Source organism: Hemiscyllium ocellatum, chromosome 47 (assembly GCF_020745735.1).
Source record: "Hemiscyllium ocellatum isolate sHemOce1 chromosome 47, sHemOce1.pat.X.cur, whole genome shotgun sequence".
NCBI classification, from domain to species: Eukaryota; Metazoa; Chordata; class Chondrichthyes; order Orectolobiformes; family Hemiscylliidae; genus Hemiscyllium; species Hemiscyllium ocellatum.
Window position 1 is genome coordinate 6,498,214 of NC_083447.1, and position 58,380 is coordinate 6,556,593.

The window sequence follows — 58,380 nt, forward strand, 5'->3', positions numbered from 1 at the left end:
CCAGTCTACTCAATCTCTCCTCATACCCTCTCAATGAATGTAGTCAATAGCAGTGCACATAAGATATGAGTAAATAAAAGTGAAAGGTGTATGAGTGAGGCAGGGACAGATAACACACCGGCTCACCCAAACCCCCAGTCTAAGCTGGATCCTGGGCTCCAGCTAATGAACCTCCTTACATTGTCCCGGTGTGATGATGCTGTCACTTTAAGAGGTTATTTTGACCTGTCTTTTTCAAAGAGAGGTTGTAAGGCAGAGGTAGCGAGCTGTCTCTAAGAAAGTAAACAATCTGTGAAGCCCTGAGGTCTTTTTTAAAGTTGGAACAATTGAAGCATCTGGGAATGGCCAGCTCTCACAAACCAGGCTTTCTGGTTTACTTTTAGTTTTTAGGTTTAGTTTTAAGCAGAAGCCTTTGGAGTCTCAACAGAATTGGAAACTTCAGTGAATGTCTCCTGGCTGCTACTCTCTCTGAATCTTCTCTTGATGATTTTCCTCCTGGATTGGAGAACTGCATGTGAGAATCTATGTCTGAATGTGCCTTTTGATCAAGGAGTGTGTTATGGGGATGTTGCTATTGTAACGGTTAATTAGTATGGGTACCGTGTCTATTAGTCCATTGTATTTTCCAATTTAGAAGTTATTCTAAATTCCTCTTTCTTTTGTTAGTGTGCTCTTTTAACTAGAATGTTTAAATAAATTGTGTTTTGCTTAACGGCCAGCAGTTTGACCAGTTGTATCACATTTGGAACACAGCACTTCACATTTACCTTTACAACAGGAAAAACGTAGGGTCCAGGTGACATTATTAAAATATTTTGAGGGGGTCTGGTCTGATCCATTATACCAGGCACTGCAAAAGAGGGCAAGGGATCAAAGAACATCTCAAAGGAGCAGGAAGTGATGGAGAGGCAGTGAGGGAGAAAAATCTGAAGCTTGGGGCCCAAACAGCTACAAACATGGCCAACAGCGGTGGAGTGATTAATATCAGGAATAAGGCTGGATTCAGAAAGGCACACAGATCTCAGAGAGGTGTAGGACTGGAGGAAATTCCAAATTAGCAAGAGGTATGTCAAGGAGGCAGTAGTTAGATGACTGTTTTATTTTATTTATCTATAAGTCATGGGCACAACTGGTTGGACCAGCATTTATTGCCTATCCCTAGTTGCCCCTTGAGAAGGTGGGGGTGAGCTGCCTTCTTGAACCGCTGCAGTCCATGTGCTGTGGGATGACCCACAATGCCCTGGGGGGGGGACTTCCAGGATTCTGACGCAGCGACAATGAAGAAATGGCGATATATTTCCAAGTCAGGATGGTGAGTGGCTTGAAGGGGAACTTGTAGGGAATGGTGTTCCCATTTATCTGATGGAAGCTTCTAGATGGAAGTGGTCCATAAGACCATGAGACATAGGAGTGGGGAAGCAAGGCTATTCAGCCCATTGAGTCCACTCCACCATTTAATCATGGCTGATGGGTGTTTCGATTCCACTTACCACGTACCACTTACCTGCACTCTTCCCGTAGCCCTGAATTCCTTGCGAGATCAAGAATTTATTAATCCCGTAGGTTTGGAAAGTGTGAGACTATTAATCTAGAAACACAGGTAATGTTCTGGATCAGTTCTGCAGAAAGGTCACTGGACTAAAAACATTGACTACTTTAGCTCCACAGACCTGCAGGGTTTCTCCAGAAATCGCTGTTTTTGCTAATGTTCTGGGGACCTGGGTACAAATCCCACCATAACAAATGGTGGAATTTGGAATAGAGTCTAATGATGACAAAACTATTGTGGGGGAAAACCCATCTAGTTCATTAAGAGGGGGAATATCTACCATCCTCACCTGGTCTGGCCTATGTGTGATTCCATTCTCCTACATTCCTGATAAAGGGCTTATGCCCGAAGCATCGACTCTCCTGCTCCTTGGATGCTGGCTGACCTGCTGTGCTTTTCCAGCGCCAGGCTTTTCAAACACATATGACTCCAGTCTCACTGCAAGATGGCGGATTCTTAACTACAAGATGGCGGATTCTTAACTACAAGATGGCAGATTCTTAACTGCACTCTGGGATAGGTAATATATTTTGGCCTGGCCAGGGTTGCCCCAATCCTGTGAATGAATTTAATTTTAAAGCATTTGGACGTCAACTTTAAAAGTGAAGAGTTACTATGATACACATATGGACATTCCCTCGTCAGCTTGACAAGCTTTGGGATTCCTCATTGTTTTCCTACCACTTGTTATTTCCCCAAAGAAACTCCAGCTGCTAGCTTGTTGTTTTTATCCGCCCTGGAAAATCCTAGGGCTGCTTCCGATCTCCCAGAGTCAAAACACCCTTTCCCAGATTTTCTGCAAATGTGGCAAGCAGAATTTTTCCCAAACCTCCCCCCTCACCTCCATCCAAGGCCCCAATGGAGCCTCCCACCTCCGGCAGAGATTTACCTGCACTTCCCCACACGTCATCTACTGTGTTCGTTGTGGTCTCCTCTGCATTGGGGATACAGGACACTAATTGGGGAACATTTCAGAGAACATCTCTGGGACACATGCACTGTGGCTGAACACTTTAACTTATACACTCAATGATAAGGTCCTAGGGAGTGTTGCTGAACAAAGAGACCTTGGAGTGCAGGTTCATAGCTCCTTGAAAGTAATTCGCAGGTAGATAGGATAGTGAAGAAGGCGTTTGGTATGCGTTCCTTTACTAGTCAGAGTATTGAGTACAGAAGTTGGGAGGTATTGTTGTGGCTGTACAGGACATTAGTTAGGCCACTTTTGGAATATTGCATGCAATTCTGGTCTCGTTCCTGTTGGAAAGATGTTGTGAAACTTGAAAGGGTTCAGAAAAGATTTCCAAGGATGTTGCCAGGGTTGGAGAATTTGAGCTATAGGGAGAGGTTGAATAGGCTGGGGCTGTTTTCCCTGGAGCGTCAGAGGCTGAGAGGTGACCTTATAGAGGTTTATAAAATCATGAAGGGCATGGATAAATAGGGGACAGGATAAATAGACAAAGTCTCTTCCCTGGGGTGGGGGAGTCCAGAACTAAAGGGCATAGGTTTAGGGTGAGATGGGAAAGATATAAAAGGGACCTAAGGGGCAACGTTTTCTCGCAGAGGGTGGTATATGTGTGGAATGAGCTGCCTGGGGAAGTGGTGAAGGCTGGTACAATTGCAACATTTAAAAGGCATCTGGATGGATATATGAATAGGAAGGGTTTGGAGGGATATGGGCAGGTTGCTGGCAGGTGGGACTAGATTAGATTGGGATATTTGGTCGGCACAGACAAGTTGGACCGAAGGGCCTATTTCCATGCTGTATATCTCTATGACTCTATGACTCTATAACTTCCCCTCCCACTCCGCCAAGGAGATGCAAGTTCTGGGCCTCCTCCACTGCCAAACTCTAGCCACCCAATGCCTCGAGGAAGAATGCCTCATCCTCCGCCTTGGGACCCTCCAACCACATGGGATCAATGTGGATTTCATCAGTTTCCCCATTTCCCCTCTCCCCACCTCATCCCAGATCCAACCTTCCAACTCAGGACAGCCCTCTTGAACTGTCTTACCTGTCCATCTCCCTTCTCACTTATCCGCTCCGCCTTCCTCTCCGACCTATCACTTTCACCCCTCACCTTCATCTACCTGGTCGCATTCCCACCCAGCCCGACTTCCTTTTATCTCTCAGCCCCCTTGGGCCACCCCCTCATTCCTGATAAAGAGCTTATGCTTGAAACGTCGATTCTCCTGCTCCTTGGATGCTGCCTGACCCGCTGTGCTTTTTCAGTGCCACACTTTTTGAACCTGATTTCCAGCATCTGCAGTCCTCACTGTCTCCTAGATTTTTTCCATTAACTGATTATACTTTGTCAGCCTCCATCATTCTTTCATGTTTGAGCCAAACAGGTCTTGGGATTTTAAAAATTTCATTCACAGGTTGAGGGTGTCACTGACCAGCTCAGCATTTATTGCCCATCCCTAATTGCCCAGATGGTAGTTAAGAATCAACCCCATTGCTATGGGTCTGGTGTTACATGTAGGCCCAGACCAGGTAAGGATGGCAGTTTCCTTCCTTAAAGGACATTAGTGAACCAGATGGGTTTTTGCCGACAATTAGCAATGAATTCATGGTCATCATTTGACTCTTAATTCCAGAATTTTATTGAATTCAAACTCCACACCCCTAAGTAGGATTCAAGTCCTACCTGGTGGCTCAGTGGTTAGGCCTGCTGCCTCACAGCGCCTGGGACCCAGGTTCGATTCCACCCTCAGGCGACTGTCCTTGTGGAGTTTGCACATTTTTTCCTGTGTCTCGGGAGCTCTGGTTTCCACCCACTGTCCAAAGATGTGCAGGTTGGGTGGATTGGCCATGGAAATTAGCCCATGGTGTCCAGGGATGTGCAGGCTAGGTGAGTTGGCCAGGGGAAATGCAAGGCTACAGGCATGGGTCAGGATTGGATGCTTTTTGAAATGTTGGCATGGACTCAATGGGCTGAATGGCCTGCTCCCACACTGTAGGGATTCTATGATGCTGGTGTATAATATCCAGAGGCACCTTGGGCCAGTGCTCCATGATATGAAATGTGGTTTTTTTAGACTATATTTATATTCTTACATGAAATATGGGTGTTGAAATAAATACCAGCATTTGTTACCATCTCAATTGCCTCTTGAGAAGGTGGTAATAAGGCTGCTTTCTTTGAACTGCTGCAGTGCACATGGTATAGGGACACCCACAATGTCCTTAGAGAGAGAATTCCAGGGCTTTGACCCAGCGACACCGAAGGAATGGCGATATATTTCCAAATCAGATGGTGAGTGGCTCAGAGGGGAACTTACAGGGGATGGTGTTCCCATGTGTATGCTGCCCCTGTCCTTCCAGGTGGAAGTGGTCATGTCTTTGTAGCTGATACACACTACTGCCTCAGTGCCTTGGTGGTTTGGGAGGGGGTTAATGTTGAAGGTGGTAGATGTGGTGCCAATCAAGCAAACCTGCGTGGTCCTGGATGGTATCGAGCTTCTTGAGTGTTGTTGGTCCTGGGCAAGTGGGGAGTATTCTATCACATTCCTGACTTGTGCCTTGTAGATGGTGGGGCAGGCTTTGTGGAATTAGATTCTGATAAGCTCTTGAGACAGCATTCATATTTAAATTATCTAAGGCTCTGTCCTATCTGTTCAAGATCCTTTGGCCACTCTTGTAAGAAAAAAAATCGCAAGATGTAGGAGAAGAAGTAGGCCATTCAGCCCATCAAATCTGCTCTGCCATTCAATGAGTTTTGGCTGATCAGATAATCAACTCTACTTTGACTTTTCCACTTGGTTCCCTTATAGATTAAAAACCTGTTTATTTCAGCCTTAAATATACTGAATGTCCCAGCCTCGACAGCCCTCTGCGGTAAAAAAAACTCCACAGCTTCACTTTCATTGGAGAGAAGATATTCCTCCCCATCTCTGTCTTCAATTGGGTGACCCCTTATTCTGAGATGATGCCCCTGTGGTCCTAGACTCGCACACACAAGGGGAAACACCTCTCCACATCTCCCCCTGTCAGGTCCCCTCAGAATCTTGTATGTTTTAATAAGATCACCTCTCATTTTCTAAAGTCCAATGAGTTCATGTCCAATTGAACCTCTCCTCCTAAGACAGTCTCTCCATATGTGATATAAGACCAGTGAACCTTCTATGGGCTGCCTCCAATGTCCATATATATTTCCTTAGATAAAGGCCCAAAATCACTCACAATAATCCAATTGTGGTCAGATGAGTGCCTTGTTTCATTTAGCAAACCTTCCCTACTTTTATAGTCCATTCTCTCTGGATCATTGCCAAATCCCATTTCCCACCCCTATTACCTGCTGAACTTGGGTGATTCATATACAAGGGCTCCAAAATCCCCATTCCATAGCTTTCTGCAGTCTTGTTCCAATAATATTCAACTCCTCTATTCTTCACATTTTCTCACATTATACTCTATCTGCCATGTTTTTGCCCATTCCCAAATCCTTCTGTAGACTCTTTGTGTCATCCTCAGCACTTCCCTTCCCACCTATTTTTGTGTTATCTTGGCTACAGTACATTCACTCTTCTCATCCAAATCATTAACATACATGGTGAATAATCGTGGCCCCAGCACTGATCCCTGTGGCACTTCACTAGTTACAGATTGCCATTCTCAAACTGCCTCCTTTATCCAACTCTCTGTTTTCTATTAGTTAACCAATCCTCGATCCATGCCACTGCGTGACCTCCTGAACCATGGACTCTTATTAGATAATCCAGTGTGTGATACCTTATCAAACTCCTTCTGAAAATTCAAATCTACTTGAGTCAAAGAGACGTAGAGATGTACAGCACAGAAACAGACCCTTTCGTCCAACTCGTCCATGCTGACCAGATATCCTAAGCTAATCTAGTTCCATTTGCTAGCACTTGGCACATATCCCTCTAAACCCTTCTGATTCATATACTCATCCAGATGCCTTTTAAATGTTATATCCACTGTTTCCCCATTACCTAGCCTGCCTGTTACCTCCTCAAAGAATTCTAGTAAATTTGTCAAACGTAATTTCCCCTTTGCAAAGCCATCCTGTTTCTAATTGGTCATGTTAAGCATTTTTAATCGCTACATTTTTAAATTTCTAATTTCTAAATTTTGAAGAAACACTGGGTGTTCTCCCCAGTTCCCTGATGTGACAATGCTATCACTTTAAGAGGTAATCTTTGTCTTTTCTGAAGAGAGGTTGTAAGGCAGAGGTAGCATGCTGCCTGCTTAAAGACCACTAGAGCAGACAGTCTGGGAGGACTTGGGTTTTTCCAGTGCAGCATGAAAGGGGGTGACCAGCTTTCACAGATCCAGATTTCTGGATTTTGGTTTTTTTCAGTAACATCAGAAGCAATTGGGGTCTCAACAGAGTTGGAAACTTCAGTGAATGTCTCGTGACTGCTTGTCTCTCTGAATTCTCTGTTAATGCTTTTTCCTCCTGGATTGGAGAACTGCATGTGAGAATCTGTGTCTGAATTTTCCCTTTTGCCAAGGGGTGTATTTATGGGTTGTTACTATATTGGAACAGTTAATTAGTAATAAGTACTGTCTCAACTATTCTGTTAAGTTTCCAAAAGAGTTGTTATTCTAACTTCCTCTTTCTTTTGCTGTATTTTAACTACAGTGTTTATTTAAATAATGCATATTTTGTTTAACATCGAGTAATTTGAATATTCGCATCACGTCTGGGACAGACTCTACTTTTACCTTTAAAATAAGAAAAAGTTAGGGTCCAGCCTACCTTCTTAAAATATTTTGAAAGGATCTGGTTTGGTCTATAACACTGAGAAATATTTATCTTGCAATCAACATCACGAAGAAAACCATGAGATTTCTTTAATTTACCACCTTACTGTTTGCGGGAGCTTGTTATGCAGAAATTGGCTACTGTGCCTAGAAAGTGCTTCTTTGATTAGTCAAAGTGCTTAAATAAAATCCAGCTCTTTCAAAACGGACATCAGGCGATCAGGGCAGACAGAATGAAGTCTCGGTCATACCCTCAACTCTGAGCCTTATGTTTGCAGGTTCCTTGTGATGGTACCACATCCTGAGCTGCTGCTGTTTGGAATTTTTAACGGGTCTGTAAGTAAATCCTTCTCACAATGTTACAAACTACCTCATTTTAAACTTTTTTTTACTGGACTGTAATGTAAATCCTTTTCACAATGTTACAACTACCTCAGTTCTAACTCATTCTTGGACACCATAAGGAATGCTGCTACTTTCCTTTTAATGCTCTTTTGAAAACAACACAATATTCTTTTAAACTGTAAGATTTGTACCTAGGTGCTTGACCCTAAAGTGGCGCCATTAAAAGACAGCCATTGTAAAAAAAAATCACTACACTCCTGTACTTTTGTATTGGAGTCCAAGTGACCATAAAAGATATTCTATTTAATTCAACTCAGCTGAACTTAGCAGTCAGGAGAACATGGGTGGCACTGCCATCTCACAGCACCACGGACCCAGGTTCAATTCCTGCCTCGGGGCAACTGTCTGTGTGGAGTTTGCACATTCTTCCTGTGTCTGCGTGGGTTTCCTTCGGATGCTCCGGTTTCCTCCCACAGTCCAAAGATGTGCAGGTTAGGGTGGACTGGCCATGGGAAATTGCCCACAGTGTCCAGGGATGTGTAGGTTAGGTGGATTAGCCATGGGAAATTGCCCACAGTGTCCAGAGATGTGTAGGTTAGGTGGATTAGCCATGGGAAATTGCCCACAGTGTCCAGGGATGTGTAGGTTAGGTGAGTTAGCCGCGGGAAATTGCCCACAGTGTCCAGGGATGAGTAGGTTAGGTGGATTAGCCGTGGGAAATTGCCCACAGTGTCCAGGGATGTGTAGGTTAGGTGGATTAGCCGTGGGAAATTGCCCACAGTGTCCAGGGATGTGTAGGTTAGGTGGATTAGCCATAGGAATTTGCCCACAGTATCCAGGGATGTGTAGGTTAGGTGGATTAACCGCGGGAAATTGCCCACAGTGTCCAGGGATGTGTAGGTTAGGTGGATTAGCCATGGGAAATTGCCCACAGTGTCCAGGGATGTGTAGGTTAGGTGGATTAGCCATGGGAAATTGCCCACAGTGTCCAGGGATGTGTAGGTTAGGTGGATTAGCCATGGGAAATTGCCCACAGTGTCCAGGAATGTGTAGGTTAGGTGGATTAGCCGTGGGAATTTGCCCACAGTGTCCAGGGACATGTAGGTTAGGTGGATTAGCCATGGGAATTTGCCCACAGTGTCCAGGGATGTGTAGGTTAGGTGGATTAGCCATGGGAATTGGGATGGGATGGGCCTGGGAGGGATGCTCTTCAGAGAGTCAGTGTGAGGGGCTGAATGGCCTGCTTCCACACTGTAGGGATTCTATGATCTTAACAAATGCAAATTATCCCCTTAACCACCCCAAGACAAAGGAAAGAAGAGGGAAGATTAAATTAACCAACAATAATATATTTTTGCTAAATCATTTATGAAAGTACAAAGGTTGAACTTACCGTGGTTGAATAATCACATGATACACCTGCACTATAATGTCAGTCTCCTATTTCAGTTGTCTTTGTGTTAATGAAGAGGGAAATTCCAGCTGGGAATTATGCCAAGTACATCTAATAATACATTACATCTAAGTCGAACCAGAGACAATAAGACTGTTGGCAGACAAGGAGATAACCTTCCAAACAAAACAAACCACGTCCTGTCCTAAACAGTTACCACGCTATTGTTCGAAATGTCATCACGGAAAATGCCTGGAGACTGATTCCCGTGTGTATCCCAAGCTACCTGGTTGGACAGCTCTGACAGTTTTCAAGTTGGTTAATAGAATCATAGAATGCCTACAGTGCAGGAGCAGGCCATTCGGCCCATTGAGTCCACACCGTCTCCCCCTTACTCTATGCCTATTATCCCGCATTTCCCATGGGAACCCAGATAGCCTGCACATCCCAAGACACTATAGGTAGCTTAGCACAACCAATCCAGCCTAACCTAAGAACGTGGTGTCTGAAGCACTGGGTAGGTCTTTTAAGGCCACCTGTGACTAGGCCTCAGTGTAGTGCTCCATCCCCATGGCAATGAGGAGACCTAAAGCCACCAGCCTCTCATTTACCCGACCAATACCTGGGACGGGATCATTACCTTCGGAGGAAAAGTTAGATGAGCTGGGCCAGTATCCACTGGGAGTTTAGAAAAGTGATCTTAATGGAACAAGTGAATTCCAAAGGGTACTTTGGTAAGGTGAATGTCTGCCCTTGCGTGTGATATTAGGAAATAAAGGACACGGTTTAAAAACGCCTATTTAAGATGGCTGTGAGGAGAGTTTTGTTTTCTCTAAGACATCGCTGACTTTTTGAAATTGTCTTTGCAACAGAAAGTGGGGTCACTGAAGTGGGGAATCAAGTGGAAAGGGGAAGTTTGTATAATTTTTGGTTCTGAGAGGGTTAATAATTCATGTTAAATCAGCTCTACCCATTCCACCACCCAGTCAGTAGGGATAGTGTGGACTCAATGGGCCGAATGGCCTACCTCTACACTGTAGGCATTCTATGATTCGATTAATCAACATGAAAATAGTCACAGCTGTCCAACCAGGTGGCTTGAAAAACACACAGGATCACAAACATATTTTTTATTCATGCACGAGATGAGGGCATTGCTGGATAGGCCAGCATTCATTGCCCATCTGTGATCAGGTGAAGGAGGGAAGCATGTGACTTCAAATAAGCCTGTTGGACTATAACCTGGTGTTGTGTAACTTCCTCCTTACAGCTCAGCTTCTCCAACCCAATCAACAACGTCCTCTATCCCTTCTGTGCTCTCACATCCTTCCTGTTGTGAGGTAACCAGACCTGCACACAATACTCCAGCACTGCGACCTGACCAATGCTCTGTACAACCCCAGCATTAGCTCCTTGCTCTCATACTCCATGCCATGAATGAAGAAAGCAAGTGCCCCCATTCCACCTCTCTCGTTCTTGGTGCAGTGGAACGCTCCCATTCTCTGACCAGGGACTTGGGGTGGCATTGTGCAACCTGGGTCACATGTCCCTTCGCGAACTCTGCGATTCTGGAGTTTGGCATGTGAGATGGCACAGGACCTGAAACATGTGGGTGATGAATGGACATGTCTGAGGTTACATCTATACTGTGCGTCGCACACAATAAAACCACAAAATGACACAGCTTTTGGGTGGCACTGTCTGTGTTTTGGTTGCCTAGCGATGGTGTCAAAAACCTTGGGCAGTAAGCCCCACCCACCCTCAAGAGAAAACCTCAAGTGTCTCAACTTGCTGAGTGCACCAGTCTGGTAAGGTCGATGCCAACATTCCCATAGACAAAAGAGTACTTTACAAAATAGAATGCTTTCAAACTCTACGTCAAAGGCACAGACAATAAGACTGGCGGGGTGGGGGGGAGGTGGAGTGGAAAATTGTTCTGGGACCAAAACAACCCTCCCACCCCCACCCCCCAACTCCTAGTTTGCTGCTCAGTGGAAACTGTGTGTGTTTGGGCTCCAGTTGAGGGTGGGGTGTGATGTAACCTGTGGTCAATCAGCCCTGGAACAACTAATTAAAGGTTATCTCATGGACTGTGGGGGATCACTGGCAGATCCAACATTTAATTTCTCCCCCATCCCCCTAATTGCTCTTGAACTGAGTGGTTTCCTGTGTCATTTTCGAAGTAAAATGTCAGTAAAGAATCAACCACACGGCTGTGGGTCTGGAGTCACATGTAGACCAGTAGATTTCCTGTCCTAAAGGAATTAGTGAACCAGATTTTTTTTAATGATTGATGATAGTTTCATGGCCACCATCATTGAGACTATCGTCATTTTCCACATTTTAATAACAATGTAAATTCCACACAGAGTCGTAGAAATATACAGCACAGAAACAGACCCTCCGATCCAACACGTCCATGCTGACCAGATATCCTAAATTAATCCAATCCCATTTGCGAACACTTGGCCCACATCCATCTAAACCTTTCCTATTCAAGTACCCATCCAAATGCATTTTAAATGTTGTAATTGTACCAGCCTCCACCACGTCGTCTGGCAGCTCATTCCATATACACACCAACCTCTGAGTAAAAAAATTACCCCTTTGGTCCCTTTTAAATCTCCCCCCTCTCACCTTAAACTTATGCCCTCTAGTTTTGGACTCACCCACCCCGGGGAAAAGACTTTGGCTATTTACCCTATCCCTGCCCCTCATGGTTTTATAGTGTCCTTACAGCATTTGCTTGGGCCTCTGGATTCCTACTCCAGTGTCATCATACTACTATCTCCAACACCTGGTGAGCTATTCTGCCAGAGAGGAATCATCTCCAGCTCTGAGGAGGAAGAGGAAATAGGATAGGACTGTTTAAAATGGGCTAATGGTAATGTCTCGAAAATAATTGTGGGGTGCTCTAATTCTTATAAGTGTGCAAAAATATCTATAATAGAAGATGGAGGTTACCAGGGTGATAAAACCTGGGAATCATTGATCAGTCTGTGCCTATTCTATTAAGTAAATGATCTTGAATGTGTTGAGGAGGGTCAGTTAGCTCAGTAGACTGGTTTGTATTGCAGAGTCAATGCCAATAGTGTGCATCGCAATTCGGCTGAGGTTACTGGAAAGGATTCTCTCTCTTTCTGAATCATTCCCCCCTAACCTGAGGCATGGTGACCCTTGGGGTTAATCCACCATCGGTTACCCATCTCTCTCTCTCTCTCTCTCTCTCTAATGAGAGAGCTATAGTCTGATACGAGATATGGTCTGATATCACTAAAGCTTATAATGTGGCCAAAACTCAAACAATGATGAGACAGATTACAGGAAAGAGATAGAGTGCTTAGTGGTGTGGTGTAAAGAAAATAATCTCTCCCTCAATGTCAGCAAAACAAAGTATGGTTGTTGACTTCAGGATGCAAGGTAGATGCCACGCCCCTATCGATATCAATGGTGCTGAGGTAGAGATGGCCAAGAGCATCATATCCTTGGGAGTGATGATCATCAACAATTGAGGTGGCACGGTGGCTCAGTGGTTAGCATTGCTGCCTCACATCACCAGGGTGACTGTCTGTGTGGAGTTTGCACATTCTCCCCGTGTCTGCGTGAGCTTCCTCCAGGTGCTCCCACAGTCCAAAGATGTGCAGGTCAGGTGAATTGGCCATGCTAAATTGCCCATAGTGTTAGGGGCATTAGTCAGAGGGAAATGGATCTGGGTGGGTTACTCTTCGGAGGGTTGGTGTGTACTTATTGGGCTGAAGGGCCTGTTTCCACACTGTAGGGAATCTAGTTTAATCTAATCTATCCTGATCCACCCCCATCGGCACAATGGTCAAGAAAGCACAACAACATCTCTACTTCCTCAGGAGGATAAGGAAATTTAGAATGTCCATAAAGACTCTTACCAATTTTTATAGATGCCCCATAGAAAGCATTCTATCTAGATCATGACTTGGTACAGCAACTGCTCTGCCCAGGACCATAAGACCTACAGAGAGTCATGAACACAACCCAGTTCATCACACAAACCAGCCTCCCATCCATTGACTCCACCTACACTTCCCACTGCCTCGGGAAGGCAGCCAACATCATCAAAGATCAAAGTTTGTGAGAAGATTTGTAGCTCGGGTGCTCGTTGTTGTGGTTCTGTTCGCCGAGCTGGGAGTTTTTCTTGCTCCCAGCTCGACGAACAGAACCACAACAACATCATCAAAGACCCCTCCCACTTCGGTTATAATCTCTTCCAACCTCTCCCATCAGGCAGAAGATACAGTTGCTTAAATACACAGACCAACAGATTCAAGAACAGCTTCTTCTCAGCTGTTATAAATTACTGAATGGGCCTTTCAAATTTAATGATGATCTCGGGCTCTGTACACCTTCTCTGCAACCATAACACTGCATTCCTTGTTCTTTTCTATGACACTAGCAATCTTTCTATGGTATGATTTGCCTGTACTGCACGCAAAACAAAACTTTTCTCTGTACTTAGGTACATGTGACAATAATAAATCAAATTAAATCAACTTGTATTCTTAACCAGAGACTCATATCCGTAAGGAAAGGGATGATATTCCAGTCTTGTGTTTTTTTTTTAGTTATCCAGTAATTTAAGAAGCCAATCAGGTTCAATTTGTCAACCAATCAACATCTGTTCCTGCTGCAGTATATATTATTGTGATTGTTTGAAATTTGGCATTCTTGCATGTGTCCTGATGGATGTAAGATGAAAGCTTTAGGGCAATCTGCCTTTATTTTAAGCAAGATTCAAATTTCAAGGAATAGTTAGTAAATGTCTGTTTGGTTTATGAACGTGTACAAACCTGGAAACTTCCAGCTAGTATCCAGCAACAACAGCTTCCTATGCAGGCAGCCTTACCTCCTGTCAGCTCATTCCCTGTGAAATTAAGGTTATTGCTTCCATCTTCAGCACTGAGCTGTATGTAGGGCAACTCTGTCATTGAACTAAATTCTCAGGGAGCGAGATAAAGCCGAAGCAAATCAGACCATCCTTTTAATTTGTACATGCAATATAAAAAAACACACACAGGGAGCTTGTCTTAGAGGAGCTATTGAAAAATACTTCACTAGTATTGGACAATAGACAGGTATCACACACTCTGTCTATCACATTCTCTTTGACTGTCTTTCTATTTATCCCCATCACCTTGTCTCACCTTGGGGAGTTATTCCAAGTGCCAGAGGTGCCGTCTTTCATAGAATCCCTATAGTGTGGAAGCAGGCTATTCAGCCCATCAAGCCCACACTGATCCTCTGAAGAGCATCCCTAGACCCACTGCTCTAACCTATCCCTGTAACCCTGCATTCCCCATGGCTAACCCACCAAGCTTAGACATCCCTGGACACTAGGCCAATCCACCCTAACCCGCACATCTTTAGACTGCGGAAGGAAACCGGAGCACCTGAAGGAAACCCACACAGACACAGGGAGAATGTGCAAACTCCACACAGACAGTCGCCCGAGGCTGGAATGAATCAGGTCCCTGACGCTGTGAGGCAGTAGTGCTAACCAATGAGTCACTGTGCTGGCCACACCACCATCGCCCCTCCCCCAAGTCCCTCCTCCCTACCTTTTATCTTAGCCTGCCTGGCACACTCTCCTCATTCCTGATGAAGGGCTGTGGCCCGAAACGTCGAATTTCCTGTTCCTTGGATGCTGCCTGACCTGCTGTGCTTTAACCAGCAACACATTTTCAGCTCTGATCTCCAGCATCTGCAGACCTCACTTTTTACTTTCAAACCATTGCCCCATCTACCCTCTAGGTTCAACATGATGGCCTCCATCATAATGAAGAGCAAGTGGAGAGTCAGTCTGAAGAGTCCAGGCCAATATTTAATCCCTCAACTAACCCCACTAAAGATGGATGGTCTTTGGCGTATTTCTTTGCTGTATGTAAATTGGTTGCTGTCCTTCTGACATTTCCAGTGTGAATCCTTTCATATTTGACTGCAAAGAGTGATGTATAAACATAGAATTACAATTAGCTTCATTGTCACACGTAGTCAAATGAGTGCAGTGAAAAGTTTACAAGTCTCCACTTGTACCCAGCTTCTTAAGTACCAATGCTGAGGTAAAAAAAAAACAAGAAACAAGAAGTTCAGAAACAGTCCTTCCAATGCTACCCACATTGGCACCTAAACTTTGCTCTTGTGTAAAGCTTTCCCAAGCCTCACCCTACACTGTCCCTGTAACCTCCTCCAGCCCCATATGCTTGCTGTACTATAATTTAAAACTCAGAGCTACACGCAGATGTTTCCAATTTCTAAATGTGCAGGAACGTTATTTTGATGCTTCACCCGATGGTTTAAAATATCTGCCCTCTCTTACTTCCAGCAACTTCTGTGGTGTCTGTGTCAATGCCCAGGTTAACCCAATCAAGCACCTGAGCAGTAATCAGACTCACATAATCGAACACAGAACAATGTGGCTGAGTCTTAACGTCTTTCCCCAAAAGGCTGAACAAGTCACTCGTGTCAAGGGTGAATGGGGGTCGGCAACAAAGGTTAACGTGTCAGCGACACCCAATGTCACCTGAAGGGGTAAAAGAAATCCTATAGTATATTGATCTCTCTCTTGAATACACTCAATCCATCGACAGCAGGGAGTTCCAAAGCTTTGTTGGTCCACGAATGAAGAACTGTCTCCTCATCTCAATCCCAAATCATAGAAACCCTCCAGTGTGAAAGCAGGCTATTGGCCCACATTGACTCTCTGAATATCCCTCCCTAGACCCACTCCCATACCAAATGCCTTTCACCCGCATTTCCCCATGGCTAACCCACCTGGCTTGCCCATCCCTGGACACTATGGGGCATCTTAGCATGGCCAATCCACCCTGACCTGCGCATCATTGGACTGTGGGAGGAAACCGGAGCACTTGGAGGAAACCCACACAGACGCAGAGAGAATGTGCAAACTCCACACAGACAGTTCCGCAAGGGTGGAATTGAACACAGGTCCCTAGTGCTGTGAGGCAGCAGTGCTAACCACTGAGCCACCGTGTGCTTTGGGCCAAACGGCCAACGCCTCATCCTAAACCCAACACTATGCAGGATAACAAGGCCAAGATTAATGTGGAAGTTCTGTTCCCCAATGTTACTTCACCCTGAGGATGGTACATGGTATATTCTTGCTGTAAGTTTGTTCACTGAGCTGGTAGGTTTGTTCTCAGGCGTTTTGTCACCAAGCTAGGTAACATCATCAGTGAGCCTCCGGTGAAGCTGATGATGTTACCTGCATGGTGACGAAACGTCTGATAACAAACCTTCCAGCTTAGCGAGCAAACTTACAACCTGATCCACAACCTGAGCTACACATCTTCTCCAAAATCACAAATGGTATAGCCATCATAGAGAGGGGTTGGGGGGTGTGGGGGTAGTGGGCAATGCTTTTACTTGCCAAGCTACACTCATTATGTCCCTCATCACACTCTACCCACTTCACACCTGCTTATTGTTTTCTTTCTTTGCCTCAGCCCTGACCCAATGCCATAGTCTCAAGCCCTGCGATACACTAATATAATTAGAACAAAATATCTGCAGATGCTAGAATCCAAAGTAGAGAGGCAGGAAGCTGGAAGAACACAACAAGCCAGGCAGCATCAGGAGGTGGAGAAGTCAACGTTTCGGGTGTAACCTTTCTTCAGGACTGGGGTTGGGGGTGAGGGGGAGCTACAGATAAAGGGAGGTGGTGGGGAGGGTTTTGGGTGGAGAGAGGAGTGGAGTGGTGAGGTAGGGATGGGTGAACACGACTAGTGAGTATGGCCTGGTTGGTCGATGGGAGGAATAAATCCGGTGGGTGGCTGGAAGGAAGGGTCGGTAAGTGGAATGGAAGGGAGAGGGAGAGGCTGAGAAGGGAGTCAGTGCAAACAAGCAACTGAGGATGCTGGGGATCCCAAGCAAAACAGAAAGTGCTGGAGAAACTCAGCAGCATCTGGAGCGACAGCGAGAGAGAAACAGAGTCAACGTTTCGAGTCCTGGCCTACCAAAGACTCACTGAACTCTAAATGCTGACTCTATTTTTCTCTCCACAGATGCTGCCACCGCTTGCTGAGTTTCTCTAGCATTTTCTGTCCCTGTCACACACTCCCTCCCTCCCTGTATCAGCACCTCCTCTCTCTCTTTATGTCTCCCTTGGCCCTGTCCTTATCTACTCCCTCACACTACCACGTGACTCAAGGACTTCAATTATTTCCCATGAATTTGGGTCAACAACACAAAAAAATGGAGCGAATCTGGACCTGTCTAACCTTCCCTGTTGCCATAGCAACACTTGCTGTCCAGTCAGCCCTGACAACACACTTCACAGAACCTAACTCCTTGAGAGTCCCTTTAGGCCCAATCCTCAGCAGTTTGAAAACTAACTGTCCTGCTGTCGCAGGCTCTTCAACAGAAATTACATCCAGGTTTTCAATGATGATCAGAACTGGTTCTGACATAGAATAAATCAGAATCATTTTGCCTGCAAGAGTAAGAGTGTGTGTGTGTGAGAGAGAGAGAGATCTGGGTGGGGTAAAACATGTCCCAACCATCTAGAGACAGCGATGGCAGAGGTGTGGGGCTGCAAAGGTAAAGGTCACTAACCAAACATCAAAATTATCGCAGGATTTTTAACTGACCTCAGCAAGGAAACTGGACAGTGGGGAAGAGAAGGAATTTACACCCCTGGTTAAAAAGGACACAACACTGAGTTATTCCGACAAGCTCCGAACGCTTGTGGTTTCAAATAAAGCTGTTGGACTATAACCAGGTGTGGTGTGATTTTTGCCTCTGTCCACTCCAGTCCAACACTGGCTCGTCCACATCATGTTTAAAAAGGATACCTTCCCTTTTCTATACAGCAAGGATGTTGATGAGATTGGAGGGTTTGAATGATAGGGAGAGGCTGAACAGGCTGGGGCTATTTTCCCTGTAGCACTGGAGGTTGGGGGGTGACCTTAGAATCATAGAATCCATACAGTGCGGAAAGAAGCCATTTGGTCCAACAAGTCCACGCCAACCCTCCGAAGGGTATCCCACCCAAACTTGTTCCCCTACTCTATTACTCTACATTTCCCCTGACTAATGCACACCTAACCTATACATCCCTGAACACTATGGGCAAATTAGTATGGCCAATTCACCCTAACTGCACATCTTTAGACCTCAAAGAGGTTTATAAAATCATGAGGGGCATGAATAGAGTGAATAGCCAAGGTCTTTTCCCTGGGGTAGGGGAGTCCAAAACCAGAGGGGATAGGTTTAAGATGAGAAGGGAAAGAGTTCAAAGAGACCTGAGGGGCAACTTTTTCACACAGAGGGTGGTGTGTGTATGGAATGAGCTGCCAGAGGAAGTGATGGAGGCTGGTACAATTACAGCATTTAAAAGGCATCTGGATGGGTATATGAATAGGAAGGCTTTGGAGGGATATGGACTGGTTGCTGGCAGGTGGGACTAGATTGGGTTGGGATATCTGGCATGGATGAGTTGGACCGAAGGGTCTGTTTCCATGCTGTGCATCTCTATGACATTAAAATGAATGTTTTACACACTGTACTTGACATGTTGATGATGAGGCAGTTAGTACAGGACAGACTTAAACTTCAGGGAGGAACTGAGGACTGCAGGTACCGGAGATCAGAGTTGAGAGTGTGCGCTTGGCCCTGCCGTGTTTTAACTGTTCCCCCAGACTCCCCACCCCTCTTTACTGAGGATGAACGTTCAGTCCTCAGCAAAGGCCTCACCTTCATCCCTCTACACTCCCAGATTAATGAGTTCGACATGCATTGCGACGTTGAATGTTTCTTCCACTGCCTCCGCCTCCAGCATCTGAGGAGCTCTTCACTGGGAATGTGCAGTGTGTGGATTGTGCGTCTTCAGTCCTGATGAAAAGCTTATGCTTGAAACGTTACTCTCCTGCTCCTCGGATGCTGCCTGACTGGCTGTGCTTTTCCAGTGCCACACCTTTTGACTCTGAACTCCAACATCTGCAGTCCTCACTTTCTCCCTTCGGGATTGTATTGGGGTCATGGGTTTAGAGGAGCCTAGGCTTGATGCTGCCACAGGGTTCTGAACTGAAAATGTGTTGCTGGTTAAAGCACAGCAGGTCAGGCAGCATCCAAGGAACAGGAAATTCGACGTTTCGGGCCAGAGCCCTTCAACAGGGTTCTGAAAGCTTACACTTATAAATAAACCGAATGTGAAGGGGCCGGTGTTGGACTGGGGTGTACAGAGTTAAACATTTACAAAGTTACTCAGGTCTTTCTTATAAAAGCAATGGAGCAGGTTGGACTTGAAACCTGGCCTCCAAGGTCTAGGGACAGGGACACTACCTCTGCACCACAAGAGCTCTACCTGAGTCTGCTTTATTTTAAATATGTATTTATTTTTTAATGTCGTGAGACAGAAAAAAAATGTAGGAGGCTCCATTGTGAATCGACATTATTTGTTTTGTTTCTTCACCAACAGGAAAACACTGTGTGGTCAATTGAATATTCACAAGCAAAAGCCAGTTAAGGACAATGTTAAGATCAAAACGTGATGATTTGGAGGTGCCAGTCTTGGACTGGGCTGTACAAAATTCAAAATCACACAACACTAGGTTATCGTCCAACAGGTTTAATTGGAAGCACTAGCTTTCGGAGCGCTGCTCCTTCATCAGGTGGTTGTGGAGTACCCCCTAGCACGTAAATTAATCAGTTGGAAACCACGGTTGATTTACTGGTGGTGCTCAAGGGTTGAGAAAACAAATACCACGGGAGATTTAGTGAGGGGGATATAAACATTTGATTGCGCATAAGAGCACCTTGGGAAATTACAAACCAGGGAACCACCCCCTGTTTTTGTAATATCCCGAAGTGCTCTCTCACACAATCGAATGGCTTTCTTGGAGTGGGAACATACGGTGTCCACTGGCCGGCTGCAATCAAGGGGTCATCACGGGTCAAGGGAACGACTAGAGAGACTTTGAGTTAATCCAAGTCCCTTTGAGATTGTGATTTTTGTTACAGTGCCCCTGGGTGGCACTGCAACTTCCCAAATGTAGCCTGATTAAGATATTTTGGATTAACCTGGTTAGGACGTGAACGAGGGCCTCCTAGGTCAGTGCTGATGTCCTCACTATTCACCACAACATCCCTTCAGACTATTTTTTTCTCATTTGTATCCATAAGGGCTCTTACACGGTTTCCCCATCATCAAATCACCCATGGTATTAATCGTAGCATCGCTACAGTGCAGACAGAGGCCAATCGACCCATTGTGTCTGTACTGACCCTCCAAAGAGCATCCCACCCAGACCTGTGACCCCACATTTACCATGGCTAATCCAGATAATGACCATCACCAACGAGACGCAGTATAACCACCAAGGAGAAAGTGAGGCCTGCAAATGCTGGAGATCAGAATCGGGAATGTGTTGCTGGAAAAACAAAGCAGGTCAGGCAGCATCCAAGGAGCAGGAGAATCAACGTTTTGGGCCAGAGCCCTTCATCAAGAATCCAACTATGCACTCCACAACCATCTGATGAAGGAACAGCGCTCCAAAAGCTAGTGCTTCCAATTAAACCTGTTGGACTATAACCTGGTGTGGTGTGACTTTTAAACTTTGTACACTCCAGTCTAACACCGGCATCTCTAAATCCTCCACCACTGACGCTCAGGAGCAGTAGTATGTACCATCCACAAGACGCACTGCACGAATCCGCCAAAGAGCCGCAGACTGCACCTTCCAAATTCACAACCACTTCCATCTCGAAAGACAAGGACAGCAGATATATGGGAACACCACCCCTTACAAGTTCCCCTCCCAGCCACTCACCATCCTGACTTGAAAATATATTGCCTTCCCTTCAGTGCAGTTGAGTCCAAATCCTGGAATTTCCTCTCTAAGGATATTGTGGGTCAACCCACAGCAGGTGGACTGCAGCAGTTCAAGAAGGCAGCTCACCCCCACTTCGCAAGGGGCAAATAGGGTAATAAATGCTGCCTCAGCCAGTGACACTGACAAATGAATAAAAACACAACCCACCTAACCTGCACATCTTTGGACTGTGGGAGGAAACCTATGCAGGCACAGGGAGAGCAGACAAACTCCCCACAGACAGACGCCTGAGACTGTAATCAAACCCAGGTCCCTGGCGCTGTGGAGCAGCAGTGCTAACCATCATGCCCATTAACCATTGACTGACTTCATCAAAATAACAATGAAAGTGGAACAGACGGGACTAGTGTGGGAAGGAAGCTGCAAGGCTGAATAGTTAGTAAACTCTAACCACCAAGGAAGGGTACCTGGGTGTCTGTTTCACTGACTGGCTTGGGCAAAAGTGATTTGCTAGAATAGTTGCACAAATGAGAACTTCAGTGCTGAGAATAAATTGAAGAAATTATGACAGTTTTCGCTGGATAGTTGCCTTCATTAGCTGAGGCACAGTGTTTAAGAGCAGGGAGGCGTTGCTGGAACTGTATAAAATTTTGGGCAGAAGTGGGTACCGCAGATGTACATTCCTGATGAAGGGCTTTTTCCTGAAACGTCGATTTTCCTGCTCCTTGGATGCTGCCTGACCTGCCGCGCTTTTCCAGCAACACTCTACTCTTGTATAAAAGGCCACAGTGAGGGTAATTCTGGGATCCACATTTTAGGAGGGATGCGACAGCACTGGGAGAGGGGGCAGAGGAGATTTCCCAGGATGTTGCCTGGGCTGGAGAGTTTTAGTCACGATGAGAGATTGGACAGACTGGGATTATTTTCCTGGGAGCAGAGGGGAGGGACGTGATTGAGACACATAATATTATGAGGGGCAAGGACTCGGTAGACAGGAAGAAACTTTTCCTCTTGGTGAAGGGATCAATGACCGGGAGGCACAGATTTATGGTAAGGGGCAGGACGTTTAGAGGGTAACATTTTTTTCAACCAGAGGGTGATGGGAGATGGAACTCACTGCCAGGAAGTGTGTCATTGATTCTTAAAGTCATAGAGATGTTCAGCATGGAAACAGACCCTTCGGTCCAACTCATCCATGCTGACCAGATAACCTGAATTAATTTAGTCTCATTTGTCAGCATTTGACCCATATCCCTCCAAACCCTTCCTATTCATATACCCATCTAGATGCCTTTTCAATGTTGTATCAGCCTCCACCACTTCCCCTGGCAGCTCATTCCATACACTCACCACCCTTTGTGTGAAAAAGTCCCTTTGTGGTTAGAGTTTAAATCTTTCCCCTCTCACCTTAAACCTATGCCCTCTTCTTTTGGAGTCACCCACCCTGGGAAAAAGACATTGTCTATTCACCTTATCCATGCCCCTCATGATTTTATAAACCTCTATAGCCTCTGACACTCCAGGGAAAACAGCCCAACCTATTCAGCCTATGGCTCAAACCCTTCAACTCTGGCAGCATCCTTGTCAATCTTTTCTGAACACTGTCAAGTTACACAATATCCTTCCAATAGGAAGGAGACCAGAACTGCATGCAGTTTTCCAAAAGTGACCTAATGAATGTCCTGCACAGCTGCAACATGACCTCCCAACTCCTGTACTCAATACTCTGACCAATAAAGGAAAGCATACCAAACACCTTCTTCACTATCCTTTCTATCTGTGCCTCCACTTTCAGAGAGCTATGAACCTGCACTCCAACGTCTCTTTGTTCAGCAACATTCCCCAGGACCTTACCATTAAGTGTATAAGTCCTGGTCTGATTTGCCTTTCCAAAATGCAGCACCTCACATTTATCTAAAGTAAACTCTATCTGCCGCTCCTCAGCCCATTGGCCCATCTAATTTTGATCCTGTCGTACTCTGAGGTAATCTTATTCACTATCCACTACACCTCCAATTTTGCAAACTTACTAACCATACCACCTATGTTCACATCCAAATCACTTATATAAATGATGACCCATAGAGATGCACAGCACAGAAATGGACCCTTCAGTCAAACTTGCCCATGCTGACCGGATCCTAAATTTAATGAGTCCCATTTGAATGCACTTGGCCCATATCCTTCTAAACTCTTTCTATTCATATACTCATCCAGATACCTTTTAATGTTGTAATTGCACCAACCTCCACCACTTCCTCTGGCAGCTCATTCCATACACACATGGAAATGTTGTCCCTTAGGCCCCTTTTAATTCTTTCCCCTCTGACCCTAAACCTATGCCCTCCAGTTTTGGATTCCCCCACCTTAGTGAAAATACCTTATCTATTTACCCTATCCATGCCCCATATTATTCTACAAGCCTCCAGTGGTAGAGGCAGAAACACCTCGTTATGCTTAAGAAATATTTAGAGGTGCACTTGTGATGCCCAAGGCATACAAGGCAATGAGAAGGAAGTGAGGACCACAGATACTGGAGATCAGAGTTGAGAGTGTGGCGCTGGAAAAGCACAGCAGGTCAGGCAGCATCCAAGGAGCAGGAGAATTAACGTTTCAGCATGAAATGAGCCAAGTGCTGCAAAATGGCATTAGAACAGTTCGGAGGTTGGCGCAGACCCAGTGGGCTGAAGGGCCTTTCTCTTTGCTGTAGAATTCCATGACTCCAGGAACACAGGGATATGAGGATGGATCCAAACCCTTGGTCAATGAGGTAGATTTTAAGGAGTGTCTTAAAAGAGGAGAGAGGAGCAGAGAGGTTCAGGGAAGGAATTCCAAAGCTCTCAGTGAGTACAAGCTCAATCTACTCCCCCTCTTCCTCCTAATACAGTCCCTCTGTATCTTCATATTCCTGATGAAGGGCTTTTGCCTGAAACGTCGATTTTCCTGCTCCTCAAATGCTGCCTGACCTGCTGTGCTTTTCCAGCGCCACTCTAATCTCCAGCATCTGCAGTACCCACTTTCGCCAAATAAATTGCTACACATCCCCACCCAACACACACCCTGCCAGCATCTACCTCCCCAATGACACCCTGAAAAGCACATTATCTGCAAGGTATCACAGTGCTGTTTGTGGGAGGTTGGTTGCCAATACACGACAACGTGAGTCAGACTTCAAGAGATGCTCCAATGACAGCCAGCAACTGCCAAAGGTGCTATCCAAATGCAATTCAGTTGTGAGCAAATTGCTGCAGAATGATGTGAAAGAGATTACAGCCAAGGGCAGAAGCTAAATCAGAGCTACAGGGCTGTGGGAGCAGCTTATTTCCTGGTTTCCGTGTGTGTTTGATTCTGAAATTGAAAGTAAAAGTCGATAAGAAAGAAACTTCTTCATTTCTGCGCCGGTCTCGCCTTAAGGATGAGCCGCGGCTCCAGCGCTGGCTTTGACCGTCACATCACTATCTTTTCCCCCGAGGGGAGACTCTACCAAGTCGGTCAGTGGTTTGCAACTTCTGTCCCCGCTTTATAACTTTGCACTTTAAGTTCCTGCAACGCTTTCATCTTCTTCGCTACACCCAGCTCCGCCAATGTAACTATCTCCGTGATTGACAGCCTGGCCGCCCAATGGTGAGACAGATCCACACGTCAATCACTGCGTGTCCACCAATAGGCGCAAAGATGAGGGGCGGGACTTATGTTTGATTGACAGCTGCTTTCATTTTGCCTTCTGAGCTAACCTTTCATTTTCAAGATTTTTCTCGAAGTAACTGTCTTAAAATTCTTTTGCAGCAGGGCTAGGTTTTAATGGTTGAGTTAATTCAATCAGTCTCTTTAGAAAAATACCCCTTCAAATCATCTGCAGAGTTCTTCTTTGAAATAATCATGTTGCTAAAACACAAAAGGAAGCAGCAGATGCTGGAGAGTTGCCTGTGACATTCTGCACAAACATTTCATTGAGAAAAGTTGGAAATTTTTGTCTTCTGCTAGAGTTATCCAGCAGTTACTCAGTTATTAATTTCTGATGATTTAGTCCTCTTAAAACTTGGGAATTTCCTGAAGGTGTTTACTCTAGCATGACTCAATAATAATTACCAGCCCGCTCTCCCCCCCTAAAGTCATAGAGATGTACAGCTTGGAAATAGACCATTGTTAATGAGTAACAAAAACACAGCCGCCATACTCCCATAGGGATCTGGAGAGAGTATGGGTGTGGAGTTTAACCTGAGGATCACCATATCTTAAAAGGAGGGGGTTTGGGGAGAGATTGAGAAGGGGAATTCTTGTTAGTGACCTCAGCCTGCACAGGAATTGAGCCCATGCTGTTACAGAGTCAAATAGCACGGCCACAGGCCTTTCAGCTCAATTCGTCCATGCTGGCCTATTATGACTGTTCAAGACATTGGTGGGGTCACAGCTGGAGTGCTGCATGCAATTCTGATTGCCCTGCTATACAAAGGATGTTATTAAAGCTGGAAAGGATGCAGAAATGATTTACTCTACAAGGATGTTACCGAGACTGGAGGGTTTGATTTATAAGGAGAGGTTAAGTGCTGACCTCATAGAGATTTAGAAAATCATGAGGGGTATAGATAAGGTGAGTGGCCAAGGTCTTTCCTTCAGGATAGTGGAGTCCAAAACTAGAAGGCATGGGTTTAAGGTGAGAGTGGAAAGATATAAAAGGGGCTTGATGGGCCCGTTGGTCCACTAATCAAGGTCTTGTTGTACCCATCCACTAATATCATTTATTGTATCCGTTGTTCCCGATGCGGTCTCCTCTATATTGGGGAGACTGGGCGCCTCCTAGCAGAGCGCTTTAGGGAACATCTCTGGGACACCCGCACCAATCAACCACACCGCCCCGTGGCCCAATATTTCAACTCTCCCTCCCACTCTACCGAGGACATGGAGGTTCAGGGCCTCCTTCACCGCCGCTCCCTCACCACCAGACGCCTGGAGGAAGAACTCCTCATCTTCCACCTCGAAACATTTCAACCCCAGCACATCAATGTGGACTTCAACAGTTTCCTCATTTCCCCTTCCCCCACCTCACCCTAATTCCAAACTTCCAGCTCAGCACTGTCCCCATGACTTGTCCGGACTTGTCCTACCTGCCTAGCTCCTTTTCCATCTATTCACTCCACCCTCTCCTCCCTGACCTATCACCTTCATTCCCTCCCCCACTCACCCATTGTACTCTATGTTACTCTCTCCCCACCCCCACCCTCCTCTAGCTTATCTCTCCACGCTTCAGGCTCACTGCCTTTATTCCTAATGAAGGGCTTTTGCCCAAAACGTCGATTTCGCTGCTCCTTGGATGCTGCCTGAACTGCTGTGCTCTTCCAGCACCACTGATCCAGAATCTGGTTTCCAGCATCTGCAGCCATTGTTTTTACCTCGTTTTAACCTTCTTCGCTGTCTGTACATCTCCAATTTTGGTGTCACCTGTAAACATATTAACCATACCGCACATGTTCACATCCAAATCATTATATAAATGACCAAAAGCAGTGGACCTATAGAGGTATACAGCACAGAGACAAACCCTTCAGTCCAGATCAGATATCCTGAATTAAACTAGTCCCATTTGAAAAATCCTGAAAGTTCTACATTGTTAACTACTGTATTAATCGACAATATTGTGTTAACTTGTACTCTGAAAATATAGTCAGGGCCTTGCTTACTTCATGATACTTGTCATTTATCTCAAGAGAGTTGGAATATAAAAGCAGTGCTGTGCTTCTGAGATTTTATAAAGCTCTAGTTAGGCCCTATTTAGAATACTGTGTCCAATTTTGGTCCCCACACCTCAGGAAGGACATACTGGCACTGGAACGTGTCCAGCGGAGATTCACACGGTTATCCCTGGAATGGTAGGCTTAACATACGATGAATGGTTGAGGAGCCTGGGATTGTCTTCATTAGAGTTTAGAAGGTTGAGGGGAGATCTAATAGAAACTTGCAAGATAATGCATGGCTTAGAAAGAGTGGACGCTGGAAGTTGTTTCCATTAGGCAGGGAGACTAGGCCCGTGGGCACAGCCTTAGAATTAGATGGGGTCAATTTAGAACAGAAATGAGGGGACATTTCTTCAGCCAGAGAGTGGTGGACCTTGGAATTCATTGCCACGGAGCGCAGTGGAGGCCGGGATGTTAAATGTCTTCAAGGCAGAGATTGATAAATTCTTAATCTCGCAAGGAATTAAGGGCTACGGGGAGAGTGCGGCTAAGTGGAGTTGAAATGCCCATCAACCATGGCAGAATGGACTCGATGGGCCAAATGGCCTCACTTCCACTCCTATGCCTTATGGTCACACTGCTGAAACCCAGTTTTGAACGATCCAAAGGAATTTGAGAAAGTTTGACACCACAGGAATGCTGGGTTTAGACATGAACTAAGTAAGTTAGGGCTTAGCCCCTCACATTATGCGCTTTCTCAAAAAATGGAACGCAAAGCTAAATTTTGGGTTTTACGTAATCATTTGATAAATAAAGGATAAATAGAGGAAGAAAAGACTCTAAAACAGGCATTTTTATTCTGATATTACGCAAGTACATCTGATTTTGCAATTCTAATATTAAACAGTCCTGATTTAGGATTTCAGATATGATCAGAAAACTTTGACTGACTCTATTCTGGGAGTGCAGTACTCAGACTCCCGGGCTCCTGTGTCTCAAGCTGATGAAATGCAGCCAATACAATAGTACTGCAATTCTGCTCTGACAGTACAATCTGTACCAGCTGATGTAGTTTTTTTAGATCTTGATTTCAGCTTTGAATCATATATAAGTGCCGTCACTAAGACTTCCGATTTCTACCTCTCTTACATCCTTCCAATCCGTCCTGCGTCAGCTCCTCAGTTGTTGAATCCTATATCCTTGCCTATGTTAGCTCCCAAGTCCTGAAGAAGGGTTACACCCGAAATGTTGACTACTCCACCTCCTGATGCTGCCTGGCTTGCTATGTTCTTCCAGCCCCTGCTTGTCTATCTTTGTTAGCTCTAGACTTGAATCCTGTCAATGTCTGCTGTCCCTGTTTTAACCCTAAACAAATTCCATTCACTCATTACCCCGGTGCTTCATGAATTGTCTTGGCTCCCAGGTAAGCAAAGGCATCCATTTTAAAACTCTCATCCTTGTTTACCTCTCCCTCCATCACCTCACCCCCCCCCACCCCCCTCACCCCCGGATCATCTCCTCCTGGACCCAGGTCCCATTTTAGTTCCTCCACCAGCCATTGTGGTATTTCTGGCATCTGATTGGATCAATCAGAAAGAGACAAGAGGAACTCTACAACCATACAATACCTTTCACTGAGTCATGGAGATGTACAGCATGGAAACAGACTCTTCGGTCCAACTCATCTATTCTGACTAGATATCCTAAATTAGTCCAGTCCCATTTGCCAGCATTTAGCCCATATCCCTCTCAACTTTTCCTATTCATACACCCATCCAGGTGCCTTTTAAACATGTAATTGTATCAGCCTCCACTACTTCCTCTGGCAGCTCATTCCATACACGGGATCATCCTCTGCATGAAAACATTGCCCCTCAGATCCCTTTTATGTCTGTCCCCCCTCACCCTAAACCTATGCCCTCTAGTTCTAGACTCCCCCATCCCAAGGAAAAGACCTTGTCTATTTACTCTATCCATGTCTCTCAGCCTCCAACGCTCCAGGGAAAACAGGCCCAGCCTATTCAGCCTCTCCCTATAGCTCAAACCCTCCAACCCTGGCAACATCCTTGTAAATCTTTTCTGAGCCCTGTCAAGTTTCACAATATCTTCCCTGTAGGAGGGAGGCCAGAATTGCATGCAGTATTCCAAAAGTGGCCTAATCAATGTCCTGTACAGCTGCAACGTGACCTCCCAGCTCCTATAGGAGGAAGTGAAGATTGCAAATGCTGGAGATCAGAGTCTAGAGTGTGGTGCTGGAAAAGCACAGCAAGTCAAAGCACAGCATCCGAGGAGCAGGAGAGTCGCCGTTTCGGGCATAAGCCTGATCACCCTCTTGACTCCCAACTGCTTTACTCAATGCACTGACCAATTAAGGAAAGTGTACCAAACGCCTTCCTCACGATCTTGTCTACCTGCAACTCCACTGGATCAGGTTGTGGTTTTGTTTGAAGAAAAAGCTGAGGGATAATATGCAAGGAATGGAGTGATATGGACCCAGAGCAGGCAGAAGGAATTAGTTTAATTTGGTGTCATGTTCAGCACAACACCGCAGGCCGAAGGGCCTGTTCCTGTGCTGTACTGGTCTATATTCTATGTTCTATAAAGCCCTCCAAAAAAGTGGGTAGTCAAGTTTGGTACTGCCATGTGACCCACAATCAAAGATGGCCGCTGTGTACTCCTCCCCATTCCCTCCCTGACTTCTTGGACATGTTCTGGAATGGCTAATCTGCTCCTTTCTTTTCAGAGTATGCATTCAAAGCGATAAACCAGGGTGGCCTTACAACAGTGGCCGTGAGGGGGAAGGACTCAGTCGTTGCCGTGACCCAGAAGAAAGTGGCAGTGAGTACGGACGTCTTCTGCAACTTTGCTCACACTCACCCCAATGATCCTGACTCTCGCTGGAGTTCAGCCTCCGGTCACAAAACAACAATGACGACACGCATTTGTATATCACCCAAGTGCTTCGCCAGGGCTGCAGTTGGGCCGAAAACTAACAAGTGTGGTCAGCGGATTTATCAAGTTGGGGTGACCAAGAGATGAGTCCAAATGTATTTTTAAGGTGATGGGGCGGGGGCCTTTAAAGGAGGTTTTAGGGAGGGGATGTCGGAAAGTCTGCACCTTTGGGAGAACAGACCTGGGCACGGGTGTTTGAATGGGACTGGAGTAGATCAATGGGCAGTAGGTTGTGTTGGGAGGTTAGAGCAGGTTGTAGAAATGGGGGAAGGGAGAGATTTAAATACTAGAAATTAGGAGCGCCCCATGTAATTCATAACTTATGGTTATTTGTCATTGTTAATACTGGATGATAACTCATTTGCTGTTACTGGAAACTTGCTGTTCACACATTAGCTGCTGAGTTTTCTTACATTACAACAGTGACTGCACTCAAATGAACACATTGGCTAAGGATCACTTTCAGGAGACCTAAAGATGTGAAAGGCGCTATGTAATTGCAGGAGAAAGTGAGGACTGCAGATGCTGGAGATCAGAGCTGAAAATGTGTTGCTGGAAATGCACAGCAGGTCAGGCAGCATCCAAGGAGCAGGAGGATCGACGTTTTGGGCATGAGCCCTTCTTCAGGAATGAGGAAGGGCTCATGCCCGAAACATCGATTCTCCTGCTCCTTGGATGCTGCCTGACCTGCTGTGCATTTCCAGCAACACATTTTCAGCTATTTAATTGCAGTTTGTTCTTTCCTCCCACATTGACTGGGTCACAAATCTTACATTATTTCAGGTGCAACTTGCTTTTTAAACATGACCAGATTCCCTACTTAACATTTACCACTTGTTCAGACCAAAACCTCTCTCATTCAGTTTTGCTATGTCAACCATCACAGTGTAGCTGCAAAGCTGTGCCACCAAGTGGCGTTGTGGAGCAACTGTCTCCCAACAACTGGAGCGGTAGATTAATTCGCTGATTGTGAAGGTATAAATTTACTCGGAAAGTTTCAGCTATGATCTTATTTTTAATGGCTATTAATTTACTGCACAGTGCAACAATATGCACAAAGAGAAATTAGAGGGAATGCGAGTGAAACTATTACATCTTTACCTTGAGAATGATAGAGGAGAGATACCCTCGTTGGCAGACTGTGTGAATCTGCTATCGTCATTTCTGGAATATGAATAGAAAATGGTAGTCTTATGGCACAGTTGGTAGTGTACCTGCCTCCAAGCCAGAAGCTCCAAGTTCAGAGTTTTGTCTGTGGGTTGGATTGGTGACAAGCTACAGACTTCAATCCCCACTCTGGTTGGGGTTGACTTAAGACTGGGAATCATAGAATCTCTATAGTGTAGAAGCAGGCCATCAAATCAATTCTCTGAAGAGCACCCCACCCAGACCCACCCCATTCCTGTAACCCTGCATTTCCCAATCCACCCTGACCTGCACATCTTTGGACTGTGGGAGGAAACCGGAGCACCCAGAGGAAACCCACACAGACACGGGGAAAATGTGCAAACTCCACACAGACAGTCACCCGAGGGTGGAATTGAACCCGGGTCCCTGGCACCATGCCACCACTTGTCTCCTTGTCCTACCCTTGGTGGGATCAGTGGGTCAGACCTGCCTTTGGGCAGAGAGCTCCAGACATAGGAATAGTAAATGCAGTGGAGCAATCAGCAGGACTGGTACCAAACGTGGAGAGAGTGACACAGTTAATGTTTCTGGGTGATGACCCTTCTTTCTGCAGCTTTAATAAACAACCATCGACCTGAAACCTTAACTCTGTTTCTCTCTCTACATCCTCCCCGTGTCTGTGTGGGTTTCCTCCGGGTTCTCCGGTTTCCTCCCACAGTCCAAAGATGTGCAGGTTAGGTGAATTGGCCATGCTAAATTGCCCGTAGTGTTATGTGAAGGGCTAAATGTAGGGGAATGGGTCTGGGTGGGTTGCTCTTCGGAGGGTCGGTATGGGCGTGTTGGGCCGAAGGGCCTGTTTCCACACTGTAAGTAATCTAATCTTAAATTCAGCCAGACCTGCTGAACATTTCCAAAATATTCTGTCTTTTTCTGAGATTTCCAGCATCCGCAGTATTTAATTTCCTTCACGTTGTTGGTGTTTTTCAGGACAAGCTCATCGATGCCAGCACTGTCACAAACCTTTATCATTTGACTGACAAGATTGGTTGTGTCATGACTGGAATGCTCGGTGAGCCATTTCTATTCCTTGTTAACATTCGTGCTCCTTTAATTCAAAATGAACTCAGTCTCAAAGCCTCCTGATTCCCCAAAGCCTGTCTACTGGTCAGGCACAAGTCAGGAGTGTGATGGAATACCCCCCACTTGCACTGGATGGGTGCTGCCCTAACAACACTCAACAAGCTCAACATCATCCAGGACCAAGCGTGATTGGCTCCACATCCACGAAATTCGCTCTCCCCATCCCTGATGTTCAGTAGCAGGAGTGTGTACCATCAAATTTAAAAGGGACCTAAGACTAGATTCGCCACAGTATGGAAACAGGCCCTTCTGCCCAACAAGTCCACACCGACCCTCCAAACAGTAACCCACCCAGACCCATTCCCCTACCTTATATTTACCCCTGGCTAATGCACCTAACACTACAGGTAATTTAGCATGGCCAATTCACCTGACTGCACATCTTTGGACTGTGGGAGGAAACCGGAGCACCCGGAGGAAACCCACGCAGACACAGGGAGAGCGTGCAAACTCCACACAGACAGCCACCCAGGGTGGGAATCGAACTCAGGTCCCTGGCGCTGTGAGGCAGCAGTGCTAACCACTGAGCTGCTATGCCCCTAAGAGGCAACTTTTTCACGCAAAGGGTGGTGCGTGTATGGAATGAGCTGCCAGGGGAAGTGGTGGAGGCCGGTACAATTACAGCATTTAAAAGGCACCTGGATGGGGACATGATTAGGAAGGGTTTAGAGGGATATGGGCCAAATACTGGCAAATGGGACTAGATTATTTAGAATACATGGTTGGTGTGGACTGAAGGGTCTGTTTCCATGCTGTGTATCTCCATGACTCTAAGAAGTTTGACACCATCCATGACACCCCATATATTACCTTCAACTTTCACACTCTCTATCCCTGAAGCTTACTAGCAGCTGTGTGCACTACCTATCTACAAGATGGTAACTTTCCAAGTCTCCTTCGACAGCACCTTCCAAACCAAGAATCCCTACCATCTAGAAGGACAAGGGCAGCAGATATATGGGAACACCACCCCCTGCAAGTTCCCCTCAACTCACCATCCTGACTTGGAAATATGTCGCTGGGTCAGAATCCTGGAATTCCCTCCCTCAGGGCATTGTGGTCATCCCACAGCAGGAGACTGCAGCGGTTCAAGAGGGCAGCTCACCCCCCCCCCCACCTTCTCAAGGGACAACTAGGAACAGACAACAAATGTTGGTCTGCTAGTCACATCCACCTTCCAGGAATGAATTGAAAAAGAGTATTTAGGGCTTGCTCAGTTAGATATTGGCAGCTTGACTGTTTGGGGAATTTAGAACATGGGGTCACAGACTTGGAATTGGAGGTCAAACATTTGGGAGATTCTTCAATCAAAGAATTTTAAATCTTTTTGAGTTCTTTCCACAGGGCACCGTGGTTGCTCAGTCCTTGATTATACAAGACAGAGGTCAATAGATTATTAGGTACACTGCGAGGTGATGATTTAATGGTGTTATTGCTGGGCTATTAATCCAGGGACCCAGCTAACATTGTGGGGACCCTCCTGCCAAGGCAGATGGTGTAATTTGGATTCAATAAAAATCTGGAATTAAAAGTCTAATGAATCAGTTGTCAGGAAAGAAAAACCTACCTGGTTCACTCACGTCCTTCAGGGAAGGAAACTGCTGTCCTTAGCTGGTCTGGGCCTACACGTGACTCCAGACCCTCAGCAACGGGGTTGACTCTTAACTGCCCTCTGGGTGATTAGGGATGGGCAATAACTACTGGCCCAGACAGTGACGCCCACATCCCATGAATGAATAAAGGGATAGTGAGGCAAATTGGGATTGAGGATTTATGTAATGATGGAGCTCAAGGTGGGGGCTGAATGCCAATCAAAACAGTTTCTACCCTACTATTGTTAGAATACTGAATGGGCTCACAAACTCTTAGCATTCACCTGTTACCTGTGTTTTTGTTTTTGCCGCTGTTTACCTATTATTTACTTATCTGTGCTACTTAACTCTGTGATCTGCCTGTATTGCTCACAAGATAAAGCTTTTCATTGTTCATCAGTACACGTGACAATAAATTCAATTCAATTCATTTGTCAATGTAATTTTTTCTTTCATTCATCCACCGCCCCACCCCATCCCAACCTGGCCCCTCTCCTGATGTAACCAGCGGATTGTCGCTCCCAGGTTCAGAGAGCACGCTATGAAGCTGGCAAGTGGAAATACAAGTATGGCTATGACATTCCTGTGGACATGTTGTGCAAGCGAATGGCTGACATCTGTCAGGTCTACACTCAGAATGCGGAGATGAGACCTCTGGGATGTTGTAAGTACGAATCAGTCCCCTCTCCCAGTGAGTCAAGAGGCTGCTTCCTGAAGGAGCGACAGGAACAACATCCACGTTCTCCCCGTGTCTGCGTGGATTTCCTCCGGGTGCTCTGGTTTCCTCCCACAGTCCAAAGATGTGCGGGTCAGGTGAATTGGCCATGCTAAATTGCCCGTAGTGTTAGGTAAGGGGTAAATGTAGGGGTATGGGTGGGTTGCGCTTCGGCGGGTTTGTGTGGACTTGTTGGGCCGAAGGGCCTGTTTCCACACTGTAAGTAATCTAATCTAATCTAATCTAATCAAAGATGCTCTCTGAAAGGAAATGGGCTAGAAATAAATGTGAGTCAGAAAGGGATGGGGTGTAGGTCTGGTTGGATTGATCTTTGTCAAGATTAGAATGATGCTGGAAAAGCACAGCAGGTCAGGGTGCATCTGAGGAGCAGGGAAATTGACATTTTGGACAAAAGCCCTTCATCAGGAACTTTTGCCCGAAACGTTGATTTTCCTGCTCCTCGGATGTTACCTGACCTGCTGTACTTTTCCAACTCCACTCTAATCTTGAGTCCATCGAGCCTGCTATGCCATTCAATGAGATCATGGCTGACCTGATTGAAAAAAACCATTGATCCCTGATGAAGGGCTTTTGCCCGAAATGTTGATTTTTCCTGCCCCTCGGATGCTGCCTGACCTGCTGTGCTTTTCCAGCACCACTCTAATCTAGACTCTAATCTGCAGCACCCACTGCTGCCCTGGATTGATCTTGAAAGAGCCAGGGTAGAATTGATGGGCAAAATGGCTGAATTGAGTTCATTGAAATCAGAATCAAAAAGAGTGGTGCTGGAAAAGCACAGCCGGTCAGGCAGCATCCGAGCAGCAGGAAGAGTTGGCATTTTGAGCATAAGCTCTTCATCAGGAATGAAGAACATTGACTTTGCTGCTCCTCGGATGCTGCCTGACCTGCTGTGCTTTTCCAGCACCACACCTTTTGACTCTGATCTTCAGCTTCTGCAGTCCTCTGTTTCTCTTTTCATTGAAATTATGATTTATGAAGTGGAGGTTACCTCAGAGTGCAATGGGACCTTGATCAGATGGGCTGAAGAGTGACAGATGGAGTTTAATTTAGATAAATGTGAGGTGATGCTGTTTGGAAAGACAAATCAGGGCAGGACTTATACACTTAATGGTAAGGTCCTAGGGAGTGTTGCTGAACAAAGGGACCTTGGAGTGCAGGTTCATAGCTCCTTGAAAGTGGAGTCGCAGGTAGATAGGATAGTGAAGAAGGCATTTGGTTTGCTTGCCTTTATTGGTCATTGCATTGAGTATCGGAGTTGAGAGGTCATGTTGCGGCTGTACAGGACATTGGTTAAGCCACTGTTGGAGTACTGTGTTCAATTCTCATCTCTCTGCTATAGGAAAAATGTTGTGCGATTTGAAAGGGTTCAGAAAAGATTTACCAGGATGTTGCTGGGACTGGAGATTTTTGCTGGATAGGCTGGGACATCTTTCACTGGAGCCTTAGGTGATTGAAGGGCGACGTGATAGAGATTTATAAAATAATGACAGAGTGAAGAGCTAAGATCTTTCCTTATGATGAGGGGGAGATCAAAACTGGAGGCCATATTTTTAAGGTGAGAGGAGAAAGATATAAAACGGACCCGAGGGGCAACGTTTTCACACAGAAGCTGGTGTGTATTTGGAATGGTGGAGGAAATGGTGGAGCCTGGTACAGTTACAGCATTTAAAAGACATATTGAATAGGTACATAAATAGGAAAGGTCTAGAGGGTTCTGGGCTAAAAGCAGGCATATGGGACTGGTTTAGCTTGGGAAACCTGGTTTGCATGGACGAGTTGGACTGAAGGATGTGTTTCTGTGCTGTGTGACTCTGTGACCATTGTGAGGTAGGGAAATCCAGCAGAATTAAAATCGTAAAGTCACTGATCCAAGGGTATAAATAAAAACATAGAAAATAACAGCAGGAGGAGGCCATTCATCCCTAAGAGCCTGCTTTGCCATTCTATATGATCATGGCTGACCATCCAACTGTTTCCACTCTCTCTCTATACCCTTTGATTCCTTTAGCCCTCAGGACTGTATTAATTCTTTTAAATTCTGTAACTAAGATTTTTTACCTAGGTACTTTGTACTTAAGATGGCGCCATGTGTGACAACATTGTACACTTGTCATTGTACTGTTGTACCCCCATACTTGAGTACCCATGATAATAAAACCTAAATCTAAATCTAACTCCTTCTTGAAAACATTCAATAATTTGGCCTTGGCCAGCTGTGGTAGAGAATTCCCCAGGCTCCCCGCTCTCTGGGTGAAGACATTTCTCCTCATCTCAATCCCAAATGGCCTATCCTGTATCCTTAAAAGAAGAACATTTTTACAGGTTGAAGCCTGTGTTTTTACAGTGACAGAGTCACTCCTTTAACACCTAGCCCTGATGACCCTCCAGTATCGCCCCATGCTGAGGCAGGCCATTCAGCCCAACTCTGTGCTGGTGTTTCTAGTCCCACTTGAGCCTCCTTTCATTCGATTTAACTCACCTCTTCTCACACTTTCAGCATCGTTTTATCTGACTTTCTCTCATGTACCCATTGCGTTTCTTTAGAAAGCCTACCGTCTCACTGCTTCCTGTAGTCATCATCTCCATGTTGCAATTACTGTCGGAGTAAAAAAAACACTCCGTTGCTCTCATTAATAACAATGACGACAGAAAAGGCCATTTCACCAACAATTATCTTCATCTAATTTGATAACGAAGAGTCTCTTTGCTGTCTAATCTAAGAAGGGAGTGGTGCTTTTTAAAGTTCATTCACAGGATGAGGGCATTGCTGGTTAGACCAGCATTTACTGACCATCCCTAATTGCCCAGAGGGCAGTTAAGAGTCAACCCCATTGCTGTGGGTCTGGAGTCACATGTAGGCCTGATCAGGTAGTTTCCTTCCCAAAAGGGCATTCGTGAACTAGATGGGCTTTTTCACACAACGGATTCACAGTCTTCATTCCAGATTTTTATTGAATTCACAATCCTCCACCTGCCACAGTGGGATTCGAACCTGGGTCTTCAGAACATTGTTTCTCGATTGACAGACCAATGATAATACCACTAGGCCATTACGCAGTGGTAGTGTCACTAGACCACTCATCCAGTGGTGAAATTTGAATTCAGTAAGAAGCTAATCTAATGGCAACCACTACTGATTGTTGTTAAAACCCCATCTGGTTCATTAAAGTCCTTAATGTGAGGAAATCTGCTGTCCTTCCCCAGTCTGGCCTACTCGTAATAGTGGAGGTAAAGTTAATACAGTCCCATAGGGCTGCTCTCTCATTAGAGAGAGGTGACTGGTGGCGAGTTTAAACTTCTACAGCGTGAAAGCAGGCCATTTGGCCCATACTGACGCTCGAATGAGCATCCCACCCCATCCATATAGCCCTGCATTTCCACCTAAACTGCACATCTTTGGACTGTGGGAGGAAACCGGAGCAAACCCACTCAGACGTGGAGAGAACATGTAAACTCCACACAGACAGTCGCCTGAGGCTAGATTTGAACCCAGGTCCCTTGTGCTGTGAGGCAGCAGTGCCAACCACTGAGCCACCATGCCAGCCAGGTTAGGGTCACCACGCCTCAAGCAGGAGGTGGGGTTTGAGTCCTTCATGGTAATCTCGGCCAGTTTAGGTATTGAACCCCTGTTTTTAATGTCACTCCGCATTGCAAATTAGCTATGTGGCCAACTAAGTTAATGTAACAGCAATGTAGTTGACTCCTAACAATTAAGGGATGAGCAACAAATGCTGGCCTAGCCAGCAGTGCACATATAAATATTCACATATTTTTGAAAAAATCGAACATGAGGACCCAAATGAATAGAGCAAGGGTGGGAGCAGAGGCTTGGGATATGTCAATGGATTGTGTGATGGTACCTGCAGGGGTAATGCCAGAGAGAGTTGGCAACCCTACTGGCATAGCAAAGTCAAAAGAGTGTGCCAAACCTGCCTGACCCCAGCTGTTTATTCTCTAGGTATGATCATGTTAGCAATTGACGATGAGAGAGGACCCCAGCTTTACAAGTCCGATCCTGCAGGTTACTACTGTGGCTACAAGGCTACCAGCGCGGGGGTCAAACAAATCGAAGCCAACAGCCACTTGGAGAAGAAGATTAAAAAGAAGCCAGACCTGACTTACAAGGCCACCGTCGAGGTAATTGGAATTGAGCTGGCCTATCATGTTTTTTTAAAGTTCCTTCACAGGTCGTGGCCATCATTATCAAAGCTGGTCTTTATTGCTCATCCCTAATTGCCCCTTGAGGTGGCGGTGAAACACATGAGGGAAGCCAACTGGACCTTGCGCATGGCTGAAATGAGAACGGAAGAAGGCCATGCAGCCCAACAAGCCTATCCCTTCAGTCCCAGCTGATCTCAACTGTGGTTCGATAAACTGCTGATGGGCAATTTGAGTGTTCACCAACTAAATCTCGATACCTTAGTCCTCATTGCTTTATGAATTTGTGGGATGAGGACATCGTGGGCTGGACCAACATTTCCTGCCAATCCCTAAGTTCCCTTGAGAAGGTGGTAATGAGCTGCCTTCTTGAACCACTGCAGTCTGTAGGGTTACCTGCAGTGTTGTTAGGTAGGCAGTTCCAGGAATTTGACACAGCGACATTAAAAGAATAGTGAGTAATATTCTTTTCCTAAGAATTTGTACTCAAAGATCTGTACCTAGGCACCTTTGAACCTAAGATGGGTCTGTAAGTGGCAACTTGTAGGTATTTCACTCTACACGTGTGAGCACATGTGACCATAAAGCTTATTTAGTTCAATTCACTATTTGGATGGTGACTCAACAGGTTTTTATTTTTATTCTTTCATGGGATGAGGGCGTTGCTGTATGAGCCAGAATTTATTGTTCATCTCTAATTGCCCAGAGGGCAAGTAGGAGTCAACCACATTGCTGTGGGTCTAGAGTCACATGCAGGCTAGACAGAACAAAGAATGCAGTTTCCTTCCCTAAAGGACATTAGTGACCGAGATGGGGTTTTCCGACAATCGGCAACAGGTTCACGCTCACCATTACACTCTTTATTCCAGATTTTGTTTTGAAATCTGAATTCAAATCTCACATCATGGCAAGATTCACAAACAGGTCCCAGAACGTTGTCTGGGTCTCTGGATTATCTGGGACTTGAGTGTGAATCCTGCCATAATGTGAGATTTGAATTCCAATTTCATAACAAAATCTGAAAGCATTAATACCAGTAGGCCATCACCTCCCCTTCCCGGCTGTTACAGACATATGAACGGACCTCTCATATATTAGAGTTGATCTTTCTCTGCACCTTCTCTGTAGCTGTAACACCACATTCTGCGTTCTGTCCTATTATCCTGATGTAATAATGTATTTGTCTGGATAGCAAACAAAACTATACTTTTCACTGTATCTCGTTGCATGTGTCAATAATATGGGCGGCGCGGTGGCACAGTGGTTAGCACTGCTGTCTCACAGCGCCTGAGACCCGGGTTCAATTCCCGACTCAGGCGACTGACTGTGTGGAGTTTGCACGTTCTCCCCGTGTCTGCGTGGGTTTCCTCCGGGTGCTCCGGTTTCCTCCCACAGTCCAAAGATGTGCAGGTCAGGTGAATTGGCCATGCTAAATTGCCCGTAGTGTTAGGTATGGGGTAAATGTAGGGGTATGGGTGGGTTGCGCTTCGGCGGGTCGGTGTGGACTTGTTGGGCCGAAGGGCCTGTTTCCACACTGTAATTAATCTAATCTAATACATCAAATCAGGATGGTGAGTGGCTCAGAGGGGAGTTGGTGGGGAGTGTTTCCATGTATCTGTTGCCCTTGCCCTTCCTTGGGGTAGAGATTGTGGGCCTAGAAGGAGCTTTGGGGGGTTGGGAGATACTTCAGCTCCAGCCATGCAACGTTTCGATATTAATCATGCGAGAAAAAAAATTCCCGTCAAGTCATTTTTGTAGCGGTTATTTGACTTGCCGAGCAGACTGGCAAAAGTTCTCAAAGCTCTCCATTACTCAAAGGGAGTTTCTTTTTTAATTGGAGAGGGGGATTAACCAGAAGTAACCTGTGAGGGAGCTGGATTAACCTCAAACACAGAAAAAATGACGAGGCCGATGGTATTACCATGAAAACCCATCTCCCTGGAGGTCAGTCAATCCCTTGGGCATACCTAAGCTGAGAAGGCTTGCATTTCTGAAGCGCCTGTCACAATTTCAAATCATTCGAGAGCCCTTTGCGACCAATTACAGTAATTACTTGGCCTGAAGTGCTTCATTATTGTAATGGAGGCAATAAACTCCCAAAACTGACAATGTGTGAAAGACCAGATCATCTGTATTTTTGTTAATGATGTTGCTTTCAGGGATAAATATTGGCCAAGAGATCTATCTACCCAACATAGGATCCACAAGATCCTTCACATCCACCTCAGGGAGTGATCGGGCACCTCTTCTTCCTCAGACAGTTCAGGAAATTTGGCATCTCCATAAGGTCCATGCACCACTGAAAGCGTTCTATCCGGGTGCATAATGGCCTGGTGTGGCAACTGTTCTGCCCAGGACCATAAGAAACTACAGAAGGCTGTGTGCACAGCCCAGACTATCACGGAAACCAAGCTCCCAACCAAGGACTATATTTACACCTCTCGTTGTCATGGAAAGACTGCCAACATGATCAAAGACCCCTCCCACCTTGGTTATTCTCTCTTCCAACCTCTTCCATCCAGTAGAAGATGCAGAAACCTGAACACACGTACTGACAGATTAAAGAACAGTTTCTTCCCTGCCGTTATTAGACTGCTGAGTGGAGATTCCTAACTTCAAACAATGTTGATCTCTGTCCATTTCCTGTGCACCTGTATGCCTCACTCTGTCTAAGCAGCTTATGATCAGCATGGCCTTATTTGCTATGATTTGCCTGTTCTGTTCGCAAAACAAAGCTTTTCACTGTACTTAGGTACACGTGACTATAATAAATCAAATCAAATAATCTCAGTACGGAATCATAGAGTCATCCAGCACAGAAACAGACCTTTCAGACCAGCCAGTCCATGCTGACCCAATCTAGTCCCGCCTACCTGCACTTGGCCCAATATCCCTCCAAACATTTCTTATTCATGAACTTATCCAAACATTGTAACAATAGCCACATCCAACACTTCAACTGGAAATTTATTCCACACATAAATCACTCCCTGTGGAAAGAAATTGTTCCTTGTGTCTTCTTTAAATCTTTCCCCTCTCATCTTGAAAAACAAAATCTCTGGTGCTCCCCAGCACTCCCCTGGTACAACATTGGAATGTTAGTGTGGACTGAATGGGCCTACGTTTCTGGGATGGGACGATGAACACACAACCTACAGGCTAGCCTCTGAGCTGCAGCTGACTTTTAACCTTCAAGATAACTCAGCCTCCACATAACCTTTCTGATCACGTCTTCTTGTGTGTGAGGAGCAGCAAAAGTTCATTCGAAACACCTCTAGGCATGTCCAGAACATGGATCCAACTCACCGCCTCTCTGACTTATTTGCTCCTTTATTACCAAACGTTTGGTCCTAATATCCCCTTAAGGGGCTCGATGTTGCTTTCTGCCTGATGTCACAGCCGCCTCTTATGGTGATAAAGGCACGAGAGAAATGTGAGATGTTGTTGCTGGGAGATCCTGGACGTATTGCAAAAACACAACCTTGTCTTTTTTCCCTCCTCTTGCAGCTGGCCATTTCCTGTCTGTCCACCGTCTTGGCACTTGACTTTAAAGCCACAGAGATCGAGGTCGGGGTGGTCACAGCCGACAATCCCAAGTTCAGGTCTGTCGGACCCTTGCAATGGATGTGAGAATGAAACGTTGCTCCGGAACCAACCTGTTCAGTCGTTGGGGCTTGTTCACATTGTCCAGTCTGTATTTATCTTGTGGCCCCTTACCCAGTAAAAATATATTAATCTCAGTTTGAAACTTTTAAATGACCCCTCGCCTCAACGGCACTTTTTGGGGGGAGGGGGAATGGAAGAAAGTTCCAGACTTGCACTCCCTTTTATCAGAAAGAAAAATTCATTGATAAAACCACTGCAAAGATACAACACAGAAAGGGGCCATTCACCCCAATATCTCCATGCCGACCCATAGTCACACAGATGCCCTTTCTAATCCTGTCTTCTATACATGCCCCATAGCCCTACTGCTTACAATACTTCACTTGCAGATCCAGGGTTTAAGAGTTTAGGGTCTCTGCCACTGACTCAGGCAGTGAATTCCAGACCCCCACCACTCTCTGCATTAAAAAAAGTATCACTTTTGAATAGCCTCTCTTGAATTGTAAGGTTAGTCCCCCTTTTCTGGATTCTGCTGCCCCCTTTCTAACCCAATCTTCCCCCCCATCCTGCCTCCGATGGGTGAAATAGTTTTATTAACTACCCCATCAAATTCTTTTACCATCTCAGTCAGTCCCTTAGTTGCCATCACGTGAGCACACATATGCAATCCACACAATATTTTTCTGACAACCATCGAGTCATAGAGTTGTACAGCACAGAAACCGACCCTTTGGTCCAAACCGTCCATACTGACCAGAAATCCTAAATTAATCTAGTCCCATTTGCCAGCATTTGGCCCATATCCCTCCAAACTCTTCGTATTCATATACCCATCCAGATGCCTTTTAAATGTTGTAATTGTACCAGCCTCCAACACTTCCTCTGGCGGCTCATTCCATACACGCACCACCCTCTGCGCGAAAACGTTGCCCCTCAGGGTCCTTTTAAATCTTTTCCCTCTCACCCTAAACCTATATCCTCTAGTTTTGGACTCGCCTACCCTGGGAAAAAAGACCTTGTGTAATCACCCTATCCATGCCCCCATTGGTTTCGTAAACCTCTATAAAGTCACTCCTCAGCCTCTGACCACTAGGGAAAAAATGACCCAGCCTATTTTTGTTTTCTTATCTGCAGTTTTCATATTTTTCACAGGAGCCTCCGTGTGACGGAGATCGAAAAGCACCTTGTGGACATTGCTGAAAGAGAATAGCTCCTTCAAGCGTTTGAGAGAACTGCAGTGAAGCAAAACTCTGCCGACTTGAGGAAGTTGGAAGACAAATCCAGGGAGACTTGAAGCAAGGAAACTGGGTCAGGATGTTTAAAAAAAACCCTGCATCCCTCATTCTTTCAACCCACTTTGTGCACACTATACTTTAGATAGAAAACTTCCAGCAATTCAAAGAAAACTGCTGTAACTTTTGCAAAGAGTTCATTGTCTAATTAGTGTAAGACTCAGCAAATCTCATAATAAAAGGGGAACTTAACATGCAAACAGCTTTTCGCTCTTGTGTAATCATTTAAAAGACTAACAAATTATTCAAAATTGTTTATGTCCATTAATAATAAGAATTTTAATATATCATATCTGTAGTTCAATGGGTAGCACCTTTGCCTCGGAATCAGGAGGCTCTTGGTTAGAGCAAAGAATAGTACAGCAAGCCTGTGCCAACACATTCTGCCCTTCCATCGTGAAACTGTCTTCACTTACAGGATCCTTATCCCTCTATTCCCGTCCTATCCATGTATTTGTCCAGGTGCTTCTTCAATCCCCGCTCCAGAGATTTGAACATAGGATTTCAGAGAGGGGCAGCACGGTGGTTAGCACTGCTACCTCACTGCATTGGGGACCCAGGTTCGATTCTGCCCTCGGGCGACTGTCTGTGTGGAGTTTGCATGTTCTCCCCTTCTAGCTTAGTCCACCCCAGTCCAACTCTGGCACCCTCCATGTCATGCTCACCCAGAGTAAGGGTGTTTGGAATTCACTGTCAGTTTGGTGGTTGAGGTATAGACCTTTGAATGATATAAAATGACGTTGAATCTGCTCCTGACATGTTGTATCCTGCAGGTCTGCATGAAGCAGGTGCTGGGTTAGTGGGATTAAAAGTGGGCCGCTAGTTTATTCAGGGAGAAAGTGAGGACTGGAGATGCTGCTAGTTTATTCAGGCAATGCAGACAAAATGGGCCAAATGGACTCTTTCTGTGCTGTACCTTTTCTCTGGTTCGATGGCTCAGTTGGACATGACCTTTGTTTCTTTACCACTTTGCCCTCTCTTTCGGCTCCTGAAATCGTTTTTTTTTGAGAGGTGAAAAGTTTTTTTCAATAGATATTTTTATTGCAGAAAAAGGAAAATTTTTTAAACTTTTCTTACAAACTCACAAAATAGCACAAACAAATATAAACACTAATATACAATTAAATATTGAATAAATAATAACCAAAACACAACACACAAAAAAAGAAAAAAAACTCAACTAAATACGAAGTTAACCTACAAATAACCAAAGCATATAATAAAATATCTTACATTACTCAAAAAAACATAGTAATTAAATAATGAAGTACATGCTCAGAATGAATTAACATCAAGTCATAATGAAACCCATATTCATACAGGATTCCTCCCCCAAGGGGCCCTGGACCAGCCAGAACCATTACCACAACTAGGTGACAATATGGCCGAAATATCTGTATCTATATAGTTCAGGAAGGACTGCCATATTTTATAGAATTATTCAGTTTTTTGGTGCACCATATTTGTAAGGAAGTCATGGGGAATATTAACCCTTGCCAATTCAAAGTCCTGGAGGGCCCTCAGCTACCCAATTTACTAAGGTATTTTCCTTGCACAAAAGGAGAGAATGGAAAATAATTTCTTCCTGTGCACATCCAGGGAGGGCAGGCTCGAAAAGCTCAGGAAAAGAGATACTGGATTTACTCCAATTTCCGCTCCCAAGATTTCTGTCAGCGCATTTGCTACTCTGATCCAGTATTTGCGTATCTTATGACATGTCCGTATGAAGTGTGTGAGAGTGCCCACTTCTTTTTTTACATTTCGGACACATTGGAGATGTTCCTGCCCTAAATTTTGCCAGCCATTCCAGTGCTATATGAGCCCTATGGAGTATCTTTAGTTGGACGGTTTGGGTTCTATTACAAATGGAGTTCTTTCTGGCATTTTCCCAGATGTCATCCCACATTTCTGAAGGGATTTCCAACCCAATTCCTGATTCCATGTTTTAAACAATTGTTCCATGTCTATTGATACTTTGTTCTGTAATAGTGATAAAGAGTGCTGACTGAGGGTGGACCCATTGGCCATACACTCTTCTTTCCCTAACTGATTTATATGAGCTATCCAATAATGTGGTCTTCTTCTGTATATAACCTTGAATTTGGAAATATCGAAAAAGGTCTCCATTAGGCAGTCTGAATTTCTGGTGCAGCTGTTCAAAAGACATCATAACCTCCCCATCGAACAGATCCCCTCAGCAAGAAATACCTCTGGACCTCCAGGTTTTAAATGTAGTGTCTGTGTGTCCTGGTTGAAAATCCCACTGTAGGAGTATAAGGAGAGGTTTTTTTGTGAATTAACCTCGTTTTGCAGCATTATCTTCCAGGCTTAAATTGTATTTAATACAATAGGGTTTTATAATAATCCATAATGATTTTCATTTTATCTAAAAATAAGAGTTTAATGAGGGGACACGTTGCTTGAGAAGCCTCGATGTCCAGCCAGATTGACTGTGGGTCACACAAGACCCAGTCGGCTACGTGGCTTAGAGAACTCAGCTGATACTTCCTAAAGTCTGGAAAATCTAGTCCTCCCCTTGCTTTTGGAAGCTGCAGCTTCTTTAATTTAATAAGGGGCCATCTATGATTCCAAATGAAAGAACCAAGCTAACTGTAAAGTTTACGCAATGCCGGCCTCGGCAACATTACAGGGAGCATTCTCAGAGGGTATAAGAGACGAGGCAAAATATTCATTTTAATTAGAGCGATTCTGCCTAACCAAGATATTGGGAAATTCGCCCCAGTGTTGAAAGTCCTGCCTTATCTTCTCTAATAGGTGCACAAAATTGGCTTTGTACAGCTGACCAAATACTGGATGATAAAAATACCTAAATATAAAAAACCCTCCAGAGACCACAGTAAGGGAAAGCAAGACCCGTCCGATAAATTTGACATACTAGTGAGACCACCAATCGGCATAGCCTCCGATTTTGTGAAATTGATTTTGTAACCTGAAAACGCACTAAATAAATTGATTACTTGGATCAAACGGGGCATGGATATCAAAGGATTACTAAGATAAAGGAGAACATTGTCTGCATAAAGGGTAATTTTATGCTTACTTGAACCAACCCTTGGAGCCATTCTATTAGAATCGGCCCGTATAGCTTCCGCTAGTGGTTCAATTATTTGCGTGAATAATGACGGTGAGAGAGGACATTGCTGACGACAGCCCCTACCCACACTGAAGTTATCTGAGCCTAAACCATTAGTAATCACGGCTGCTTTGGGGTCATTGTACAATATTGAGACCCATTTGGCGAATACCTCTCCGACACCAAACTTTTCCAGTGTGTAAAACAGATATGACCATTCAATCCGATCGATTGTTTTCTCCGCATCTGAAGAGACTACTATTCCCGGTATTCTTTCCTGATGACAGACTTGAATCACATTTAAAACCCTTCTAATGTTATTAGATGATCTACAGCCTTTGATAGACCCCGTCTGGTCCTCTTTTATGATGTACGGTAAAACCCTCTCCAGCCTTAATGCTAATGTTTTAGAAAGAATTTTAAAATCTACATTTAGCAAAGATATTGGTCTGTATGATGCTCAATCTTCTGGCGCCTTTTCTTTTTTTAAGAATGATAGAAATATTTGCTTCTCTCATCGAAGGCGGGAGACAGCCCTGACTATATGAATAATTATACATGTCTATAAGTGGACCAGCCAGTTCCCCTATAAACTCTTTGTAGAATTCAGCCTGGAATCCATCTGGGCCAGGTGCCTTACCGCTCTGAAGCTGCCTGATTGCGTCAAGTACTTCCTGGATTGTCAGGGGAGCATTCAGGATCGACACCCTGTTCCAGGGTTAAGTCCGGAAAGGCCAGGCTCTTAAAAAAGGACTCCATCTTCTTAGCTCTGTCTTCACAATCCTGTGATTTATATAGAGGTGAATAAAACTTTCTGAAGGCTGTATTGATCCTTTTGCGGTCATGAGTCAAAGTACCAACACTTTCCCTAATGGACATGATAGCTTGAGGGGCCTTTTTACTCCTTGCAAGATATGCTAGGTATCTACCAGGCTTATCGCCGTATTCATATAGTCTTTGTTTTGCAAATAATATCTCCCTCTTTGCTGTTTGGGTAAGTGCAGTATTCAAGGCTGTCCTAAGGGCTGTAATCCTTTGTAATTTAGCAATGGAGGGCCTATCAACATACGCTGTCTCAGCTGACTTCAAGCAAGCCTCGAGTAGATGCTGTTGTTCTCCCTTTGGATTTTTCTGTGTTGCCAAGTATGAAATAATGAGACCTCGCACATAAGCCTTAATGGTCTCCCACATCATCGATGGGTTACTGCTCGTGCCTGAGTTAATTTTCAAAAAGGTTTTAAATTCTTGAGAGAAATGTTTTACAAACTTACTATCCTTCCGTAAGAAGAGTCCAAACGCCAATTTCGGGGGCTTGTCTCATCGTCCCTAGTCTTAACTTGCATGTATACTGGAGCATGATCAGAGATTATTATATTATCTATTTTGCAGGATAATATGGAGTTCAAAAAAGTTGAGGAGGCAAAAAGCATGTCAATTCTAGTATGACACTTACGTGGGTTAAAGTAGAAAGTAAAGTCTCTGCCCTGCGGATGAAGGCACCTCCACACATCTACTAATCCTAGCTCCTTATTCAAATCCGCCAATTGTCTGGATCTAAGAGATATACCCGCAGTACCCTTGGGTATCCTGTCTATCTCTGGGTCCATAGTACAATTAAAACCTCCTCCTATAATTGTGTGACGAGCCCCAAAAGCCATCAGTTTGGAGAACGCTTCCATTATAAATTTGCAGGGGTGTGCCAGTAGACAATAAAGATTCAAAATTCCATACTCCTCTCCATTTATGAGGGCTTTAGTCAGATTCATCTTTTATCTGACTTAAGATTTTGAAAGGAAGGTTCTCTCAAAAGAGAATGACTACTCCCCTACTTCTGGTACTAAAAGATGAAAAGAAGGCCTGATCGAATCCTCCTTGTTGTAATTTTAAATGCTCTTTATCAGTAAGTGTGCCTCCTGTAAGAGAGTTATATCAACCCTTTCTTTTTTGAGATTTGATAGTATTTTCTTCCTTTTGATTAGTGAATTACTCCCCTTGACATTCCAGGTGCACCAACTAATCGAATGACTAACCATGATCATCCAGGCAGGCCCGAGACCTCCCAGGAGGAAGAACCACACCCAAAACACCCCGAGCACAGACCATAGAAAATTCACAAAAGTTGAAGTTCTTTAATACATTAACGCCATTATAGTTAAAAACCATTTCTAAATAAGAAAAATATAAAACACATTTAAAAGGAGATTTTCCCCCTTGTTCCAGGGGGCATCACTACCTGTCAATAAACTCACCGTATCCTCTACCAACCAGCACCCTGCCTTCGACCCAGGCACCACATAACAGAGTAAATAAATTCACGTGTACTATAAAACCAAAGTTAAAAGTGAGTGCCCCACCCCCCCACCCCACCAACACTTAAATATGTTTAGTAAAGATAATACAAGGTATAAACATATAAAACTATAAAGTTACAATTCCAGCAAGTAATAGATAACTAAGTATAATAACAGAAGAAGAAAAAAAAAACCCACTCTAAAAAAAAATTGAGGTAGGACAGAGCAAATGCTCCCCCCCAAAGCCCCCCCCCAGAAGAATCAAAGTGGATAACAAATAAGCCCCCCTCCCTGCCTCCCGGAGACGATATTAAACAATAAAGGGGATGAAAAGAGAAAGAAAAGGTAAACTGTGGGAGGGGGGAGTAAAAAATGAGGTCTGCAGATGCTGGAGATCACAGCTGCAAATGTGTTGCTGGTCAAAGCACAGCAGGTTAGGCAGCATCTCAGGAATAGAGAATTCGACGTTTCGAGCATAAGCCCTTCATCAGGAATAAGAGAGAGAGAGCCAAGCAGGCTGAGATAAAAGGTAGGGAGGAGGGACTAGGGGGAGGGGCGATGGAGGTGGGATAGGTGGAAGGAGGTCAAGGTGAGGGTGATAGGCCGGAGTGGGGTGGGGGCGGAGAGGTCAGGAAGAGGATTGCAGGTTAGGAGGGCGGTGCTGAGTTGAGGGAAACGACTGAGACAAGGTGGGGGGAGGGGAAATGAGGAAGCTGGAGAAATCTGAATTCATACCTTGTGGTTGGAGGGTTCCCAGGCGGAAGATGAGGCGCTCCTCCTCCAGCCGTCGTGTAGTTGTGTTCTGCCGGTGGAGGAGTCCAAGGACCTGCATGTCCTCGGTGGAGTGGGAGGGGGAGTTAAAGTGTTGAGCCACGGGGTGATTGGGTTGGTTGGTTCGGGCGGCCCAGAGGTGTTCTCTGAAGCGTTCCGCAAGTAAGCGGCCTGTCTCACCAATATAGAGGAGGCCACATCGGGTGCAGCGGATGCAATAGATGATGTGTGTGGAGGTACAGGTGAACTTGTGGCGGATATGGAAGGATCCCTTGGGGCCTTGGAGGGAAGTGAGTGTGGAGGTGTGGGCGCAAGTTTTACATTTCCTGCGGTTGCAGGGGAAGGTGCCGGGGGTGGAGGTTGGGTTGGTGGGGGGTGTGGATCTGACAAGGGAGTCACGAAGGGAGTGGTCCTTGCGGAATGCTGATAGGGGAGGGGAGGGAAATATATCCTTGGTGGTGGGGTCCGTTTGGAGGTGGCGGAAATGGCGGCGGATAATACGTTGTATGCGCAGGTTGGTGGGGTGGTAGGTGAGAACCAGTGGGGTTCTGTCTTGGTGGCGGTTGGAGGAGCGGGGCTCAAGGGCGGAGGAGCGGGAAGTGGAGGAGATGTGGTGGAGAGCATCGTCGATCACGTCTGGGGGGAATCTGCGGTCCTTGAAGAAGGAGGCCATCTGGGCTGTGCGGTGTTGGAATTGGTGGGAGGGGGGAGCAAATTAGCATCATTAGCCATACAGTTTAATTCTTATAGTCTATTTAAGAGAGTCCAAAAATTCTTTAGCCTTCTCCGGTGATCCAAAGTTATAAACAGATCCTTCATGGCTGAAGCGCTGTGTTGCTGGGTAACGGAAGGAATATTGGATGTTTAAGTCTCTCAGACGCTTCTTCACCTCATCAAATGCCCTCCTTTTGCGGACCACAGCTGGAGAGAAATCCTGGAATAGCATAATCCTCGAGCCCTTGTACACCAGAGCCTGGGGATCCTTCCCCAGGATTCTGGAGGTTTCCACGAACATCTGTTTCTCTCTATAGCATTGGAGGCGGAACAGGACTGGGCGGGGACACTGGTCTGACCCGGGTCTGCATAGAGCAACCCAGTGGGCCCACTCTACCTGCACCTGGCCTGATCCGGACTCCAGCTTTAATATTTCAGGGAGCCATTGCTCCAAAAAAACTGCCAGTTGGCCTTCCTCTTCCTCTTATATGTGCACATATAAACCAAAGTCTCTGAACCCGCACATCCCTTTATTCTTTTTATGTTCTTTGTACCAAGTGTATCGCCTCACACTTCTCCATGTTGAATTTCCATCTGCTCCCTCTGTTGACATGTCAATGGCTTTATGAAGTCCTACACTGTCCTCATCGCCGTTTACAATTCTTCCGAATTTTGTATCACCTGCAAACTTTGATGTTGTACCCTGCAGACCAATATAAATCAGGAGAATCAAGATTCCCAATACCAACCCCGGGGGAAATCTGCAAACCTTTCCTGGCCTGAAAAATATCCATTGACCATTGCTCTCTGATTCCTATCACTCAACCGAATGGGTCTATCAATGACTTTGGGCTTTCCCTTTTTCTTGGCTGCTAGTCTTTTTCTCACAGTCTTTTCTTTGCTTCTCCTATTTGCTTTTCCATCCTCACTTTCTGAATTACACTGAATTGATTTTACTATCTGGCTCCTGTCATAGTTTTATGTTCTTTCATTTCTTTCTCCTTTATAATCCAGACAGCTCCCACATTTGTTGATCTTTCTTTCCCATTCGAGGAAACGTATATTTGTTGTACAGAAACCATCTTCTTTTTGAAGAATTCCCATCTTTGGCTATTTTTCTTTCCTGAAAATGTGTTGCTGGAAAAGCGCAGCAGGTCAGGCAGCATCCAAGGAACAGGAGATTCGATGTTTAGGGCATAAGCCCTTCTTCAGGAATCTATTTTTCTTTCCACCAACTTCTGGTTACAATCTATCTGGCCCAGCTCTTCCATATTAAAGTCTGCTTTCTGCCAGTTAATTATTCTTCCTCAGGGTTGACCGACGTCATTTTCCACTGTGATCCTAAAGCTTATGGTACAATGATCGCTTGATCTATTTAGCCCCCCTCAGTCCCAAGAATCAGCTCTAACAGTGCCTCCTTTCCTGTTGGACTGGATGGATAACTGCTGGAGAAAATTCTCCAGACCACAATCTAGGAAAGTTTATCTGGCCCCTTACATTACCACTAACCCGGTTGATATTCAAGGGTAGAGACCCCCATTAGGATTACTCTATGACATTTACACCTCTCTCTCTAAGTTCCTTATAGAGTTGTCCAACTGTATCCTTCCCAATAGTTGATGGTGGAAGCAGACACAATAGCAGCATTCAAGAAGCACCAGGAAAAATGCATGGCTGGGAAGGGTATAGAGGGATCTGGATGCTGTAAGTGAAGACAGTTCGGTATGGAAGGGCAAAATGTGTCAGTGCAGGCTTGTAGGTCCAAAGGCCCTTTTCCCTTGTTGTATTGTTCTTTGTATTACACTGACCAAAATAATTAAATCTTTCTTATTCCTCAGTTCTAGCTAAGTTGGTTTTGGCCTTGAATTCTTAGAAACCTCTTACTCCTTAACCAAAAATGTCATCCATCCTGCTTTCACCATTTCCTGTTTTTGTTTGAATACCTTGTAACCAGAGATATTTAATACTCAAATTCACTCTTCCTTGAGCCTGGTCTCCATTATTACCTCAGCATCGTAATTCCACTATGTCTGTAACTCCCTAATCTCATTAACTATATTTTATACTTTCACACACATGCATTGTAACCCGAATTTAGACTTCATTACTTCCCTTATTTTGATAGAATTGACATAATATTGTCTATTCTGGTGCTAACTGCGTCGTCCAGCATTTTGTTGATGCTGGTTTTACTTTCTGATATTCTCTCCTGTTTCCCATATCCCCTTTGAGTTAGTTTAAACCCTCTCCAACAGCACTGGCAACATGTCATGGAAGGCGCTCAATCCTAGCTCTGTTCAGGCGCTACCTCTCCCAGAGCCAGGCTAGAATCCTAAAGCTCTTCCCAGTGGATCATTCTGCCAGCTACACATTATTGTGTTTTTTCTTCCAAGTTCTATACTTACTTGAACATGGCACTGGGACTAATCTGCAGGTTGCTACTGTAGAGATGCTGCTTGCTAACTTTCTACCGAGCTCTCTTAATTCCAATTGCAAGATCACAGTCTGCTTCCTGCCTGTGTCGTCGGTACCAGTATGGACCATGAATATTGATGCTAGTTCTAGCCCAGGAGAAAGTCCTACAGCTATTCTGTGACTTCCCTAATCCTAGTCCCAGGAAGGCAACGCCACCCCAGCCCCACCCTGAGTGATGCCTTGTTACCTCCCCCCTACCTGAAGAATCCTCTGTCAGTCCTGCACAGCTGAGCTGTTCAGGATGGGTATGTGAATAGGAAGGGTTTGGAGGGATATGGGCCAGGTGCTGACAGGTGGGACTAGATTGAGTTGGGATATCTGGTTGGCATGGATGAGTTGGACTGAATCCACGGGCTGGATTCTCGGTGCACTCCTCCAAAGACCGATCACACTCACTAATATCCAGAATGAAGAAACCGGTTAGTGAGCACTCCTACTTATTAGTCTATGACTGCCTGACATTCACCCATTCCTGTTTCATATCATTCAGTCTCTGCATGTTTGCCTCCAACTTGCAGTATGACTATCTTTCTGAATGAGCTATCCTCTGCCTAGTGGTGGCATCTCAGTGACTCTAGCCACAGCTTGAGCTCTGAAACCCAGACCTGAAGCTTGTGTTAGCAGTGACACTTCCTGAATGAGGTCTCATCTAGGTCAGGAAAAGTGGCATAGCACGAGCCTTGTGCTTGGCTGAACTGTCCTGTCATATATCAATCTGTACTTTCAAATTATTTTACTTACTTTAGTCACTTTGACTTACTTCAACTAAAAACGGGAAATTAGTAGAAATTCATCTTTACAAATCAGCTCCTTCTTCTGCTGTTATAAATTCTTGCCCTGTGCTAGTTTAGAAATATACATTTTTCAGAATCGTTAGGGTTGAAACATTCAGTCAGTAACAGCAGCTGCTCAACAACCAGTCAACTCAACTTCTATGGATCACTCTTTGACTGCTTTCTCATCTCCTTGTGCTGTTTCATCTGTCATCTTTTGCTCTTTTAGAAGCTAGTAACAGTCTGTGGCTCCTTTGCCCTTCCACTCATTTTGATGCGACTGCCCCTTGCTCTGTCCCATTCTGTTGAAATGACCCTCTCCAAGTCCTACTCTCTCCCACTCTGTTTGGCTCTATCAACTATCCCCAGGCCCTCCTGACTCCCACTTTGTTATGATTTACTGACTCTCTCCTACTCTGTTAGAATCTACTGATTATCTTCAGTTCTACTTGCTCTTGCTCTGGCTGATCTTCTTCCTCTACTCCATTTTGCCACACTATCCCCTTGATATCTTTAATAGCTAGCTGTAAAGTGTTTCATCGTGCTCAGGTCATGAAGTGTATTGTATATGAGCAAGCCTTTCTTCAAAAATGCTTCTCTACAGCAGCAACTAATGATTCACTGAGATGTTGGGGCATGGTCAATAGAATGAGTTCCTCTTGTTTATTATGGGGAAAGTGTGTGTCATTTGGGGGGAGAATGATGGAAGGCTCTTGCTGCTAATTCTGTTTGTAACTCCTCCTGCCAGAACACTCCATCAGTCTGGCCTGTCTCATTCCAGCTCACACGTCCACTGCAATTCATTGGGAGCCACTTAGTGACACCCAGCTGCACCTAGCTCACCCCTCTTTCTAGTACTCCTTTATCGATGAGAAGAGATCTTATCAGCTCTGATCAAACAGTTGAAATACTAACATATTCCTCACTGCATGTCACTTCTTAGAGTTTGCTTTTGCAATTTCAAGTACCTCCACGTTCATCGTATGGTCCGGATCTGGACTGTTCAGCATATGCCTCAGCATCCACAGGAGGAATTTCAACGTAACACTTGGGCAAAATAAAACTTTGTTGCTAAATTCTGTTAAATTTGCGCTTCTCTGGAAGCAGACACTTCAGTCTAACTTGTCCATGCCAACCAGCACCTCCAGTGGCAGAAAGTTGTATGTGCATCGTGACTGATTTGCACAGGTAGTTTCTACATCGAATATATAATGGACTAAGTGGCATGATGCATGCACAGCACATTTTTGACAACAAACAGTGATGAGTACTGACTTAACAATCTTAGTTTGATCATTCAGTCATTCAGATGATTGCTGAGAGAATGCTGAACTATCTTAGGGTGAGACAACAAACTGAATCTATGACTCTGCAAGGCTCTGGTTTGGTAGAGTCATAGAGATGTACACTAACTCATCCATGCCAACCAGATATCCCAACTCAATCTAGTCCCACCTGCCAGCACCTGGCCCATATCCCTCCAAACCCTTCCTATTCATATACCCATCCTGATGCCTTTTAGATGTTGCAATTGTACCAGCCTCCACCACTTCCTCTGGCAGCTCATTCCATACACGTACCACCCTCTGCGTGAAAAAGTTGCCCCGTCGGTCTCTTTTATATATTTCCCCTCTCACCCTAAATCTATGCCCTCTAGTTCTGGACTCCCCCATCCCAGGGAAAAGTCTTTGCCTATTTATCCTATCCATGCCCCTCATAATTTTGTAAACCTCTATAAGGTCACCCCTCAACCTCCGACACTCCAGGAAAAACAGCCCCAGCCTGTTCAGCCTCTCCCCGTAGCTCAAATCCTCCAACCCTGGCAACATCCTTGTAAATCCCTTCTGAACCCTTTCAAGTTTCACAACATCCTTCTAATAGGAAGAAGAACAGAATTGCATGCAATATTCCAACAGTGGCCCAGCCAATGTCCTGTACAGCCGGAACATGACCTCCCAACTCCTGTACTCAATACTCTGACCAATAAAGGAAAGCATACCAAACACTTTCCTCACTATCCTATCTACCTGCGACTCCACTGCATTATTTAACCAGGACTTTCATCCTGACTAACACTAATTCTTCACAATATAGATTACATAGTCAATTCTGTTTCAGTATTGGTTTTGGAAGTTTGCTGTGTATGTTTCCTACACTGGCAGACAATGAGGACTGCAGATGCTGGAGATTAGAATCAAAGAGTGTGGTGCTGGAAAAGCACAGCCAGTCAGGCAGCACCTGAGGAGCAGGAGAGTTGACGGTTCGAGCATAAGCATTCCTTTTTGACTATGTTTCCTACACTAAAGGTAAAGTCACCATAGTTCCAGAGGGCTGTTGTCTCATTAGAGACAGAATTGAATCGTGGTGAGGGGTGAGGTTGAGAAGGCAGGACCTTCCTAATAACCTCAGCCGGTGTGAGAATTGAACTTGCGCTGTTGGTGCCACTCTGTATCACGGCTACCTGAGCTAACCAACCCTCCTACAGACTTTATCCCTTGTCTGAGGCACAATTACCCTCGGCAGCAGTTGTCTGTCTCTAATGAGAGCAGCCCCATGATCCTCTGGGGCTACGGTAATTTTTACCTTTTCCTACATTGCAACAGTGACCACACGTCCAGATCGAAACAAACTCGCCATGAAGTGGTTTGGGACATCCTGAGGTTGTGAGAGATCTGTAAAAGTTCACCTTTTCTCAAGTTTGAAATGATTGGTTTGGGGGAGGTGACAAAGAAATAAATAAAGTGCAGTCGGACATTATGCTTTGGCGCCCAGTGAGACAAGCTTAATGGGTACAATCCACCTTTTTCTGTCAGCTTCTTAACATGCCTGATTCCCTTTCTTTATATAAACCTCAGTCACACCTGGATTATGGCTGATACAAGCTTCCACTCTGCAATTCTTTAACAGCAACTCAGTTCAACCGGTTATTCAACATTTGAGGAGAAATCAAGATTTCTGAGTGACTTAAACAGGTTGCTAAGTGAATCCTGTCCTCTCTGCCCTAGATGCTGGCTACAATCTATGGAAATCTCCTACATTTGTGACTAGTATAATAACAGTAAATGTCATTCGTTGGAATGCCTCCCACTGTTTTCAAAATAAGAGTATTTCTCTTATTATGAAAACAAAAAGTTTTTAAAATTTCTTGCTGTCTAATCACTGACTGACAGCTCCCAATGGTATGTGGGACATTCCAATGTTAAAAGTATATTCTCTAAATTGGAATATTTTTGTACTGGTTAATCATTGCCTGTTACCATTGTTTTTGTCTAGTCTGTAAAGGTATGGCGTTAACTCAGTTTCTGGAGTAAAACATCCCTTTGCAATTCATCCATCAAATATTTGTGTTCTATCAAAAGTATTTTGAGTCATGCCCATTTCCTAATTGACAATGTAGAAGTGACTAAGGAAACCCCAGTTCAGGGTTTCTCCCATGTTGGGGTCAGGAACACGTGTGGGGTCACAAGTTCAGAGACAGTACTTAGCTCCACCATTCTCTCCACCTCTTCCAGCCTTCTCCCGGAGCCCTCCAATTCTCACTGAGGGGTTACAGTAACGTCCCAGCCATGAAATGGTGGCGGGGGGGGAGATGGGCTCAGTGGTTAGCACTGCTGCCTTAGAGCACCAGGCACCTGGGTTCAATTCCAGCCTCGGGTAACTGTCTGTGTGGAGTTTGCACATTCTTCCTGTGTTTGCCTGGGTTTCCTCCGGGTGCTCTGATTTCCTCCAAAGATGTGCAGGTCAAGTGGATTGGCCATGGGAAATGTGGGGATAGGATGTCTCTAAGTCGGATGCTCTTGGGAGGATCGGTGGGCCAAATGGCTTGCTTCCACGCTGTAGGGATTCTATTCTAGGATCCCTCTCCATGCCAGATATCAGATGGAGTGGCACAGCATGGAAACAGACCCTTTGGTCCAACTTGTCCTTGCTAAATTGATACCCTAGATTAATCTAGGCCCATATCTCTCTAAAACTTTTGCTATTTACATACCCATCCAGATGCCCTTTAAATGTTGTAATCGTACCTGCTCCACCATTTCCTTTGGCAGCTTGTTCCATACACGCACCACCCTCTGTATGAAAAAGTTGCCCCTCTCACCTTAAACCTTTGCTTTCTAGTTTTGTACTTCCCTACTCTGAGAAAAAGACCTTGGCTATTCAATCTATCCATACTCCTCATGGTTTTATAAACCTCTGTAAGGTCACCCCTCAGCCTCCACTCATCTCTGGTGATTGAACTAACCAGATTTCCTCAGCATTTTGAACTTTGGAATTAAAAAAAATCCTCCTTAATGTAACATAATGAAAGGGCCAGACAAAACCAGAGCAGCACCTGGGTGGAAGAAACAGAGTTAACATTTCAGAGTTGGAGAGAAGTAGGTACGTCAGAGATCTTGATTTGTTGGAAGTGGGGTGGGAGAGGGAACAGGAGGAACAATACAGGAGCTCTGTGGTAGGAAGGAGGTCAAGGGGAGATTAGCTCACTAAAGATTTCAGGAGGGGGTAGATTCAAGATGGTGGTGACCCAACAAGTCTGAGTCTTTAGTGCTTTGCCCAAGACTCAGGCAAAGTGGGGTACCCGCCTCTACCGCATCCTCTAAACCATTCAAAATATCTTTTATCCAGCATATTTAGCCATTTTGCACCAAACAGTTTGGTGCTGTGCTTAAAATGACTAAAGGCAGAGATAATATTGAGGCTTCATTATTAGAGGCAGAGTAGAAAAGCAATGAGATTACATTGATTACATAGGACACTGGTTAGACCTCAAGTGAAATACTAGATCGACCTCTGGGCCCCACACTTTAGGAAGGATGTGAATGCATTGGAGAGGATGCGGGGAAGCTTAAAAGGTTAAGGGATGAGAAACTGCAGTTATGAGGAAAGATTGGGGTAATGTTGAAGGACCCTTGGTAAATTGCTGTACAATACCACTGCTACTGTATTGGTTGGGAAGGTAGGAAATGTTGAAGGTGGTGAATACAGTGCCACTTAAGCAGGCTGTTTAGTTATGGTGGTTGTTGAGCTTCATGGATGTTGCTGGATCTGTGCCCATTTAGGCAAGAGTTGCCTACTCCATTACACACCTGACTTGTACCTTTCAGTGGTGCACAAGCATTAGGAAGACAGGAGGTGAGTTAGCCACTGC

General features: G+C 45.1%; 1 protein-coding gene across 1 annotated transcript; it reads left to right on the plus strand.

The window, feature by feature from the left end:
* Positions 1-24,159: 24,159 nt before the first annotated feature.
* Positions 24,160-43,313, plus strand: LOC132836559 (proteasome subunit alpha type-6-like). Its single transcript, XM_060855901.1, has 7 exons — positions 24,160-24,328; positions 29,253-29,347; positions 31,577-31,658; positions 33,830-33,985; positions 38,016-38,194; positions 41,723-41,817; positions 42,974-43,313. Exons 1-7 carry the CDS (start codon positions 24,253-24,255, stop codon positions 43,029-43,031), a joined length of 741 nt encoding a protein of 246 aa, XP_060711884.1. The 5' UTR covers positions 24,160-24,252; the 3' UTR covers positions 43,032-43,313.
* Positions 43,314-58,380: the final 15,067 nt, after the last annotated feature.

Bases quoted from the DNA above. Each gene is read 5' to 3' on its own strand.
- LOC132836559 (XM_060855901.1), top strand. From the start codon at position 24,253: ATGAGCCGCGGCTCCAGCGCTGGCTTTGACCGTCACATCACTATCTTT. The intron at 29,348-31,576 runs GTGAGTACGGAC...GGTGTTTTTCAG, and splicing joins TGACCCAGAAGAAAGTGGCA to GACAAGCTCATCGATGCCAG. The intron at 41,818-42,973 runs GTCTGTCGGACC...TATTTTTCACAG, and splicing joins GCCGACAATCCCAAGTTCAG to GAGCCTCCGTGTGACGGAGA.